Source organism: Sander vitreus, chromosome 13, assembly GCF_031162955.1.
Source record: "Sander vitreus isolate 19-12246 chromosome 13, sanVit1, whole genome shotgun sequence".
Classification (NCBI taxonomy): domain Eukaryota; kingdom Metazoa; phylum Chordata; class Actinopteri; order Perciformes; family Percidae; genus Sander; species Sander vitreus.
The window spans coordinates 19,238,142-19,295,281 of NC_135867.1; the positions used below are offsets into that span (position 1 = coordinate 19,238,142).

The 57,140-nt window shown below is 39.6% G+C and overlaps 4 protein-coding genes across 5 annotated transcripts in view; 1 reads left to right on the forward strand and 3 right to left on the reverse strand.

Moving 5' to 3' along the window:
• scn4bb (sodium channel, voltage-gated, type IV, beta b) overlaps positions 1 to 7,502 on the reverse strand; it is an 8,299-nt gene extending 797 nt beyond the window's left edge. The window contains exons 1-4 of one of the 2 annotated variants that reach the window (XM_078266782.1): positions 7,135 to 7,502; positions 6,557 to 6,855; positions 1,652 to 1,815; positions 1,343 to 1,562 (exon numbers count right to left, since the gene is read on the reverse strand). In XM_078266782.1, the coding sequence (XP_078122908.1) occupies positions 1,343 to 1,562; positions 1,652 to 1,815; positions 6,557 to 6,641 (469 nt within the window). In that variant the 5' untranslated portion in view covers positions 6,642 to 6,855; positions 7,135 to 7,502. Of the gene's footprint in view, positions 1 to 1,342; positions 1,563 to 1,651; positions 1,816 to 6,556; positions 6,868 to 7,134 lie in introns of both variants that reach the window. The other variant, XM_078266781.1, reaches the window with a different exon arrangement.
• A 6,358-nt stretch (positions 7,503 to 13,860) lies between these two features.
• On the reverse strand, positions 13,861 to 21,365 carry mpzl2b (myelin protein zero-like 2b). Its single transcript, XM_078265710.1, has 4 exons — positions 21,029 to 21,365; positions 16,974 to 17,143; positions 16,409 to 16,619; positions 13,861 to 15,989 (listed from the first exon to the last, which is right to left on the reverse strand). Exons 1-4 carry the CDS (start codon positions 21,087 to 21,089, stop codon positions 15,817 to 15,819), a joined length of 615 nt encoding a protein of 204 aa, XP_078121836.1. The 5' UTR covers positions 21,090 to 21,365; the 3' UTR covers positions 13,861 to 15,816.
• Positions 21,366 to 26,052: 4,687 nt separating this feature from the next.
• pafah1b2 (platelet-activating factor acetylhydrolase 1b, catalytic subunit 2) lies at positions 26,053 to 32,812 on the forward strand. The gene is made up of 6 exons (XM_078266517.1): positions 26,053 to 26,376; positions 26,824 to 26,905; positions 27,867 to 27,956; positions 28,226 to 28,342; positions 29,363 to 29,485; positions 30,076 to 32,812. Exons 2-6 carry the CDS (start codon positions 26,825 to 26,827, stop codon positions 30,352 to 30,354), a joined length of 690 nt encoding a protein of 229 aa, XP_078122643.1. The 5' UTR covers positions 26,053 to 26,376; position 26,824; the 3' UTR covers positions 30,355 to 32,812.
• Positions 32,813 to 40,146: 7,334 nt separating this feature from the next.
• On the reverse strand, positions 40,147 to 45,712 carry LOC144528088 (transgelin-like). The gene is made up of 5 exons (XM_078266519.1): positions 45,535 to 45,712; positions 42,080 to 42,260; positions 41,822 to 41,993; positions 41,546 to 41,648; positions 40,147 to 41,412 (listed from the first exon to the last, which is right to left on the reverse strand). The coding sequence occupies exons 2-5, from the start codon at positions 42,251 to 42,253 to the stop codon at positions 41,262 to 41,264; spliced, it is 600 nt and encodes a 199-aa protein (XP_078122645.1). The 5' UTR covers positions 42,254 to 42,260; positions 45,535 to 45,712; the 3' UTR covers positions 40,147 to 41,261.
• Between the last annotated feature and the right edge of the window lie 11,428 nt (positions 45,713 to 57,140).

Genomic DNA, 57,140 nt, shown 5'->3' on the forward strand with positions numbered 1-57,140 from the left:
ACATTTCTACATATTAGTTTAAGGAGAGGTTCCAGAAAATTAACATTTTTTACAACTTGTATGCTGTTACAAAGCTTTCTAATTCAAGAAGTTGGTGCCTCCACAAGAGATTAGAGCTGTAGTGTGGCCATGGCTGCAGCCATCTCCTATGCCTAACACACCAAAACATAGATTTTTATATATATATATATATATATATATATATATACACACAGAATGATGGGGAGTTCATCTCTTTTGACCTTTTAGACTTTTAGGCCCCATTTTCACCTGGTTTTAAAATCTGTCCTGAGTGATCCGATCACAAGTGGACTGCTCTAAGCACAGGTGTGAATGCACCCAGGACCCATTGAAATCACATTCTTTTAGCAGTATGTACGCGTATGTGTCCTGGGCCACATTAAGGACCGCCTACTCAACTGTGAGCGGAACTATGTACTATATTTCTCATGTCACAGAAACAACGGAGAGTGAATCGTGTGTTTTGAATGTAATTATCATATTGTTGGTGATGTGTCAGTGGTTTTGTTCCTGTGCTGCCTGCTCTTTAGTATGCACATTATGGGGGCATGAAGCAAGCCCCAATGAGTTGTCCCACATTTGTGATTGGCCAATTATATACAGTATGTCAGGGCATATAGTTCAATTAGTAATATCTATAGGGATGTGTTGTCAGATTGGGCAGTTTTCCACATAATTCGGCTCATTTGTTGCTGTAAATTGCAGAATTTTTTGTGTGCAGGTAGATGAATAATGGGCTGGTTTAACCCTCTGAGGTCCAAGGGCATTTTTAGATATCTTCTCTTCTTCTACTTTTAAGGGCGTTTGCATATAACTGATCCCCATGTGTTTTATATCAAAATGTCCAGAACAAACACAGCTTTCTGTATAGTGACACCCAAAATTGTTCCAGAGCATTGTATAAAGAGATAATTTGGCCCTAAAGTGGAAATATTTCTCAAATCCCTTGTGAAAACATACCTACACTCAATTGTTTTGGTGCTTGAAATGAGTTTACAAAAGTCTTGAGTTCAGAAAAGTAGTGTAATATATGAGGAAAATAGTAAATAAATGTCTAAAATGAAATTTTGTAATATCGCTTTTTGAGTAGGAGTATTGTCAAACATTGCTTGGACTTGCCAGTGCGTCTTTTGTTCTCAGAGGGTTAAGATAACTTGGGCAGGTGTTTAAAAACTATGTCTACTGCATATATATCAAAAGAACTAATAAAAATACCATTTCACCTGACGACCTCATTTATATGTATAATGAAAGGAAAATAAACCATACCCATCCATCACAAATTTGAGCAGACATTACAGCATAGATCTTGACCACTCACACTCGTCCACCACAATGAGGGTGAAGATGGTACTGTGGTTTCTGCCCTTCTCTTTGGGGTTGCGTCCAAAACAAGTGTACTGGCCTCCGTCCTCGAAGGTGATGTTCCACAGCAAGATGGAGACGTTGTTGTTATGGTTCTTCCCCACAAACTCCACCCGCTCTCGATATATATTCACATGTGGCACCGCCGTCTCTGACGCTATCACTGAATCACACACCTGATAGGACCAACAAGCTGTCAATGATCCAAAACAATAAAAGAAGTTACCTGGACATGGATCTTTCTCTTGAAAAAAAGAGTTCTTACCTTCTGCATGGTGCCGTTGTCATTGAATTGCCAGTTGAAGTAGAGGTCCTCGATGCCGATACAGCTGGCGTATGTACAAGGCAACATGACTGTGCTGCCATTCACTGCTTGGAGGAAGGGAATCTTCCCTACAGACATTTCAAGGGCCTGAACAGACCACAGGCCTAAAGAGGAAGGGGAATAGAAAACATAAGGTAAGACAGGACAGGGTACAAATCAACTTTACAGTGCAGCAATGTTGTGTGCAAACAAAGTCTGCTTAAAAGCAATAGTTCAACATTTTGTGAAATGCGCCTGTTTGCTTTCTTGCTGAGAATTAGATGAGAAGATCAATACCACTCTCTATGGGGGGTATCTGCACCAATCTCTCTGAATCTACATCTTCTGAAACTCTGCAAGTAAGCAAACATATTCCCAAAGTGTTGAACTATTCCTCAAAATCAGTGGATTCCTAGATAACCAAACCACATAATTAATCGTGCTGACATTTAATGCATTACTTCTGTTCATTCTATCAAAAAATAGATATAAATTGTCATAAATCCTGTAACCTCAACCCTTATTTTTTGTCCTGGTAGAAGAATGATTGACTACTGATTAGTTTTCTTTCTTTCTTAGCAAGATATTCTACCTAAGCCATTCACAATGCTCTAATACCTGCACCTTGGACTCGTTTTGTGGTCACATCACAAAACAAGCTGGTCTGCTCGCCCAGTTACATGATCGACGAGAGTAGGTTCATGGACAGTGACAGTAAATATGCCTCATAAATACCAAAACACTGGAATACAAGATTTAAAAGATCTTTTATGTGAGATTAATCTAATTAAGTCACATGATTATTCAAATATTTTAGACCATTTTGTTATTATTCTAAGTAAACATACTCGCTACAACTAAATGGGCATGCATCATAGATTATTTTTCCCATTGAACATTTTAAAACAAGTTAAATTCTCATGATCTTAAGAACACACATGCATACGTAATATGTCTATTATTGGCACTTGACTGGTCAAACCCTCAGTAACATGACACCACTACATCCTTGCTGTGACATTGCTGTAAATAAGAGAGGATGAAATCCGTTGAACCTCTTGTAAGAACTGTAACACAACAGTCACACAGCATCAGGCAGTGCAGTCAAAGGCCCTGAACACCCACGCAGGTGTTTTCAGTTAATGTGGCTGATTGGACCTCTTCCAGGACTGTGTTGGTGTGGTTAGACTGAGTGATTGACATCTTCCTGAGTCCCCTGTTAGTGTTGTTGCACCTGTTAGGGCGGGGCAATGACAGCTTTATCATCCTTATTGGTAAAAAGAATTTGTGACTTATTAAGTTCCCATCAAAGCTCAGGCCCACCTTCAACCTGAGCAGTCTAATCAGCCAGAATAACTAAAAAGAGGCTTTAAATCTCACTTCCACCAATCAAAACAGATAAAAACTGCCATGTCTTAATTATTGTTTGTCTTTTACTATCTTACTCATCATCAACTTAGCAGGTATTTCACCTAACCATTTAGCTTTTGTGATCAGGCATTTAGTTATACATTACAGTATATCATTCCAGCAGGTCAAGAACAGACTGTATTGTAGGTCTGTTCTCTCCCTCTTTTACACCATCAAAGCTCCTTGTGCTTAATGCTTCCATCTAGTGTGTGAGGTGTAAACTACATGCCCGCAAAGTGCTAGTACACATATGCAGAGAGAGAAAACACAACACTGACACCTGAATAAGATGGATGGTTTCAGAGGGTGCTGTATTTTCTGCACTGCTTCTAACATTCCCAAGATTCTGCTATCTGTTTCGCGCACACTGTGTGTGTTTGTTTAGAACACAGTCAAGGTCAATGTCTGACAAGCACTAATGCAGCAAATAGGACTAACATTGCTAAGAACAGCAGATATTGCTTCACACAGCGAAGGAGACATACAGTATGAGGGAATGTTATTGATTCATTCTCATCTCACCCTTGCTATCTCACAAAACTCACTCTCTCCAATCTTTTTGCTCAGCTGGTCCAATGCAGCACAGTGAGCTTGCAAAAACAGTAAGAAACAGTGACGAAAGAGCAACAGCATCACCCCTCCCGTCTCTTTTCTCGTGCACATTGTGTCACTCGGGCTTTATTTATCTAAGCTTTTACAATATTTTGGTAATATTCATATAATATAATATTTTCTTTCTTTCCATGTGTCCCTATGTGTCCTTAACATCTGTGTTTTCCATAAGAGTACCCTGTTTCTACCAAGTTGCTGACAAGAGACCAAGAACAAAACAAGTAAAATAGCATGTTAAAGGATCGGTTCTTCTTTCAAGAACCTTGATCTCCTTGTGTTTAGTCTCTGACAACATTTAAATATTACTCCAACCTTACTGCTACTACTTAACTCAGTAGCCTCCTGCCCATTGTCGCTCTCTTTTTTTATTTATTTTTTAAATTTCATATTGAGGTTTCTAGTTTTGTTTTGCAAGGTGCTTCAGATAGAAGTAGAACAGCTCCAGATGCTCCAGTTCCTAGCCTACATATGTCATCTTTAGAACAACAGTTTTTTTTGGTTTTTTTTTAATGCATGCACATATCCACATCATTTCTAAAAATATCTTGTACATCCAAATAACAAAAAAATGTAGCCCGACCAATACTGGATTTTAGTGGCCAATACTAAACTCGATATTTAGGAGCTTAAAAAAATCTGATAACGATTTATCGGCTTGATGGCTGATAATCATGTTTTTTAAACATAATCTACCAGAAAATGTTGATACGGATCACTTTTTATTATTATTTTTTTATTGTGATCAAGATACATACTGAACAGGACATTTTGCAGTTGAAAAATCAACTTGTCAACGCCCTCTAGTGGATCAACCATGTAAAGGTGACACTGTTTCTAAATTGCCTCTCACCTACTTTAGTTTTTCTGTACTGCAATTTCTTGTTACTTATCGGCTGCCATTTACACCAGTACAGATATACCTACAATAAGCTTTATTGTAGTCTAGCTCTAAAATAAACCACCAGCTATTAGAAAATACAATGGTTGACCACACATGAATGGCACTAGATAGCATTTCTTTAGATTTTAAGACTGGTATTTTAGATTAAGAAGGGACAAGAATCCATGTTATTCATGAGAGGTCGAAGGTGTGAAAAGAGACATTAACTGGTTTGAGTGGTTGGAATGTCGAAAAACAACACAAGGTGTCTCGTAGAGTGGAACAAAATTCAAAATTAACATGAACAGGGTATTGGAAGCCAAAATGCAGAGACATAATATCACTACCTCACTGTATCTCTTGCTTAACAAGTGTAATGTACAATAAGGTACCTTCTTAACCACCTCATACAGAAGAAATATGATGGTTTATTATGATAAAGCTAAAAATTATGCTTAGATGAAACTGTTGTAGCATCTTTTTCTCTGCTACTAGGCCACCTGCATCTGCTGGTTAATCACCTGTGAGCAAGAAATACCCATTCTTGTTCTGAAAACAACATTAAGATGTTTACTTGGCAACAAAATTCCACTGTCAAGACAGTTTATGTGTGTAAATGGGAGATGAATATTTTAAAAGGATTGAGAATTATTATAATCGATTTTACTAGACTAGGAATGTTTTAAGCTAGTTTTACAGCCTACAGTTCCTACGCATAATGTCAGAGACCATTTTCTCATGGACGGTTCATCTTTTAATGCGTGCTTGCTGTGTACTATTGCTGCACTGATGCTCCACACCCATCAGTAGGTTAAAAAAATTCCAAGAAGTATGTACTGTAAGTAATGAATGTAGGAACAATGTTAGAAAATGGTATTAAACATACGTATATTGACCATATTAAGATATTATTTACTCAAAATAGTTAGTTGTCAGATAATGGCTAATGCATGATCTATGCAGAATGGCAACATCTATGCCAGTCTACAGGATATATAAGTGTCAACTATGACTGAAATTGGATTCTAATGGGATGCTTTTTTTTATTGGAGATGTCGGGTTGGCATCTCAGGCAAAACAAAATCCAATATTCACACCTGACACTCTATATCAAAACACCATAACACACATGGTACACTATCACCACTGTCAGTCTCAGATCTGCGTGTGAATTTACTTGAGGCAACACTGTCAGATCTGGAGACCCACTGTGATGTTACTGTACGGTCACTGCAAAAGTACTCATTGTTAATATCAGGGGTTGATGACTCAAATGAAATTAAAAGTGATGTTTTACTAGACACTGCTCCGATTGACTGCTGCACTATTACTGCAGATTCACCTCTTGTCTGGCACAATATGACGTGAATGGCAGGGCCTCTTCTAGAGTGCCTACCGTCTGACACAGCTTTCTTATCACAAAGGCCACTTATTCTGCTGACATTTCCTTTTGATGACACACAATCCCAATCCAAACCAATATGCATCACAGATGACGCCAAACTATCGTCCAAATACTTTATCTTCATAGTCCTTATCTGTTTCTAGGCAGAACCAGCAACACATTTTGCTCATGAGATGAAAAACGCAACCTCCAGAAAAACAACTACTGCAATAATCAAGCAAACTAGTCATGTCACCAAAGCAATAACCTTCTGTGAAACCTACTGTATCGACACATGCCCTAAATACAATTGCAGACAACACCTACGTAGCTCAGAAGCTGATGAAGGTCAATGTTAGATTTGGGAAAGCCACAGCATCATTGCTCTGCATAATAACACAAACACAGACACTGATATTGGCACAAGCTTTTGGTATTTATTAAGGAGTGAGAAAAAAACTAAAAACAAATGTGAAGTTTTCCAAAAAGAGAGATTAGGAGGCACAGTGCACATCAGCTGTGGCATAACAATCACAGAGCAACTAAAGAGAGGTGACGTAAAGTGAGAGCCAGACATTACCAAGCAGCGTAGACAAGATCAGGCCGATGGCTGTGTGTGGAGGGCCCAGCCTCGGGACTTCAACCCCAACCCACTGGACCTCCATGGCAGCCAGATCTGCTCCAAAACAAATACTGCTGCAGGATCCAGCAGGCTCCAGATAGCTCGTATAATATCCTTTAGGTGGGCCTCTGGGGTTTACTGGATTAAATCTGGAAGGTGCTGTCTGGGTGTCTGGACCCCAAACGAGGCACGACCCAGTCGTGCTCCTTCACTAGTCCCGTGGGTACGAAGCCTGCCCGCCAACCCTCACAGCACTTCTGTTGAAGAGACTGTAGGTTAGACAGAGGACACATGAGGGGAAGGGAGAAGAAACACAAAAAGAGAGAAGGGAAGAAGAAAAAAGTTAATCAACTGAAATCTTAAAATAGGACATTAAGTCCCTATATAAGCAAAGACATTAAAAGTTTATTCTTTGATTTTACAAATATAATGTGTGATTGCATGTTTCCTGCATGAGTCTGCATGTCTAATGTAAAAGGGGTAAAGCTAAAGGAAAAAAATTAAAACATGCACATTTCAAGTTTTGTCATGCCTACCTGCTCCTGCAGCTGGTGTTCACTCAAACGCCAGCAGGCTGCCTGCACAGCTGAGTCAGTGTGGACAGGACAGTAACGGAGTGGCAAACACTGCGCACAGTCAGGGTTCACTCAAGGAGAATCCACCAGCAAGCACTTTTCACTGCAGAGCCAGCAACGTTGCAGCGCCAGCCAGGATGAGAGACAATTAGAGAGGAGAGGGGGAGACAATCAGAAAGACAGACAGAAACGCAGAGAGACTGACGGACAGGAGGAAAAGCCGTTGCTCTCATTCCTTCTCAGCAGAGCACCAATGACGCTGACTCTTCTCCCTGCCCGTCCCTCGGGCTACCTCACAACTTTTCCCTGTCCTCTCTGTTGGCTGCATGCCATCTCTCTCTCTCTCTCTCTCTCTCTCTCTCTCTCTCTCTCTCTCCCCTCATCTCTCCGTCCCTCCTCCCTCACCTGCCCCCATATCCCACGTATTCTCTTTCTCTCCTCCATCACCCCTCGATTCACTCCTCCTCTCTCTGCTCCCCTCCCTGCCTCACCCTCCTCCCCATCTCCTGGCTCGGGGTGTGTATGCAGACCCAGGCACTTTTGTCAGAGTGTTTGTGACGATCAGAGAAAAGTTCTGCAGTGCAGGTTAAGGAGGAGGTTGTGTAATGCATCCCCAGGGCCGGACCAGACACACAGTCCCATATCCAAATGATCCATTCATAAAAAGACATGTTCTTTCACTGATAACGTCACCTTTAAAGTATCAAACTCAGCATCAGAGAAGTACAAAAGGGAGGGGTACAATACAATAGTTACTCTCTGTCATCTATACTATCTCTATACGAACACAATATGAAATGTCTGAGCTTTTAACTGGAATTCCACTTTGAAAATGTTTTTATATCCTTCCCCAGATGGACAGAGTAACATTTTTCTATGATTTTCCTCTCCTCCTTTCCTGAAAGGCAGGTTCCTGCCGGTACTCATATTCCCCTGGCTCAGGATAATCAACATCCACAGCCACTGGTGATGTGTGTGTGTGTGTGTGTGTGTGTGTGTGTGTGTGTGTGTCTCCCATTCAATGCCTAGAAGGTCAAACTATCTTGTATGTCATGAGACATTCATTACTCTCTTGTGATCAGTGCAATGCAGCTGCAAGTGCATTATAATATGAGGCGGTGTGTGCAGTCATTTTTCGGGACAGCTCCTTTCCTATAAATGTACAAACACATCAGTCATCAACAGCTTACCAATAGCATGCGTCTGCACTTTTCACTGCAGGACATGACGGAGAAAGGGCTTAGCTCAGAGTTTCCAGATTTGATCAGTCAATTTTAGACTTGGTTAACGCTGCATTCATACACTTAAGACTATATGCCTGTCGATCTCCATCAATTACTGGAAATAGAAGGCGACTACACGGAAATAATGGCTTATTGTTATGAGTTCATTAGAAAAAGGTGGCTGCTGAGTGGTTAAACTGAGTTTAATATTTGGAAAAAGGAGAATTGTGAGTGTTAATTGGATGCCACTGAGACCATGTGACAGAGTGTGCCATCTGAGTCAAGGTACAGTTATACTGGCAGAGGACAAGGGGACAGCTACACATCCATTTTGGACTTAACATCCTGATTCTGCTTACAGAACTATTTCTTTTACAGGAGAAGAAAAGGTATAATTCGCAACTCTGAAGGACTGCAGCTGAAATTTACATTGGCAGATTCAGTCACGAAGACCAATGCAGGTATCTTGCCCTATAAATACATTTTGTACTTTACTTTGCAAATACCTAACACTGTGATCTATTATTCATTGAACAGATTATTATGCACATACTGTATGCAGACTCCATATGATCCTTTTTCATTAGTAGCTCATACAAAGTATATGTTACCTACTATGTGTCTTGTGTCAATTGTGTGAAAAATGTGTCTAACTCAGATGTTAGCTGTTGTACTATTGCATTACTATTATACTAACAGTATATAGTAAGTAATATTCAGTGGAGCTGAATAGTGAAGGGGAAACTATACAAAGATAGCAGCCAGCATGACAGAAATGTAGCCATAGGATTACAAACGTACACCAACAATGACCACTAATGGTTCATAATGAGCATACAGTATACAAGCAGGTGAGAGTAGGGGGAGTGGGGGGTGGTTTGACGGATGTGGAGCTCTAAAGTGAGAGATCATGTGGCCAGGCTGCGGGCTCACCGCTCTCCTCTCCAGGCCCCTCCACTGGAGTATCAATGCAGCAGCGGTGGGAACTCTTCCAGAACTGCAAAGAAAAAAAAAAATACAGCATTTTGCTGCAGAAAGACAGGGTGCTGCTGCAGACCTGTGCAGGACAATTGTTAATACACAGAGATAGAGTGCCCATGAACAGACACACAAACATAACCACATGCAATGTACTATACAGATATTAATTATTATGTGTCCCATGTTATTATTAATAGATGCCATGCAGATGCACCCTCAGCTTTTAAAAATGCATAGGTGTCATTTGCTCATACTGCAGCAAAATGTGTGCTGATCCAAAGGGAAGAAAAAAAGACACACATACAGTATCAGCTCTCACTGTACATTAGTGGATTAAAGCAATACAAGTACTCACACAATGAAAACATAAACTTATGGTGGAAGAAGTAATTAGATATTTGGTCTGTGACTTATATATTGTATATTATCACTGTCAGGTGAAAACCTTGCATGTCCAATGCGTATGTCTCCTTTTAGGAAATGAAAAAAGACTAATTTGAAAACATTTGATTAAGCTGCCTCAGACATAGTCAGAGAAAATTGCCTCGTCCCTGTTTAAATATTTGTTAAACCCACAGACAGACGTAAACGGTGACCAATAGCATTTATGAGACAAAATTGAAATGACAAGGTTTCTGCCCAACAGTGACGACATATGACATTATTAGATGCATTAATACGTATTTAGCATTTTATAGTACCTATACTGTACAGTTAGTACAGGTTAAGTCCTTTTGTTCAGTGGTGCCCAACCTAGGGGTCAGGCGCCCTGCAAAGAGTCACAAGATAAATCTGGAGGATTGTTCACCACAAATGTGACCTTTGCACCTCGTACACTCCTCTCAACATAAACCTTATGGAGGAAATACAAAGGATATATTTTCACCTGTTATCTGGAGCCAGTTTGCATCTTCCAAGGTATTTCCGTGAGTGCACTGGTGTTTACAGTCTGCCTGGGGTGATGGGGTTTTTCCACAAACTGTACCCTAGCTTTTCATTCACTACATACGTAACATTACTTTTAACAAACTGCAACACACTTACTGCGTTGTTTTTGGCCGCAACAGGCAGCTGTTTTCAGCTGGCTATTAGAGTACATATTAGATTAGAAACACGACTCCAAATTAATCTTATGGAAATAAGCAACTGTTTGCTAACAAGTTCGACATATCAACTTAAAAGGTGATGATATGTCAGTGTTGTGTTCAGAACTTGTTTCTGCTGTCCCCAAGTGGTCAAAAGCTACTGCAGGTTAAGGAAATATGAGACGTTTAGAGGGAAAATCAGTCTTTGGCGCAACTGCTAACTAGGGCTGTAATCTCCCAGTCGACTAGTCGATTTATTGGTCGATACATTCTGGCTCGACCAAAATTCTGATTGGTCGATTTTTTGCCGTGTTAATTTCTTTCTTTCTTTCTTTTTTTTTTTTTTTTTTTAATTTTTTGTTAATTTTTTAATTTATTTTTATTTGTATTATTTTTTGCCGTGTTAATTTCATCAGGTGGAAAGCACTAATTGCTAACGGGGGTGTTTTCAGAGCACCCCTGTTTCACAGGTAACAGTCTGTCTTCAGAACACCCCCCTTGTTTTCACTTTTTGGATCAGCCCAATCCACTGGAGACAGAATGAAGAAAGTACTAGAAGGCCTTGGTCTGGTGGTTTGCTGAATATTTATTTAATCGTGAGCGTTTAATTTATAGTCAGTCCTCCTCTACCATGTCAAAGACATCAGCAGTGTGGCAGCATTTTACAAAAATAGATAATGGAAAAAAAGTTGAATGCAAAGTTTGCAAGCAACAGTTTGCATATCACAGCTCAACTACAAACATGGCATATCACCTAAAAACGGTAAGCTAGCTTGTCTGCGTTAGGTTGCCCCATCTCTTTTGAGTAGGTTATATGAACATATCAGAATTGGCATATTCTAATGTTTTAGTCTAATAATCGTTTTATAACTGCAGGCGCACCCGCCCGCAACTACGGTAGCATCCCCCAGGGTTATCCGCGAAGCTGAGCTCCTATGTTCAGCCTCGCTCTGTGCAAGGACATGCACAGAGCTGCTGAAATGATAGTGTCTGTCAGTTATAATAACATATGACAAAAACAATTGTCTTATTGTATATTATTGTATAGTATTATGTTGCATATTCCTCAACAGTTCTTGTGCTGATATCACTAGTTGACATAGTTCTCGGAAATCATAGGCTATGATATTGCGCAGGTGCACGTGATGCAACGCTGTCAGAGCTGACAGACAGACAGACTCAAGTGTGTCGTTTCAGTAAAAAACGATTTAATATACTGCAAATAGCCTACTAGTTTTTTATGTTTATTTATAATTCATTTAGGCGGACAAGGCTACCAAGTACTGTGCAGCTAATTAATCTAACGCTTTTTTTTTTTTTTTACTTTATTTTCTTTTAAGGTAAAATCTTAAATGAGTAACTACTGCTGTCAGATAAATGTAGAGGAGTACAAAGTATAAAATAGCATTAATACTTAAGTACTACAAGTACACCACTTAAGAAATTACAAAGTAAGACGATAATGGATAACAAAATGTATTTATTTTGTGAGGTAAGTGGCTAAACACACACACACACACAAACACACACACACACACACTCTAAAGCTCACACGAGAAAAATGGGAAATACCGCTGACAAAGTTTTTAATTGACTGTGACCCAAAGTGTTGTATTTCTTATAGGGCTGTCAGCGTTAACACGTTAATCGTGATGCGATTAAGGGCCAACACGATGCGATTAATTTTTTTTTAATCGCATTAATCGCATGCCGGCATTTATTAATTTATTTTACACTTCACTCGGCTTTGCGTCGTTCCTAACAGGCTACTATTTTGACCCTTTGCAGCACCGTTACTTATCATCAAGCTGCCACTTGCTCATAACACATCCTGCTACTGCAGGCTGTAGGCATGATGGAGAAAAACTCCCAGACAGCTTGTAGACAAGTCGAAAGCCATATGCACATTGTGTAAAGCCGAATTAAAATATCACAGAAGCACGTCAAGCTTGAGCTACCACCTACGGAGCTAAGCATAGTAGCACAGTTAACGTGATGCTACCCGCTAGCATGCTACCCACTCAGGCAAAGCACTATTTTGGAGAGTGCTACTTCACGACCTGTGGATGAAACCAAATCCCAAAAAATGACTACAGCTCTTGCGAAATGGGTGGCAACTAACTGCAAACCTGTCAGCATCGTAGAGGACTCGGGTCTTAAGACGTACTATGGTTGGCATGTTCTAACCTGTCTCATTGCCGTCGAGGGGGACAGTAGTTTTCATGGATACACAGCCTGTATGACACGGAGAAAGCAGCCCAACTGGAACTGCTGCAAGGTGCTGCAAACGCTGTCTCATTAACCGGTGATCACTGAACGTCAGTGAGTAATCAACATTATTTAGGAGTTACTAAACACTATATTGACTCTAGTAAGGATAGGGATTTTTAGTTTTTTAGTTAGGTACTTGGAGGAATTGTGCAATAATGACAGATTCACACATTTTTCTTTTGTTTACAGTAAATAAATAATTACAAATCTTAAAATCAAGTTCATAAAGTAACTTTCTTTGCATTCATTTGATTCCCAATCAAGATACACTGGTAAAAATTGCTTTCGATTGTTAATATGTACTTAAAAACTGTTCTGAAATGCAAAATAATAGAATTTTAATCATGTGATAAAACATGCGATTAAAAAAGATTAATCGTTTGACAGCCCTAATTTCTTATCATCATAAACTGTTCCTTTTTCTTGCTGATCATTTCCTTAAAAAACAAGTTAATCTGCTGTAAGATGTCTTAAAATGATCTCTCTAACAGCACTTGAACCATTCATACAAAGAAAGAACCTGTTCAACAGGCATGTTTTCATTCCATAAGAATTACAATGTACACTGAGCAAAAAGAGTCAGTGTGGAGAAACTTGTGGTTTTATCTTGTGTAGTCCCAGACAGGTTACCATGTCCCAGGTTAGAGTTCCTCTCCACCATGACTTGAATAACTGTTCCATGTAAAAGTTAACAGAAAAAAATACTTACTTAAATATCACTTAAGGATGATGAAATAGGGGAGTTCATGATACCACCAGGGGGCCTCCTCTGTTGTTTTTGTGAACTTATGCTTCATTCACTGGAATAGCAAACTCTCAGATTTTCCAATGAATTGTAATGTGATTGACATAACAGCAAGGCCAACAGTAATTTCATGATTGCCCAGTAGGTGTACATCATTTTTAAAACAACTCAAAAAATGTCCCAATACGATTTTTTCAACTGGTTTACAATACAGATCAACTCAGGCCAAGAAGTGTGACTGCAACTCATTTTCATGTACTGTATGACACAGAGGAGTGGCTGATGGTTGGTATTTCACACTCACCCACTCAATCTGTTCTCAAGAACTGATCTGTCCCCACGCACTGATTTTTTGTATCAAAATACACTTGACGCAACTTAATAATTTCAAAAACAGTTCTTTATTTCAGAGTTGCTTAATAAAGATATGACATTTCAATGTTTTAAAAAAAAACGTAAAGTTTTGCTTATTTTACAATATGTACAGATTCTTAATACAAAGTCACTTGTACAATGTTGCCAATGTAGTAAACATCTGGCTTTGTTTATCACTCATAAATCTCATGGCAGACTTTCTGGCAGCAAAAATTGTCTGTGTCAGCTGATGCTTTTGGAAATTGAACAGGACAAACATCTGGTGGCAACACCAGTGTTAGCAAAGAGCCAAATTAAACTGGCTCTTCTCTTTGAAAATCTATAGTCCATTTATTCGACATTGAAAATTCACGAGTTTTCACAACGTTGATTGAAGGCAGTAGGGTTTCAGCAACAGCTGTATGGAAATCCAGTCAAATTAGCACAAAGAAGCAAAGTTACAGCAGTCACGTACAACAAACTTACATCAGAGTTTACACGTGTTGGGGAGTAACATATGTGAAAACGTTACATAAAACTTTATGTGGCTCCAGAGGTGCTACGCAGTCTGATCAATTGCCTCATATGATGTCACTTGAGTCAGCATCGGTTGGGGCTGAAGACTACAGTTACTACAAGAGTTAGAAAAAAGTGAGTTTCCCAGAACTCTGTAGCACGCTTCTCGTCACTGCCTGAGGCCAGAAGCTCGAGGCTACATTAGCCTCTAGTAGCAACACACCCAAATCTCTGCCCGAACTGTCGGCAGTCAAGTTGCGTGTAATAATGTGTGTTATTGTGGGTAATAATGTAAGTGGCAGGTTGTGACAGTGAAGAATTTATGCATCGATTTTGATGCTTTTTTAAAAACTGTCCATCGGGAGTCTGACAATATTATAGGAGTGCAATGCTAAATCAGTGGAGTACTCTTAACATGAACTTTAATGTATGCTGTAATTCAGTGACCATAATTTCACTAAATTCTGAAAAGAACAATAAAAACACGTCATCTAAATGGAAAGACGATTCTAATCATCACCAGTCATCACCACCAATATCATCGCAGTATAGGTCATATATCCTGCCCCCTCCATGTCAGCAGATGGGACATGGGCCAAACTAAAAAATCAAAGTGCATGTCAAATAAATTGTTCCCAAATATGGCTTCTTTCATTTTAGATAGTTCTTATCACACCTTTTGTTCAAGTGTTTAATTTTTCAGATAAGTTTGGTTTATATTAGTTATTTAATGCTATAAAAAGCGGGATGAAATGTCATGATTGACAGCTGTGATTAAATTAGTCAGGATGGTTTAATGGGCGGGACTTCAATACCACGGCTTCACCGCCGGAGCGAACACAGAGGATTGAAGTACTGCTTCCTTCCGTGGACAAAGATGACCAAAACATCAATTCATGAACATTTCTCCACTAAAATCAGTTGATGGTTCTCTGGTTCTAAAATTCTTCCCCGGGAATTCGCAAATTCTAAATCGGTTACAGCATAATTCCATAAAACACATCATTAAATAACTAATATATTTAAAAGAAATTCCATGATTACATAAAAGAACAAATTTGGTGCAGTGAGCACTACAGCTGTGAATTGAGATCAATGAACAGGCTCCAAGAACAGCATGTAGTTAGAAAAGGCCCTCTGTACTACTATTGGAGGGCCTTCTACTATCTCCTACTTTACAGTTTAAAAACTCTCAATAACATTACCGTAGTAATTACAATAACTGGCAACTTTTGGTAAAAAACATATAAAAGGGTATAAAGTACAACAAGTGGGAGGGGTGGTACATTAAATCTCTAATGCTGAAGGAAACAAACTACAACAATATCTTTGAGGTTCACATTGGAGAAGCAAAAATAGAAGAACAAGACGCCTCCCTACCCTCAAATTTATCTTTTTCCAGCAGAGTGGACACAAACAGTCAATCAGACGCCACACGAGAAGAAGAGGAGCTTCGGCTCTCTGGCCCTCACAACACAGCCTGGTCCTTCCACACATGTTCCCGTGGTTGCATCTCAGTGTCGGGTTCCATGTGCTTTCTCCTGTAGAACTTCACCGCCACGAAGATACAGAGGAGGATCAGGATTACAGCACAGCTGCCTCCAACTGCCACTGCCAAGATGCTGATCTCAGAGAGGGAAACTAGAAGCAACAAGACCCAAAATCAGTGATAACAGTGGGAGAAAGCTGAGTGCTGCCTGTGGGAAGTTGCAGAGAACAAAATAGAGATACCATAAGAATACAAAATAAGTAATTAAACACACTGTCCTTCACATCATACTGTGGGTATTCAAAGTGCTCTTGAGCCAGACACTGACTGAACCACTACCTGTTCCAGGGAAGATCCTGACCTCTGATCTCCCTGTGGAAAGGCCTGAGTAATACAGCGGGAACTACCACATTCAAAATACATGTTGAAAACATTGATGGTAATGACTGAAAAGCAAAAAAAAAGATAAAGGCTCCTCCAACATTTCAGACTTTTCTTTCACAGAGGTACATTTGATGTTGATAAAATGTGACAGACATTTCTTCGAAACGTGCAGTGCTACCAGTCTGACCTTTGTTGACGACTCTGAGGAAGATCTCTCCATTGCTGCCGTGCACATCTGGACGGTTGCGCACCTGGCAGATGTAGGTGCCATTAAAGGTCGGAGGCACATCGAGCAGGGTGATGGAAACGTCCCGTCTCATAATATCTCCCGACCACACCGCGTGCCCTTTAAAACGCCCCTGCATGGGAGGGTATGGTACGTCCTGGTAGTAAAACACCTGACACAGACACACACACAATCAAGCAACATTGCAAAGAGTGTAGAAGTCCCAACAAATTAGCAAGCATGAGAAAAGCTACTGGCTCTTATCTTCTGCTTTTGACATGCGCAGAGCAAGACATTTTTTCTGATTGTTTCAGAGAGCTGTTAAAAGAGGACAAATATATAGAGTGACTATTGGTGACGAGAATGGAGATGAGAAAATAAAACAAATATGTTATTTATCTGAAAATGTGAGACTTGTACACTTTTACTACCCTATAAAAATCAGGAGTGGATTTAATAAATAATAACATTAATATATAATAAAACACATTCAAAGCATTTTCATAAAACCACAGTTACTACACACCGACTCATCCGATCCTGAATTCATGGGTCGGAAGTTCCAGGACACTGTGACGGACTGAATCGACACTGGGTGAGTGGAAGTGAAAGTACACTTCAGTTTCACATCTGTCCCATTGACTGTTTCCACTTCTTTCGGAGTATAAATATCTATTCCACTGACACGTCGCACCCCTGTAACAAAGACAAGCAAGCGAGAATCAACACTCATCATTACCTTAACCTTACGCTGACCTTACACACCGTTGTTGCACACAAACCTCCATTACCTGACTCATTCATAGAACACAAGTTATAGTAAAGTGCCATCCAAACAAGAGAAGAGCTGTTTGCACCAAACATATACTCACGTCCTGTCACTTTCAACTGCTTTTATATTTTAAGCAAACTTAACATATGCAAATATTTGTATGCACATTAAAAGATTTAACAACTAAGACATAAACTGAGCAATTTTCACAGACATTTGACTAACAGAAATGGAATAATGTGTCTCTGAACAAAGGGGGGGGGGGTCAAAATCAAAAGTAGCCCTCAGTATCTGGTGTGGCCACCAGCTCCATTAAGTACAGCAGTGCATCTCCTCCTCATGTACTGCACCAGACTGGCCAGTTCTTGCGGTTGTTTTTGCCATCCTGTACCTGTCCCGCAGGTGTGATATTCGGACGTACCGATCCTATGCAGGTGTTGTTACACGTGGTCTGCCACTGCAAGGACGATCAGCTGTGCTTCCTGTCTCTCTGTAGCGCTGTCTTAGGCGTCTCACAGTAGGGACATTGCAATGTATTGCCCTGGCCACATCTGCTGTCCTCGTGCCTCCTTGCACCATGCCTAAGGCACGTTGACGCAGATTAGCAGGGACCCTGGGCGTCTTTCTTTTGGTGTTTTTCAGAGTCAGTAGAAAAGTCTCTTTACTTTCCTAATTTTCTTATAACTGTGACCTTAATTGCCTACCGCCCTTAAGCTGTTATTGTCTTTTCGACCATTCAACAGGTGCACGTTCATTAATTGTTTATGGTTCATTGAACAAGCATGGAAAACATTGTTTAAACCCTTTACAATGAAGATCTCTAAAGTTATTTTGATTTTTACAAAAGTATCTTTAAAATACAGTGTCCTGAAAAAGGGGCGTTTCTTTTTTTGCTGAGTTAGTTATCACTGCTTATTTAACATAGAAACGTCCTTGACAGTTGAGAGCAAAGGGACAGAGTAAGCCTCAGATATCTGGTGTTCATTGTTTGTAGCTAGAAACTGTGAGTCAATTTCTTGTGTTAATAACTGCCCACAATCTATTCTACAGCCACTGCTTGAGATTGCAAGATCTGGTTTTCTACTTCTCTACTAGACTTCAGTGCTTCAGAACAGCAAACAAGAGAGCAAGTAATCCAAATAATATAGTAGCTACTATGCCTACTATGGGTTAATGATTGAATGTCTGTACAAGGTCAGATAGGTACTGCCTTTACAGATGCCTTAAAAACACAACTAATATATTTTCTGGAGGAAAAAAAAGTTAAGTTAAAGTTTGTTATTCAACATCTGTTCAATAATACATCTTAGTGACCCCCAAATAAAACATTTTTTCATCATGTTTTACTTGAAACAAAGTATACTGGCAATTGTCCACTTCCTTCTAGGGGTCCAGTAAAGTTAAATATTTTAGCTAAATCTGCATCACACTTTCAGCCACAGTGATGCAGATTTAGCTCAGACCTGCGGACTCTTCCTGGGGATTAAAGCATTACTTCTAATAAATTGCAGAGAAGAAGAAGCCAAGAATGTTCTGTAATCCTGGACAGGTAGGGATGAAAGAAAACGGATGACTGTAAAAGAAGATTAAACTTAACAGGATGAAAGTATTTGGAAGGACATGGTCAGTGTCTCTGTATTGTGAAGCTACAGGGACTTGTCATAAAGCAACTCTGTAGGTGATATCCAATTGAATGATAAAAAAGAGGGAATATATATATATATATATATATATATATATATATATATATATTTATATATATTAATAAAATACTTAACAAATCAAAAAGATCTATCCATCACTAAGATCTACTTACTGATATTGGACAACAAATAGTGGATGAAATAAACTTACAAATACAAAATAAAAATCAATTTAGTAGCACCCCAATTAACTTCAGGTGTAAGCCAATGAGAGATCCTCTTTGTCCATTTTGAATGGGTTTCTTTGCCTTATTCATGAGAACTTGTTTAGCTCCAACATTATCCCTTCCTCTAACCAATGTCTTTACACCAGGATAAACCAGAGCAATGCTTTTTGACTTTGTTTACATGTGCATCGCCAGCCAGAAAAATAGATTAGAATGTGTTGGTGTATTTTACCAAACTGGGAGACAAAGAACAAATGCTACATTTTAAATGAATTAAGACCAAGACTGGCAGCAATATGCAACATCTGCTTGCAAACCATACAGTTAATTTACATGGGTGTTGTGTTTGTGATTAATTTCGAGCCAACAATGGCTTATGAAAGCGTTCCAACCTTATCCGAGGCATTGCAGGTGAATGCTGCCAGTAAAAACAGCTAGGGCTGAGCAATATATCGATATTATATCAACATCAATATATGAGGCTAGACATCAACTTAAATTTTGGATACCCTAATATCGTAATATGACACATTGTTGTCATGGTTTTAAAGGCTGTATTACAGTGATGTATTTTTTTGACATTACTAGACTTTTCTAGCTGTTCTCTTATTTTTCATATTATTTGAATTATATTCACATTACTGATGATTATTTATCAAAAATCTCATTGTTTAAATAATTTGTGAAAGCACCAATAGTCAACCCTACAATATCGCCGCAATATTGACATTGATGTATTTGGTCAAAAATATTGTGATATTTGATTTTCTCCAAATCGCCCAGCTGTAAAAACAGGCCTGTGCTACTTAGAAGGTACGCTACAGTTTAGTTTCAGTTATTCCATATTATCCCCCTAACTGGAAAGAGCCTGGGAACATAGGAATTATTACTTTTGTAATAATGTCCCGTCTCATAATATCTGTTATCTAGCTGTTCCGTTGTGACGGCATGAGAGTGCTTATCAGTCAGCCTGAAATGTAACTATGATCAGAGATCTACAGGAGCACTCTCATGTTAGATGGTTTACGACTTACTCACTTCTACTACAAGTTTACAAGTCTATCATTTCTGCCATAGACTCATCTGCAATTCCAGCAAAATGAGAGCCACCATTCAAACATGTAAACAGTCATCACCACAGAACACCAAGCCAGCTGTTCCCAAGCTTGCTTGTCCAAACAGCTCCTTCTTATTCAAAACTTGCAGGATATTTGAGAAAAACTCAATTTGATGTAAACACCACAGAAAGAGTTCTTATCAAAGCCAACATATGTCTCTATGTTCTCTTTGCTAAACGTCTTCCAGCTTTTGCCAAATATGAATGCCTTCATGTTTTTATTAAACTGCAGAGTTTGGGATTAATTCAGCAGCAATCGTACATTTAAATTGCGATCATCAAATATCTATAGTCAAGTGAGCATGGTGCTTTTGGTGTTCAATCTGTAGATGACCAGTTATTATGAGTAGATTATATATTGTAAATAAAATACATATAGGTGTATCACAAGGAGTTGTAACACAATGGTTTAAAGACAAACCTATATAATTATGTATGCATATTTAAGGGAATAACAATCCAATATAAGAAAATAATCCATGGCCTCAAAAACTGCAATATAGTAATCAACACCTGTGACACAAAGCCAGACCTACATTGTGTATGTGAACAATTAAGGTGACATTACATGATAGGCCTACATTTGACGGTAAGATTACTACTCAGTAGGCTGTTTTTACCTGTAGGTTTTAGTCTACTTACTGGTAAAAGTAACCACCGGTCTGCTAAACAAGCTCCCTACAGACTTCTTAATGTCCTGAAGTAATAGGCTACGCTGGTCATAATTAAGGCTACTAACTCCAAAAAGCACTCTTAAACTTGGTTTTTGCCTGAGGAAGACATAAAGCAGCCCACTCTATCCAGGAAGTTGTTCAAACTCACCTGGCACCACGAATCCTCCCAGGAGAAGCAGAGGCCATATCCGATACACAGGATAAAACATTGATACTGCCTTAACTCCGGCCGGTTAATTGCTCTGTTAAAGTCCCTTCATGTACATTTATTAAACGGGTTCATGAACGCAAATGTCGCCAGACTCTTGGAGTAAAAAAGAGCCTTTTTTTGTGAATCTTCTCTTCGGTGGTGAAAATGTGAGTCACCCTTGTACCCACCTGATGGGCGGTGTTTACTACCTCGCCTCTTGCATAACCTGACAGGCTCCCTACGCAACCTGCCCCTAAACACCAGGCCTGTTTCGGTTCGGCTGTTATCGGCCCACGAAGCTTCGAAGTGTGGATTTAAACAGGCCCATCCAGTGTGTTTTTTAAATAACTCTGGGCTTATATCTACGGGTTAAGGTACATTTTGAAATATTAAGTTAATTTTCTTCTGACTGGTGCCATCTCGTGGACACAGTATCGTATCACAAACAAAACCAGTTACTCATTCAAGCACAAATGTGTTGAATCAAAGCGCTGTGGGCAATCGTCGAAAATGTGTCTAAAAATGTGTAGCCTACATATTGTATGATAGCAATAGTGTTTGCCTGTAGCTTATGCAAAGCAGAAGAAAAGTATTTCAAGGTTTAAATGTGTCAATGTTTGTGTCACTGAAATACATTGATGTCTGAAAGCTTGGCCATTTCATTTTGTTATTTTTCTCAGTTACCACATCACTGCATATGACATATCTCTGTACATTTTTAATTAATTATTATTTACTTAGATCTCCAAGACAAATAAAAAATATAATATGTTGATTGGAAAACATTATTTGTATGTGATACAGTTTTTTTCACAAGAAAGTTCAATTACCTTGTTACATTTTTTAAATGAAATTGCATTGTTCATCTCATTAAAATAGCCTAGCCTACTATTAACATGCAAATATTTTACATTTCAACATTTTCTGCTGGACACAAGATGTCTCTTAGAACTGAAACGCTGAAATAAAAAAATAGTTCAGTGCATAATGCATAATGAAGGGTCAAGCAAGCATGCAACCTGTTGTAGTGCTCTTGAGCATGACACAGATCAACTGTTTCACGGGTCACAACACAGAGTATGTTACAACAAAGAACATAAGGATGGTAAGACTGGACACAACACAAGGCTAAATGGAGTTTAAAAAAAGGAGATCACACAGATTTTCATACCGACAGAATATTTATTTAGAAGTAGGCCTAAAAGTGAATAAGTCTGTCAGGCTTATAGTCGCTGTTGTACATGAGGACAAGTAGATCTTGCATTTATAACTCAATATTGTACCAAGGCCTTGTTTCTAGTTCTAATACAGTAGGTCTCATAATAATACTTGGATCTGGAAATTTGAGTTACTATATACAATCAAACAACACCCTTCACCAGTCATTTCTACAACAAAGCCATGGGTCTAAACCTGCAAATGAAAAAAGAGAAGGAGGAAAAGTTAAGGAACAATAGCTTGTGTAATATGTTTTAACATATTTTATATTGTGGCAGTCAATTCACGCTCTCTGCCTCACAGAAACCAAAGATGAAAAATCTTTAAAAAATCTAAAAGTTTATCCTAAAGAAATTGCTGAGAATGGCCAAATAAAACTGGTACTCCACACTGACACATGGTTTTCTGAACATCAAAGTATATAAAAATAGCCTACTTGCAGTTTGGTTGATTACTCTGAGGACAACCTCTCCATTTCTGATGTGTATGTCTGCAGAGCTGCAGTGACCAACACAAATGTAACTCACATTGCACATTGTATCCTTTGGTTTTGTATAAACGGAAGTTTTCTGAATCAAATAGCTTTTCAGTAGCTAAGCTCTTTTGTTGATCAAGTAGTGTGATAGCGTCCACAAAAGCTACATTTTCCCGAGCATTTCTGAAGCTCAAGTGCAGCCGCCGCGGACCTTTTTGGTAGATGCTCAATTGGATCTGCTAGACGTGTCGACGTCAAAGGACGTGCCTCGTGGCCCGCCTTATTCTGCCTCTGATTGGCTTACCCTGGTATTCTTACCCTAACCAATTCCCACTCCCAATGCCCTAACTACGTCATCTATCTAACAACCTTTTTGCTGCTGAAATTTACATTATAGAGGTTGTAAGGCATTGTAAAGTCCGGATGGCTTTCTTATTTGTCAGTCCTTTTAAAGTTTCAAAATATAATTTCATGTCATTTTTAAATTGGTGAATATTCATTTACATTTATGGATGTAAAATTTTCCAAATAAAATTGATTCAAAATGAAAACATGGCATTTATCCAAATCATTTCCTTTATAGTAAAAAATGCTACCGGCTGTCTTGGTCCATTCGAGCGAATGGGGAGTGACCATAGACAGTATATAAACTGGACCAACAGATCCCGTTGCTCTGGACGGAGACCAGTGAAGGCGATTGGAAGCACTTTTACGGTGAGCGCTGAGCGTTACTGCGCAGCCTCCAACTGAGAGAGACGACGTAAATGTGACGTGAGCAACCTGTCTGAAAGTTGTAAGTCTTCTGGTAGCTGTGCCAAGAGAAATCTCAATCATTCCCAGTCTTGCAGAGACGGAGAGCGTAGGTATATGTAAGGAGATAACATGGGCACAGGCTAATTATTGTTAACTAAAATGCTAGTTAACATTAGTAATTAAACTTAAACAGCTAATGTAAGTCGAAACTGCCTGCGAGCTTCTCCTGTACTATACGGTAATTCCTCTACTATGCGACAGTAAGTCGCAGGGTTATGACACAATCGTTAGCCTATTTTTACAAAAACGTCTGCTACGGAGCCATAACGTGAGATACAAGGTAATGGAGCCTTTTATACATTGTCGTGTTTCTTAAGAAATAAACAATGGACAAATAGAGTCTTTAAACGCTTCAGATGTAAAGTTATTCGCTGTCAAAGTGACGTCAAAATGAATGGCAGTCAATGGAATGCTAACGGGGGCTGAGCGCTAGGTAGCATCAAAATGGCGCCATAGGAGGTACGATTTCCAGACGTTCACTTACCCCCTTGGGAGTGACTGAGGGAAAGAAAAATGGCTGATTAGGATGTGGGCCGCCTTCCCGCAGGCTGCAGCGAGATGCACTTGACCAAATCTGGCAAATTTGCATAATGTAATGTAATGAACAATTCCGCTTCCAACCTGTAGGGAGACCGAAGCGGGAAAAGTGCCTTAGTGTTGCTTTAAATAAAACAGTTTAGGATTACCAAAGAATTTCTAATAAGGGGCTGTGACATGATGGATTTAAAAAAAAAAACACTTTCCAAGTAGTTTGCCTAACACCATAAGCATTATGACAACGTGATTAACATGCTATGTTTGTTTATAAACAAACAAACTAATGAATCCGCTATGTCTGACAACAATTTACTGCTGCACTATGAAGGACATCACATTTCTGTAATGATGGGAGGGGGGAACGATGCACGTTGTGTTTGTGTACTAGAAAGGTCATGTTTTTTTTGTGGTGACAAGATGATATGACAGTCTCAAAGAAAACTATAACTGCGCCGCCAATATGGAAACATTTCAAATTTCAAGTTGACGAATCAGGTGAGCTGAAAAAGACGAGGGCGAAGTGTAAACACTGTAGGAAAACAGGCATGGCTTAGAGGTGCATTACTGTCACCAAGTGGACTAGAGTTTCTATGCTCTCATTTTGGGCTCTCTAATCATTATGGGCTCGCTGCCGAGTCAGGTGCGTCACCTACCCCTATGTAACTTTTGCTAGAAAAGAGCAGACATCTCCATATTATCTCAGGTTGTTAATTGTGACCTGGTTAAGACAGAAAATAACACACATGAGGACAGGACAGACCCACTGCATGTTAGAGGAGGGGATACACATTATATCAGGTTAAAAAACAGCCTGATATAATGTGTATGCCCTCTGTAACTATTGCTAGAAAACAGCAGACATCTCCATATTATCTCAGGTTGTTCACTGTGACCTGGTAAAGACAGCAAACAACACACATGAGGACAGGACAGACCCTTTGCATGTTAGGGGAGGAGATACACATTATATCAGGTGAAAAACAGCCTGCTATAATGTGTATGCCCCTCTGTAACTATTACTAGAAAAAAGCAAACATCTCCGTATCATCTCAGGTTGTTTATTGTGACCTGGTAAAGCCCCCTAAGGTTAGGGTTAAAGCTGACTCTGTATGTCAGAATGGAACTCAACAGTCTGGGGTGGAGTCTTATGCGGATCTGGTTCAATTTTTAATTCAAATATATACTGAGCAACAAATAACCACGTTCACATCTTTTTAGCATATACAACTGTTATAATATTGTTCATAAAATGTAGAGTAGATATGATCTGTAATTTAAGGGTGTTGATCAGAAGATGACTCATTTCTTTTGTTTGTATTTTAAAACATAACCGACATTATTCCATTAAAATGTCAACACCTAGAAATCCTGTGTTTTCTACAATAAAGGAATGCAGCATTTGATTTAACGTGACCATGATGCATTGCGATCAGCTGACACAGCCATTGACGTATAGCGGGCTCGGATCAGAGATGGGCATGGAGACAAGATGAGCCCCGAGTGGAAGTGAGAGATTTTAGTCATACAGCAAAGATGTCGGCAGTGCTGTACGTTGTCTAAACTAAAAGATACCGTCCCACTCATACGTATTTTTCTCCATAACTGGTGGTCCAAATCCTACTGAAATGATCTCAAATAACGGAGAATAATTTCATTGTTTAGGAATCCGAAGTAAAATGCTGTACAGTTTGTCGCATTTCAAACCAACCATCCACCCATGATTCATTGCGGGACTAGTTGTTTAGGGGTTTTTTTGCCCTGTGGTTGACTTCTCAGGAAAGAGCACCTAGAATATCTGTGTGTCGACCTTACTAACCTGCATCAATTACACAAGATATAAGCGTTTGCTTTGGGCTACAGACGGTTAGCTTATGGCATTGAGAAGTTTGTGAATGTATGCAACCAGTGAGGAATGGCTACCCGACAGGCGAATCTCAGGGAAAAATATCCCCTCTCGCTTGCCAGACCCAGACCTATCTCCACAGCGCTGCGGAGTAGCTAGGCAATCTCTGGGTAGCTCACTGCAGTGCCCTCCAACGGTGTTACAGTTAATGGTAGCAGATCGGCGATCACCTCCTAAAGACTCTCTGTAGTTTGCCTTCTTGACACACCTTTTGTTGTCTCGTCGTCTAGCTAGAGTCGGCTAACGGTTGCTAGTGAGCATCACCCGCTTCGACTACCCGCCAGCGGCGAAGTAAAGTTGGGGCAAAATAGTTACTCTGAAGCCGAGGGAGCCGAGAAGTGACGGCCGACACCGTGCCAGGTAGTTGGTCTTGTCAATTAAGAAAAAAAATAATTACTGAAAATGTTCATGTTAACTACGGGCGTGTCAAACGTTAGCTAGTATCAGAGATGCAGCCATAACAGCCACCAGTTATTAACAGGCTAGCTAACAAGCTAACGTCAGATGAACAGTAACCCAACGCTAGCGGGTGTAATGCGATATGCTCTGTGATCCATAAGCACCCTCACTGAAAGCGAAAGTAGCATCTATCCGTATTAGGCCAGTCTGTCTGTCGCTGAAACGTTAAGCTGCTGCATCACATCAATGGTTTCTGCTAACTGGTGCTGATGCTGTCCTCTTTATACCGTAGGACCAACCAAAACAAGATGAACCACTCTTTTCATGAGAAGCGCCATGTCTCTATCTAGCCAGCTAGTTCGTGATATATCCTATTTATGTGTGAATACGTGGTGGTGTCTCCTGTAGGATGAGTGGTGATGACTTGAACCCAGCTGCTGTGGCTCGGCCAGTAGAGGATGTACAAGGAGATGACCGTTGGATGTCACAGGTTGGTGTATTTGATTGTTAGTGTAGGAAACATTCACTCTTTATCCCCATATATCGTTTATGTTCATCATGTATAAATGCATATTTTTACATAATTTCTCTTATTCCTGGGCTTTTTCATGAAATTAGTTACATATCAGGTTTGGATGGAATATTTAGTGGTATAGTTTCTAAATTCTGCATGCTTTATGTTAGGTGTCTCTATATTAAGCTATCAGTGCTCATACAATAACAGACACATCCTACCGTGACTGTTTGACTCTGCCCACTCTAATATCACACATAATAAACGTTAAGCGCCGTTAGTGTCGTGTAGAGTAAGTCACTCATGTATGCTCAAGTTATTGAAATGTAAATCCCCCCACTTTCTTAGAATGCATGACTTTATTCTTCATGCTTTATTTGTTCATCTGCCCCTAATTATGACACATGTTATGAGGCAGCAACTACCATTGATGTTCATGATTGTGCTGTGATCCAGAGGCTAGATCTGCACAATAGCATGAGAAACTGTGATGATATTCTCAATAATAGTGTGGGGTAAAGGTTCATGTAAATGGTAATCAATATATTAGTTAGGGGTTGTGATCTGACAAAAAAAAACCATGTGCTCATAAATTGTAACTATTCCCAAGACTAGTATTTCTTTCAGAGCACCACTTTAGCCAGCTTGTGTAGTGGCACCTCCTGGGGTCTATGCAAGGTTAATCCTCAAAAGCTAATAGGGCTGAGACAGTCTGCTTTCATCTGACTCTGAAGGCTAACAAGTATTATCCTGATTTAAAATACTCAACATAACACAAAGCCGTTAAATCAGACTCAAATGCCTAATATGTAAATGATTAAATCGTGTTTTCTGTAATTGAAATATACATTTTCTTTCATTTTATCTATCCTATCTTTCACATTTATGAACTACATCACAAGCTCTGTTGTGACAAGCCTTTTTCTTTTTTTTACAGCACACAAGATTTGTGCAGGAGTGTAAGGATGCTGAACCAGATGTGCTTTTTGTGGGGGACTCTATGGTACAGCTAATGCGGCAGTTTGAGGTGAGACAAGATGTTTATCTTTGTAAACCTGGTCATATGACTGCTCACATGGCACTAGTTTTTTTTTTCTTTTTTCCAAAATCTCAATATTTTCACAAATGACTCTACTCTAGATAAACAGTGTCAATGTACATACACATATCATTGTAATGCATCCTGTTACTGGTCGGCGTGCTTTGCTAAGCTCAGCTTCAGTAAGTTATTTGAAGTTAGTCACCAGAGTCAGAAATTCTCATATGAAATGCAGATTTCTGGTTTCCTGTCCACAGGTCTGGAGGGAGTTATTCTCTCCTCTTCATGCACTCAACTTTGGAATTGCAGGGGACACCACCTGTAATGTGCTGTGGAGGCTGCAGAATGGAGAGCTGGAGAACATCTGTCCCAAGGTGAGAAGAGTCTGCTAAGATCTTCAGAGAAAGACAGTTTATGGCAAACTATTTGTATTTACCTCTCAAATATACACCTCTACATATCTCAGGTGCAGAACAAACTCTTGCATGGACATTTTACTTCTGTTTTCCACAAAACACCATGTGCACATACTTTTCTGCCTGTCTGACACACAGAGACCTTGCACGTTAGAGGATGGATACCCGACCCGACGGGCCAGGCCGGGTTCGGACAGCTATTTAGAAATGATGTTCGGGTCGGGCTCAGTCACATCAGCGCGATAAGGCATTGAACATTTTAAATTTAAAACAGCTTATTATTGGGCCTTTTGTGCTTGTTGCCCGTGTGTGCTGATGCGCTCATCTGTTGACATTTCCGAATGCCTTCCTACAGTTGCTTAATAAAAGCGGGCTTTCCACACAAACAAATGTGTATTAGTATGTGAAAAAAAATTGGATTTTTAACTGTGTCGGGCTCGGGTCGGCCTCGGGTCTGCCTCGGACATAAATATCTTAATGCCTGTCAGGCTCGGGTCGGGTTCGGTTACTGCTCTGTCGGACGGGCCGGGCTCGGACAGAAAAATGCGGCATGTAGGGGAGAGCTACATGCCAGACTTTTGCAAGAGGGACAAACAGTGTACATGTAATCACCTCATCTTGTTGGATGTAGCAGATGGTCTGATGGGCATGTCCACGGTTTGTCAGAGAGCAAAGTTTGTGCAGAACAGCTTTTGTAACCCCTAGCAGCCATGTTGTTAAGTTGCAGTGTGCATTTGGAAAACATTGTTGCGGCAACAGTCTGTTGTATCATCCTAACTGTGCTTATTGGCTGGCTAATGATATAGACATTGGGAACAGCTTGCATTGCCCACCCATTATCCATATATCAGTCCATGGGAACTCATTTTCACAAGACGTTGCTTAGTTATTACTGTATACCATGCTTTAATCACTCTTCTGGAGATTAAAATGAGGTCAGTGAAAGTAAACAAAGCGTCCGTCTGTGGTCTTTTCCAGGTGGTGGTGTTGTGGGTAGGAACCAACAATTATGAACACACAGCAGAGCAAGTTGCAGGAGGAATTCTTGCAATTGCGCAGCTGCTCACCTCCCGCCTCCCCAAGGCAAAGATAGTTGTACTGGTAAGTAGTTAGTTGAATCTCTTGTCTTTTGTTGCACCTAGTTTGGTATGTTGTCATTTGACATTTAGTTTTCCATGTGGTCTTATTTTCTCTCTGCAGTTGTCACATTGAAACAAAGGATATTTTTCTATTTGAACTTTGGTTCAGTATTTGGTATATATTTAGCATTGTAACTAAGAACGAGTGAAACACTGACATGTTTGTGTCTGTCAACCTTTAATGTGATGAACATCGCAGGATATATAAAAAAAAAAAAAAAAAACATACTTGATGTGCAAACCAGTTGATGTTGGTCGTCTTAACAAGTCACAGCTTTCAAATGTGTTATTTCTTCTCTCCGTTAAGGTACATGCAGGTACCAGTCAAATGAACAAGCAGCTGAATTGTCTTCCATAAATAAGAAATGTAGTGTATGTATATCAAGTATTGAGTGTCTGTTTATCAGGTGGTTCAGCGGGCCTTGCAGACTATCCTTGCCCCAATTGGAAATGCTAATAATAGGCCAGTTTTAACCAACTAAAATCTAAAATATGAACGTTTAACCCTCAACACATGGACCTTAATAAATGAGAAATGTTTGTGGCCCTCAGGGTTTGTTGCCTCGAGGGGAGCGACCCAACCCTCTGAGGGAGAAGAACATGGCGGTTAACGGGTACCTGCGCTCCTGGCTGCCTCGTCTGGGCCGCGCGCAACTCCTAGATGTCAGCGGGGATTTTGTTCACTCGGATGGAGCCATCAGCCTACAGGACATGTTTGACTTCCTCCATCTGACGGCGACAGGCTACCGCACCATGGCGAAGCCCCTCAGTGACCTGCTGCTTCAGATACTGGAGGAAACGCCAGAGGAGAGACAGGTGTCGCCTGTTTGAGGGACGTGGCCTAGCAGCACATTTATCCAGAGGTATGTCTCACCCGCTGCTGTGGGAGACGGGGGAGACATGTCCCTGGTATCTAGAGGAGGAAGGGCTCTCTCATAGGGGGAATAGGCACCCTGATGTGAGTGGGCCCAGGAGGGCTGTGGGATCACATTCATGAGCGGAGGGTTGGGTGTGGAGAGGTGCTAAAGAGGGAGAGAGACCTCACTACAGATGTAGACACTGTGATTGCAGTAGTAACCTATATTGCAAAATGATTTACCAAGGTTACTGAGATCATGTGGTACTTATTCATTTTGGCCTGTGGAGAAAATGAGTGTTTCCCTCTCACCTGTGCCACGGAGACGTGATACAAATATAAAAAAGTCCAGTGCACAACATACTCACAGTAGGCAGAACATTATCCAAAATGTTGTAATGCTATGAGTCTGACCAGTATGCTGCAGAGCAGTGGTTCCCAACCTAGGGGTCAAGGTGTTGCAAGATCATTTAAGGGAAAATATGGAAAAACATATGTTTTTTTTCTTGCAAAACACTAAATACTTTCACCTCTTCAGGCCAAATAGAAATAATCTGAGAAGTTAAAATCACTCTTTGGTGTGGCTTTGTTTCCTTTAAAGGTCCACTAGTCAAAAAGGTTAGGAACCACTGCTACAGAGGGGCTACTGCTGAGATGTACACTATTTTGAGTTTTGTCTGTCCAGTTCTTTATTTGTAAATACTGAGCATAACAAGGAGCACTTAGTCTGCTAAATGTTCACTTTTGATCTTGTGTGTAATAACCAATTAGATGTCTTTTGAAACTGTTAATATAAAATAGATCAGTGTATATCCGGAGAGTTGGCTACTTTTCCACAGACTACACATACAGCTGATCGCTACTTCATTTCTGTGTCACCTAAAAACATCACTGAACTAAATGTTCAACTCTTAACCTGATTTCGGTGTTTACTGCATGCATGTTTTAAGACGAGCCTCAGCTGTGGTGTAGAGAGTCGACCAACGCTTCTCTATTAAATCAGTGAATATCAAGTCAAAATCATGTGTTCATAATTATTTATTAGTGACGTGAGGCTGTTGAATCTACTTGTCTGATAATCTACATAGGTATTCCAAACACCGCCAACTCTGCTTATGTGCAAAGCTTCTATCACCCGGCAAGTGTATTTACATTTTACTTTTAGAATTACATTTCACCATTTTGGTCCAGATAAATCTACTGTGACATTTGATTTTAATGTCGAGTAGGTTACACAATGTTTTTTATTGCTGGACGAAGACCTGCCAGCTTTTTAAATTGTGCTCCTAATGGCTAACTTCTTAACTGTGTCCTCGGTATCTGTTAAAGGATATTTTTGAAAAGAAATTTCAATATTGTGTGTGCATTGTTTTTTTAGTAGCTTTGCAGTGCAATAGTGCACTTGGTTTTATTTATTTTTTACAACAAAGTACAGTTGAAATAATCCGGTGGGTGTCACATCAGCTCCAGTCCTCCTGCTTTCACATCACATTCTTAATCACAACATGGCTTTTCTGTGTCTGTATCCCACACTAATACATACAAATATTCACAGTCTGACACTTTGACTAGCACAGGCTCCCTCTCCCTCCTAAATACATGGATATATAGTATTTTCTCTTCGAAGCACCTCTTTATCTCTCTCCCTGTTGTATTTGTTGTCGACTCTCACCCAGCCCTGCCACCCTGGGCCCTGACATCTCTACATGGTGTAGTAACTGAATATTTTTTAGGAATGAAAAGTACTAGCTACACGAATAAGCTACCTAACACAGCTCTGCTTAATATTGTCACGCTAAATGCTAAAAAGCAATCACAGGTCATGCAAAAGAAAAAACATTCATCTGTGAGTTCTACTGTAGCTGTTTCTTCATGGCTAGGTTCTGTTTGAATTGTGGCTGAGAGACTCAAGCATTAAATTATCCAGCATTGCTGCTGTCTTAACCCTTGTGTTGACTTCGGGTCACATCGACCCATTTAAAAATGTTGTTTTATATCAGAAAATATGGGACGTAGAAATAAGCACTGAAAAAGTGTAGAAGAAAAATTAAAAACTTTAAAACGTTGGAAAAAGCAAAAACAAACTGTGAAAAAAGGCGTCAAAAAGTTTTTTTTCAAGGTTGAAAGGAAGACAACACAAGGGTTAAGCTCTGCTCATTTGCCTGCTGTGTTAAATATAGTGTATGTTTGTGTGCCTTAAGTGTTCATGGGAATGGCTGTGTACAGTATGTCTGGTCCTGGATTGTGTAAGTTGGAAGTATGAGTGTCTAGAAATGGCCCCAGTTGTATATAAGACATGTGAAGCTTGAGGAAATGATGTTTGAAGGGGTTTCAGGTTGTGTTTGGTGCCATACAGCATTTGCACTGTTTTGGCTCGTTGTGACATTATTGAGATAAAGCATTCCAATAAAAAAAAACACAACAAAAAACAAGGATTTTATGTGTTGGGAGTGATCTTTTCTATTTTTGGTCATTATCCGAAGCTGTCACTTGTGATTAGTGATGGTTTTTGAATTAGAAAGAAAAGGATATGATACACAAATCTCAGTTGTGGTTCTGAAATGAGAAAGTGTGATTTGCAGCACTGTTTGTTACATGCTCACCAGCAGAGGGAACCATTTCATCAGACAACTAGATTGAGAATGACACTAACAAGGCCCACTGTTTGTTCCACGCCTCCTCTCTTTCAGCCTGAGTTCCTTATTGCCTAATTAATTTGCTTTCACCAAGTTTATCTCTATTGGAATAATTCACGAACAGCCCTCAGAGATGATGTAGACTTCTGTTAAAACGTCGTCATTAAACATGTAGTTGGCGTGCTGCATGCTGGAATGCATGTGATTGTTGGCAAGTTGTAAAATACCTAGTTAATAAACCATTTGCTCACTTTTGATATTGCTCTCATTGATTTTAACTGTGACCCAAAACTGTCCCAGTGTAGCTAAAATAGTCCACCTGGAGGCTCGTACTGCAGATTGTCGACTCTGAGTGGGAAGTTTGAAACACACTGAACTCAGCCCAAAAGGAAACAACATAAAGTAATTGTCTGGTATGCGGGATTCACATTATGAGTTAATGTGTCTGACAACAGGAATGCTTGAGGAATTAAAGCTGGAGTTGTGATGCTGTAAAAATAAAGGAAGGTAAAATAAAGAAAGGGAAAATAAAAATAGACACTTTGTCCACAGCTTGTACATGTATCTGAATCATATATGTTTAGACTGCCAGTGATCCAAATCTAAATATGCACTTAATGTTTTTAAAAGTCTTAAAACTGGCCATGGTGACTATAGATAAATATTTGTCTGCTACGTCTATCAACACACAGTTTGAATGGGAAATGATAACTTTCTTATCCCAACAGGCATTAACAGAGACTTGAGGCGGCACCGGCCAGTTAGCTACACCCTGATAAAATCTATATTTGGCCTTGTGTTTTGTTCCTGCTCTATTGACCTGTTTAAAAGTAGGCTTTAGTTCATTTTTAACCAGCTGGGCAGGCATCTGTAACGCAACTTCTCAAGGACCTGTATGAACAGAGAAGGCAAGAGGAAAACATTAAATCCCGATAAGACATGTTCTCGCCTTTCAAAACGTTACTTTATGTATGAACCTGTGGGGTCAGGGTTTGTAATATGCTGCCGAATGTGATAAATGGTGCAATGGTTACAACATGCATCTGAGACCTCTAGACCTATATGTTATATGCTGCAGACAGTAAAGGTTTCATAGTGTATCTAATAGCAGCACAGGGACTCAGCAGGGACACGGATCCTGTACGAAAATGCCTTCGCATTTGTTCCAGAGCGAAAAACAAGTTAAACTGTCCACATTATCTGAATAGCTGTACACGATGCTGGTGTACTGTTGATTTTCTTTGACTCGATGTCCTCTGTGATAATATATCCCAGAAAATCTAATTTACTTCTTTGAAAATAAGTGGCTTACCCATCTGAATTAGTCCAATTTCACTCATGGTGTTCAGTTTCTTTGATCACCATGTATGCAATATGACGCATTTTTGCATGATTTCCTTTTAGATGTCATGATTACATACATGATGAGCGATTTAAGTGCATATTTGTGCCAGTGCCATGTGCTGTGACCCTTGTGATGTCATATTTCTTGGTCAAAAGTTAAAATAAGTCCATCACATGTTTTAATTTCACAATCAGATTATAGAATTTCAAAGAAAGGAAATGAAATACAGAAGTTGGCATTAAGGAAGCAGAAGTAGTAGAAAAACTCCTGATTAAATGTTGTCCTTTTTATGCTTGGCAGCACAGCAATTATTTGACATCAGAAATCTGCATTTGCCACCAAGATGTGAGATTTTATAATTCATTATGTTTCAAATGGGCTTCTGCCTGCGTAGTAACCAGTATCAGCCAGGTGAGGGCCCTCATGAGCACAGTGCAATGCAGTAAAATAGATTCAATTTTTGATTGACAGAATTTGATTTTAGTTTTTATATAAACGGTATATAATGGAGTGAAACCTCAAGTACATTTTTATGATTGTATAAATATGAATATGACAATAAAAAATGAGAATACAAGGCACACTTTCAGGCACTCACAGTAACCTATTGCATGGAGTCATGAGTTTTGTGAATCACTGCACTCTTAATATTCAGAATAATTACATTTTTGTAAAGTTTGTCTATAATGTATTTTTTTTTTTTTTACTTGTGTCTGACAGAGGCATTTTCATAAATAATTAGCAAGAACATTATCCGGCACATGGTTTTACATGACTCCGACTCAGGATTCGTATTTCACACAAGTGAAAACAGACAGGATTCAAACTGGCATCTCTCCAGTCACAAGGCCAGGATTCGCATTTATAAAAAAGGCCACATCACTTTCACTGAGGAACTCCTCCTCGACTGCACAAAGCACTTTGCAGCTTCACTGCAGCAGATAAGGACCGTCATGAGTGGTTGATTAGTTGATAAATTGCAGCACAAAGTGAAATGAAAATGTGGGTTTTGGCAGGTTACAGAAAACCCTAAAAAAAAAATGGTTGAAAGCAAGGCAGCATTTCCTCGAGGTGAGGATTGAAGTGAATATTTAACTGCACGTTCTGAGCTTTCAGCTTAACAGCTTTGTCCTCCTCTTATGACGTTTTAATGGAGGCTTCAGAGCTCAATATTTGGGATAAAAACCAACAGTTTCAAGGGGAAACCTCTGCGTCTTGACTCAGATTACCCGCCATTTACACCAGATACTCCTGTGACCTACTCTTTTCACCCTTTTATCATTCAATGCAGCCACAGAAAGAGCTAACGACGCATACAAGTCACACCACTGCACCTTCCTCTGTGGTTCCCGGATCAACCATATTCATGCCTGTGAGTCATTCATACACACTCTTCAGTCTGCATATTAACCTCAGCCTTGTGGCACCTTTTTTATCGAATCTGATGTGACATCCACGCTTAGCCTGTCTCCAAACCTGCTGTCTCCAGCAGAGTGCTTCTCTGTTTCAGTTCCTTGTCACCGTATAGCGGAAATTAAACCTCTACGAAACCGCATTGGAAGGCAAATGAGCAGTGATTACAGTACAGTACAACCGATCTGGTGCATAATTTGCCACTGGAGCTGCCAAAAGACCAGTTTTACTTGCATTGAGGCTTGTGTAACGTTATACCTCACAGTGCATAAGAATTCCAGAGGTCTTTCTATTCTGTGACAAGGTCATCGAAATTGAGCCTAACATTGTATTTGCTGTCAATAAATGCCTGAATGGTGTTTGAATGTTGTTCATAGCTAAATACTAAGTAGAACAAGCTGCCCTATTCTAGGTCGACAACCAATCACTGTGTCTTAACCAGGCTGTTTTTCTCAGCAACAACCACAAACCTGTTTTTTTTTTTTACATTCCACAACACATCACACCTCCCCCTTTCATTTTAATTTAGTTTATGTACAAGCATTGTGACTTTTGGAAAGGGGGTTTCAGCCATAGCTTCAGGCCTTGCATCTCTTCCTGACATTTCATACAAACCATACATGTCTACAAAGAAAATTCCCTTCTCATCTATGGAAATACGGCTATTGTAAGACAAGATTAGTATTGTCAAAATGAAATGGATTTTTCTTGAGATTTGTGACACTCCGAACAATCTCTGTAATTGATCAGTCTTTGTGCTTGAAAAAGGGTGTACGAATGAGGCTATATAAGTGCAGACGATGAAGTTACTAATGCTGCCACTGGCTTTCCACCCACTAACCCTGCCAATAACAACAAATCCTCCAAATAAACAACCACACTTGTCCATGCCCTCTAGAACAACACATGGAAGCACTATCTTATGTGACGCCATTATCAGCCGTTTGTCACTTGAATGTGAACATGTCATTCTGGAGCACTTGCTGCAATGACTGATGCTGTCATTCTTCTTGGGAGGACAGTCTCACTGGTAATGTTGCGGGTTAAGCCAAAAGCACCGCTGCCAGGGCAACAGCTTTTTCCACTACATCACTCAGATGCCTTAATCAGTGTCCTTACCCAACTTTACTAGCTGTAGCATTAGTTCTAGCCTGATAATCAGACTGAAAGGTAATTTCATTTACTTGAGTCTTGAGGTCTGGACCAGGCTATTTTAGTTTATCTTGACTGGTTCAAATTTGGGCCTTAAACTACCACATTACTTTGTAGGTTGGCTAAAAAGGCCCATTATGTGCCTGCTATTGTACATACATTGGTAGAAAAATGCACTTTTCCTGTACCTGTGTTTTTAAATGTGCAACATTGTATCCTTTCTTTTGAGACACAAGTGAAAACGAATGTATAGCCTTGCTCAAGAGCACAGAGAAGAATGTGTTATATCAGCTACCCCATTCATGTTTTCACAGACAGAATTCAAACTGGCATCTCTCCAGTCACAAGGCCACTTCTTTAACCTCAAGGCTAATCATCGCCCCTGTTATGCCCCTGTATGGAAGCAACGTGCATTCCACTGCAGTGAGGCCAGCGGTGTGTTGGTGTTTCCACGCTTTCATTAAAACCTTGATGGAATGTAAGAAAAAAATAGCTCTTGTGTCAAAAAGGCCGGCGCGCCACTGCGCTGTTAAAAAATTAGCTGTAGAAATGTTTAAAACATTGAGACTGTGAGGTAAAGATAAAAAGGAGCACATAGTGAGATGTTTGTTTTAGCTTGTTTGGGGAATATTCCGGATGTGTTTTTCAGTCTCATTGATTTTAGCTGCCTACCACACTGGCAGGCCAGAAGTAAATTATGAGTTCATCATATTATTTCATCAGTTCTACCTGAACACTCAACCTCAAAGTCCCGTGGTGTCCAATTTGAGGTAGAAATGAGGAAGTTACCCTCATTCCAACCTCATTCCTCAAAGTAAAAAAATACATGCACAGTATTTTAGTAAGTAGCTCACTGCATTGCTTTATAAAGTTAAGTACTGTGATCAATTAAAAAAAGTATAATTGTAGTTGTCTTCTCTCAAGTCTCAAATGATTACTTAATGATAAATGAAACCTTAACTAGTCACCATTCATGATTCATAAATGAATCATTAGCAGGTTGCACTTCACTACAGCATAACAAACAATAGCTGATAACATTGCATAGTCAGGGAGTACATTATGTATGCTTAAGGTTGTTAGCTCAGTTCGTCACATCTCTCACCACATCAGCTTTTATCTCTTCAGTGATGAAAGGTGATTAAAACTACAGTGTAATGCATTTCTGAAATTTGTTTTCCTGATACCATGAGCCTCTAATGATAACAAAGTGCTTAATGATTATTAAATACTAATACAAACCAAAAATATAATTAATCATTTAAAGATGCCATATTATGCTCATTTTCAGGTTTAAACTTGTATTTTCGGGTTTCTAGAACAGAAAACTATTTTTCTCATACTGTCTGTCTGAATATACGTTTTAGCACCTGTCTCTTTAAACCCAAAAAAGCCCAGTCTGCTCTGATTGGTCAGTGTTTACAGGTCTTCCGCATCTGCACTCTCTGAGTTTCTGCACCGTCATTGCAGCCGGGGAATGACTGTAACAGCACTGTGGCGGCACTTTCTACTTATTTATAGTATATTTGTGACATCATAAAGTCTTGACGGCTCAGTTAAAGGCACAGTTTCTAAATATGGCCATTTTGATACTTTCACAGTATTTATATAGTACCTAGACCTGCTTTATAATTAGAAAAGACATGTAAAACCTCACTCTATACAATATGGGACCTTTAAAGACCAAATATGAATTCAAATAGATTGTGTTTAAATCTCTGTTTTATTTACTTACAGTAGTTTGACCTGCTTTGCACATCTTATGAAATATGTTTCTGTCTTGACCTAAGCAGTCAAGTGATGTCAGTGATGTTTGCTGTAGATACTGATGACAACCCATAAAAAGGAATCAGAGTTCCAGTGTAAAAATGTCTTGTAGGGACAAATAACTTGCATGTTATGTTAAAAGCCCCTTGAGATAAACTTGGGCAGATGTGTTGAATAGTGTGAGACTCAAGGAGCTAAGCACACCAGTTAGTGTTAAAAGTGCTTGTGTTGAAATAAATATTACTTTTGACAACACTTTTTGGCAATTGCGATTATCTAAACTACAGCAGAGAAAAACTGTTCTGCTGCTCCCACGGAGACTAATATCCTGCAGCATCATCAACAGTAGAGTAGGTTTTAGTATTGAGGATATTTTAAAGAGCAAATGCTCATGCTCCATCATATGCAAGTAGGTACTGTAAAAAGTATTCATGAACTGTTTAATGTACTGTAAGTGTGACTGCACGGCAATCAAGCTTGTAAAATGAGCAGTTGTTTTATTGTGAAAACAATAGATTATAGAAACTAAAAATGAAATAAACAAAACAGAAGAATATGCCACCACTTGGAAAGAGGACATGTTTACTGTATTGTTTCCACTTGTTTTAAATTCATTGTCATGAATTTACAATATACCAATTTACCCCTCTGTGGTAACACTTAAACACACAGCTTCCTGTTAACAGACTAAGAATAAGAAGGAAGAATAAAAGGAAGTCGTTTTGTTTGCCCTTCCTCTGCAATGATCACTCCTTTTTTGGCTCTCTGAATTCTCAGGTTGACTGTTCTGTCTTGACCTATTCTCCCTCTGATCCCAGCCACCTTAATCTCCTTAATCACCATCTGTGTTCGACTCTATCTGGACTTTTATTTTTATTTTTTTAAGTGCCCCTTTTTCCTGTTATTTCTTTAAAATCTGTTTTGCGCATCAAAATCTTTACTCTTTTTCTGTCTTCTCCTTCCTGCTTTTCTTCTCCATCTCCGGCCTTTTTCCGAGTCAGTTCATGCTGAACAGCTTAGTCGGTACTCAAGCAAAAACACAGTATAAACAAAACTTTGGCAGGAGATAGTGATATCTGAATCCCCCTTGTTTCTCTTGTTCCATCCAACCAGGCAAAGCCTGGCCAGGAAAAATCCAGGCTTTATCCCTACCCATCATCACTCTCTCCCATAATTCTTTTCTCTCCTCCCACCTTTTTTTTCTTACAGACTTTATTACATCTGCTTATCTCTTTGCAGAGTACAGCTCAGGTTTAGGGCAAAAAAAGGCTATGTATTATGTTACCTGCAGAAACTCTGACATGATTAATATTGGTTGTTATGTGCATATGTAAATATCTTTTACTGTTTACCTGGCTATAAAGAATCACGCAGCACAGTGATCAATTATCAGTAGATGTGGACAAAGCCTATCTCAGTTAATCTATTCATCACACAAGAGGCTTCTTTACAGGTAAAGTGAACTTTATTCAAAATCAAAATCAATTGCCATTATATATGATGTATTAAACTCTAAAAAGAAGGTCCGATCTTGATTAGAAACTGAGAGTATCTAACTGCAGATTGTGTTATGGAGCAGGTAAAACACACATGCTGTATTTTATGTTTTTTCTTAAAACTGTTTTTAAACTAGGCAATTCACTTTCTAAAATGGCTTATCCTTGACTATACCGGTGGATTTGTTTGTTGTAACCTATTCATTTCAGTATTTTTGCTTAACTTTATTGTTAACCACAACATGCACTTCTTATCTTCCAGGCTGCAACGTCTTTCAAATCAGTCCAGTACACAACAAATGAGACTTGATAGTTGCTTGAGTTCCCATTATCTATCATCTATCTTTCTTTATCTGTATTTTTTGTTAATGTTGCATTACAGCTATGTTGTACTTCCGGTGTGAGCAGGGAACCTTTTTAAAACTCTCCTTGGAGGTGCATTCAAGGACACCCTGACATCCAAGAATTGATAGCTGCATTGTCAGATGAGCAACGCTGGCAGAACAAGGGCACTGATAAAATTTGGTTGTCCATATCCATCTCAAAATTCTCAAATATCAGATACCAGAGTGTCTTGAATGTACCAATAGGCAGAGTTTTGAAATTGCATGCTGAAATGATGTAGCCGTAACGAAATGTTGAATGTGATGGAGTACAACTCTCAAGCAAGTTACAAGTCTCTGCAAGTTGATTTTTATAGGGAACTGCAATGAACTGAAACCTCTGGATGATCTTATGGTTTGCAGTAATGTAAAGCACATTTTATTTTTAGGTAGCGGGTTAAAACATGTAAAACAACTGGAAATGATCCTTTAAAAAAAACATATCATTTACATGAATTCACTATGTAAAATGCTGTCTAATTGTTCACTTGCACGGTCAAAGGTATCTATGTGTGCTCAACTGAACTATGTGTCGTATATATGCACATGTCCTCATTGGTCCTTTGGTCTTTTGGTCCAGTTTAGCCTTGAAAACAGTCCGGTTACATTTCAGAGTTTCTCCGTCCACAATGGCCTTTCAGAGTGTTGCAGAAGGAGTGTCTGAGGGGAAGGTTTAAGCACTGCTCAGATTCAGGGGTTGTTGATGATCTGCCTGGCTTGTCCGTAGCCTGTCATTCCAGATTGAGATGCTCCTCTATTTGTGCCCATTTGCAGGCCGATGACATTTTTGCCATCGGTCAGCTGTTCCTCTGTGAATTCTCTCCTGTTCTCTTGGGCTTTCCTGCACACATACAGACACACATCTCTCAGTCCAAAATCTCATTCCTCAACACTGAAATAAAACCTCCTTTTGTTCTACCAACTTCCCACCTAGAAACTAGTTTATACATGAGGGGAAAAACATTCAAACTCACTTGTGGAACCAGTTGGGGTCTCCTTTGTAACACCCATCGTTCTTTGTGACAGCCAAACTACCCAGAGCCATCAGGGTCCTCTGGACAGCAGCCAGGTCCTTGCCTTAAGACATGCAACAATCTCACATGAGCAGAGCACACACCAATTATAGTCAGTGACCTGTGCTATCTGCCACTGAATACAGCTTCATTTCCTCGCTTGTATTGCAATAAATCTGCAAAACACTTAACTCTGCTGTAATAATACTGATGAGTTCTGCTGGATTGATGTCTTACCTTCATAGAGGTCTACAGTCTGAAACATGTCTGTTTTGGTGACTCCGTAGTTTTCTGCTGCTTTGAGGAACATGGATATCAGCTCCATCTGCTTAAATACCATGGTGGAGCTCTTGATGGTCTTGATCGGCTTGTTGGATCCATACAGGCTGTTGATGAGCTCACACAGCACCTAGAAAAAAAGAGATCATTTTGAATATACTGTGCACAATGTGAAGTACAATGCTGTATTAACACTTAAGCAAACCCAACACTCACACATCCATTCTTGAGCCAGTTTTGGAATTCAATCTTGCCTGGCTGAGGCCGGTCCACACCACACTGGACGACAATCCACTCCGCCAACCTTTCCTCCAGTTCTGTGTCATATTTTTTATCAATCTTACTCTGTACCTCCCGGCTCAGACCATAGGCAGGACCTTTGTTTGCCATGCTGATCCTGTTGGTAGAGAAAGTTAGTGTTAGATAGGCTGTTAGCTGAGCAAACTTTACTTCTTGGCAGTGTATTGTGTCCTTTTTCAATATTGATATTTGATAGATGAAACAACATTCACATTCAAATCCCTACCCTGCTCACACCCACAGTCCTGGCCTGCAGTCAGAACAAATAGGATTTGAATCACTCTCTTCCTGATGCGTACATGTGTGCTTGAATGTGTTGTGTGCTAGAAGTGTTTTTCTTTTTAAATCTAATCATTTCAACCTTTCAGAAAAAGGACATTTTTCAAAAGTGTGCACATTTTGGCTTGTCCTCACTTGTTCAAGGGGCTGTTTTATTGTTCAAACTCTGGTTAGTTAGGTTAAAAAAAGGTGTTAAGTGTTGAAATCAAGCATCTAGTGCTGACGGTTAAAGGATTAGTTTAACATTTTGGAAAATACAATTGTTCACTTTCTAGCGCAGAGTTAGATGAGAAGATTGTATACCTAGCAAGCATATTTCCCAAAATGTTGTACTATCCCTTTAATGTGATAGGGAAAGAGGCCAATGAAGAGTCTTTTTCTGCAATACAGCAGAGCACATTTAATTCTGACGGAATCCTTCTTATTCTTGATTTATCATTTTTATAATGTGCACATTTAATAACTAGTGTATTAAACACTTATCCAGACCATGTCAGTGTCTTTATTTGACAAAGACATTTTGTACCTTGGAAGCTGAAAATCCTAAATGTCTTTAAGAATTACAACCCTGCCGAAAGTAATTACAGTTGGCCTATCTCACTTATTAATGCAGTATGAGCTTCTTGTTGGCTTCAGCAGAGCCGCCCCACTCCCTGCATCCTGTTTGCTCATTCCGCTGTCACTTCCTTCCTTCCTCTCTGACAAAGGTAGCAACGTGCATACAGGACTCTAAACAAAACAACACACTGCTAAACGACCTTTAAGCAAATTAGATAATTTCCATGGAGCCTGTTAAAACAGGAAAGTATGAGATGTCACATGTTAACCGCCACGCTGCAGTTATTGCTTCTTTTTTTCTGAGTAATTGAGTTACGCAATTCACTGACGTTTCTAAATTTCAAGGAAAGCAGATAACATATGGAGATGTTTATAGCTGATAGGAAAATCCTCCACTTTTCATTTTCTTTACTTTCTGCCCAAGTATGTGCACACAGATTTCTGCTATCTATATGTTCTTCAAACCAATGGAAACTGTAAATTTTTTTGTTGCATTTGAATAAGGTTGGAGGTACCATGTAGGATTGTGCAAGAATCTGGGTTTTATTTTTGAAAATGGGTTTAATATACAGCATCATCTACATTGCAATCCCATTACATGTCTTGCAAAACAGAGGCTTCTCAGTCTTACACAATATGTGTTGACAGTTTGACAAATCGTCATTGTTTCTAACAGCTCCACACTGGAGCCCAAGCTGCCATAGATCACACTTGTGTCCCTGTTCATTGTCTGTGGTTGCAGTGGTTATATGGGCATGTGGAGGAGAAGCAACTTCCTGTCCGCTAAGTGACTCCCAAACCAGTTTGTCACCGCAAGAAGGGTGAAGTAAATATCTAAACATCCGAACTCTTGAACAATCTCTTTCTCAATCACAGGAGTTCCCACTGTTTTGTCCTGGCACGCCCAGAGAATTGTAAGCAGCTGCAAGCATCTGCATGCAGTGAACAATGAAGGATGATGAAGTCAGAGAGTCTACTCTTCTCAGATTAGCCTAACCTGCACTTTGATCTCTGAACTATGCATGCAAACTGCTGATTGGATATCACAAGATTGTGTCATGCCACTGTCACTCTGAATGAGCATATCTAACATTTGCAGGACTGATTTTGACTGTGAAAGCGACTGTAAAGTGGACTGCAAATAGTAGAATAGCACAAGCCATTCAAGCTGATTGTGGGTATAGGTGTTTGAGAGTGTGTTTTGGAAGATTATGTAGACCTGCATACTTAAGAAATCAACTAGGGGCGTCCTAGTAGTTACTGGAAACATGTAATCATAGACTCACAACTACAGTACAAAAACCAACCAAGATGTCGATAAACAGCCATGTGTGCTTACTAAACACGGAAAAGAAGCATCACAAATTGGTTAATGCATTGCTCACACATGCTTTGGCAAAGAGGTAACTATGGTAACACATACATTATTTGTAAATAAGTGTCTTCAGTCTACATTTCAGAACTCCTGTAACTGAATATGTCTCAATGTGTTGCAATGAGATTATTATTTTACAGCTTTTGTTGAATATACCTTTTCTCTGCGTACATCAGTGCATGTCACCACATGGCTGGCTTCCGTAATGTGACTGTGTGTGACTATTGTTATCTACACAACACTATATAAAACCAAATTCTTCAACGTTTATAGTATCTTGCAGTCATGCATTACAAGATGTTTCACAACTTTCTTGGTATTGCAACAGGGCTGAATACAACTGCGTCATCGACTTTTGAGTCATTCTGCAACCTTTGTGATGTGAACACAATGGATTAACTAGTTCACATGATTATTTCTTACAGTGTTCATGATTATGTCTCTCTTTACCCTGCACTGCCCCAGCTGCTGCTGCAGACCCAGACTGTTAATTCAGCACTCTGCATCTCTACCTTATCACTAAAGATAGTGAGCCCAAACACCAACCAAAGTCACAGTCTTTAAGTAATCTCACTGTCTCAACGTTCACCTGCGCACAAAACTTCACCACGGTCCATAAATGTATGTGACAAACACATGCAGAGTTTTACTGCCATATCCTGAGCCAGCAGCCTGGTGTTCAGAGCATATATTAAACTACAAAATGACATATTATTAGACAGTACTGGCTACATGTTGAAGGCTCTCCAATAAGAGATTTTGTCTAAGGCTGAACCTAAGAAGCTATAAGGCCTTGCACATGAGAAGAGTACTGAGAGCAAAGGTAGATAAGAAACAGGATTATTATATTAGTATATATTACAATAATTTACAGACAAGTGGGTCATTCAAAAGGCATCTCATCCACACAGAAAAACTAAAAAAAAATAACTCTGTAAAACCATTTAGTTCTATTCTGTGTATGATCAAACACAAGAAAGAGGCAGGGAGACAGAGAGTGAGGGTGGGGTGTATGATACATTGCAAGTTTTTTTTTCATGTTTCCTGCACAGAGTTAGCCACAAGCTTAAAGCAACAAAGAAATCTTTTGACTACCAGCGAGAAACCAGAAAACTGAGATTGATAAATGAGGCCAAGAGAAGAAAACGTGTTTACTTACTTTGTGTAGTAGCTTTCAGGTGAATACAGGTGGGTTTGGGCTTGTGCTGCTGTGTTACCGCTCTTCTTCTTCCTTACAACACAGTGTGGAGTGCACCATACAGGACTGCCAACATATACACAGCAAACACCCTACTCTGAACTATATGACTTCACCACATTCAACAGAAGAGAGAGAGCGAGATATGGTTTTACCTCCTCTTATTTCACTCTATGCCCCGCCCCTTTCCTTTTTTGCTTTTTCTCCACTCAAATTGTAATTCCTTATTTAGGAGAAGGACGGGAAGGAAAAAGAGGGCGTGTGACTGGAGAGTTTGGTGTGGTCACTGAAAAGAATTCTCCAAATTTCTCCCTCTACCACTAAAGAATGAGACAGGATTAGGGAGTAGAGAGGGTGGGAGGGAGGGAGGGATGATCAAACTCCTCGAGAGCAGTGCAGTTTGAGGGAACACAGGAAGGGTGTTACAGTAATTAGAGATCAGCGAAGCACATGTAGGAGATTATTTATTGCCTTGATTCAAACTGGTGATATTTGTGTCTGAAAGTGAAGGAGGCAGCAGGCAGCTGTGGAATGTAAAACCCCTTCCTCTCGGTTGAGTTTCATGTCAAGACACAATATAAGAGGAAGTGGAGGAACGGGTCATCATGACACATAACAGCATATTTTGTTTTTGTCCCTCATAGTTGAAAATGTAAATTCAGACAGTCTTGTCCTTGTGTACAGTTTCAGCACATAGGCTACAGTTGTACATCCAGGCGGTTTCCATGACAACAAGGAGAGACATTCCCTCCGAGGCATTCCAACCATGTCGGCCTCGTCGACAGGAGCGAGTCAGGACCTGGCAAGGAGAGGGGGGGTGGGGGGGTGATATATGACATCAGACGTGATAACATTGTGAGGAGTTGGCAATGTGTGAAGTCACCGACTGTGACCAGCGGTCATGAATATGTAGGTGTTAGGAAGTGGACATGTTCATGTCAGCTATGTTTTGTGTCATTTCAACTCCAGTCTTATATTCAACCACCAGGACATCTAAAGGGTTAATGATTATCAAAACCTGAACGTGGTTTCGTTGCAGTAGAATATTTCCTCTTTCCTGCACACATACTGTAATCACATGTAAGTTCAGGAGCAGTCAGCTGCCTGTTTTTAATTCATTATATGAGTTTAATTGTTATTATAAGTAAATAACATAGGCTACTGTATAATCAATCAAGTCAACTTTAAAAGAACACAAAATGAAGACAAACAGGAACACGTAATGAAGTCTTCATCTACTTTTCTTTGTATGTATATACAGTAAATCCATAAACTATAAAAGAAATGGACGTAGCCACTGTGACGTCATCCATTGTTTTGTGGACTACGCTTTGAAGCCTTGAATTTGGCATTTTGGCCGTCACTATCTTGGTTTTTTGGAGGCAGAAGGGATCATATTTGGGCAAGAGGGTGGAACTGGGGAAGAGCGCTTAGCTAAACGCTATGTACAATCAGGCTTCTTTTTGGAGCCAGTGGAGTCATTAGAAAGAATGCAGATGTAAGGCACTTATGCATTGGCTTCACTTTTCAGGCCCAGAGAGGTAGCCACTTGAGTGAATCAGAAGTAGCCGTGTAGTATGGAAGATTTAAAATGCCTAAACTAAAACAAATCAAACAAAGACATAAAATGATGCTGCCCTCTGTTGGACAACACTGACGTGAAATACAACTCCTCACCCTATTTTCTGTGTTGTGATTTGATGTTAATGCACCATGGGGTATTGATGTCATAATAAAAAACAATGAATTCAGTTAGTAAAGACATACTAACATGTTTTTCATTCAATTATGACAAATGCATAACAAAAAATACCTGTAACAATTTGTTTTGTATTTCACTTTATTTGTTTGATTTGTTTTAATTTAGGCATATTTAATCTTCCATATTTCCAACTTTGCCCTTTTTAATAAAATTTGGAAACTCATGCTTTGATCTGGGTTACAAACTTTTACTTTTGATACTTTAAAAACATTTTGGTGATAATACTTTTGTACTTTTTTGTATTGTACATTTTTTATCTAGTATTTTTACACTCAGGTTTTAAGTAACGGATCTGAGTACTTCTTCCACTACTGGCAGCAACCCATTTCTAGTGAACTGGCTGACACGGTGGTATGGGGAGTTAGAGGGGTGTTACTTGGAGGACTGTTCATGTTCAACTAGATGACAGATAGCTGTGTGTGGGGGAGAAAATGGCAAAAATGATCCAGCAAATGTGTAAATGGCGAAAATACACACAGATGAGAAAGTCCACATGTGGTTGAGCTCTGTGCGAGGGGGAAACAATCTGAATGTCACGATTGTGAGTTTCTGTTGCAGTTCTTCCTGTTTTATTTTGTAGTTTCTCTCTCTCTCTCTCTCTCTCTCTCTCTCTCTCTCTCCCCCTGTTATGTCTTGTTTTACTTCCTGCCTTGTGTTTTCCCTCCTGCCTGATTGTCTGCCCCGCCCTGATGTGTATCACCTGTTCCTGAGCCCTCTTGTCACATGTCCCTTGTTTCAACGTCGTTACCTTGTGTATTTAGTCTCTGTGCTGTCTTTGTCTAGTGTCAGTATCTAGTGTATTGTCTTTGGTTCAGTATCTAGTGTATTGTCTTGGGTTCAGTATCTAGTGTATTGTCTTGGGTTCAGTATCTAGTGTATTGTCTTGGGTTCAGTATCTAGTGTATTGTCTTGGGTTCAGTATCTAGTGTATTTGTCTTGCGTCCTGTCTTGCCATCATGTCTTGCTTCCTTGCCTTAATGTCTTCTGGATTGTTTTTGTGTGTCCCTGCCTGCCTACCTCTGGACACTTTTTGTTGTTGTAAGTTTTTTGTTTAATACATTTCTCAACTCTGCATTTTTGGGTCCAAGCCTCGCAATTTCCCTGACACTGAAGTGGTAACAGTCTTTTCTGGCTTTGCTTTTTTCTCACTGGCCAGATGTGCCTGTAACTTGATGGCGTCATGCCATCAGTCAAAAAGTGTTTAAACTCAAATGCTGTCTTTGCAGGAAGTAAGAAATACTGCTTGTTTTGCAGATGTTATATTCCAGATGCTGACCAGCCCAATATTGAGTCTCTGCAGGCTGATCCTGCACTACAGCAAGCCCTGGTGGATCAGGGGGACAAACCGCAGACGACCACTCCTTGCTTCTTCCTCTGTGGTGTAGATTTCACTCCACTAGGATGCTAACCGCTAAAATCCACATAATTCGCACTGTATTACACACTTGGTAAGCTATGTTTTAAATGTGATTTTGTTCAATGGGAGAAGAATTTGACGTATTATACCTACTGTCCTCTAGAATCAACCTCATCCTGAGAACCGATCTAGTTTTATTTTCAGGTACACACTGCTAGGTGTTGATGCCCGTGCTGAGAACTGCTAATTGAAAAAGAGCTGCATGGTGAACGCAACATTGTGATGTCATTGGGGTGTAAAATCTGAAGCTGTTACACAGAAAAAGAGAGTCAGCACCAAGGGGACCATCAGAGGAAAGTGGTGCAGGTTTTTGTTTTTTAACCTCAGAGCTAAATAATTGAATAGGTACAGCTAAAAAACAAAACAAAAAAAAAACCAGTACAAACCTATTTTGAGAATTGCATTTTGAACCATTTCTGATGCTCCATTAAATACATCTCCTTGGTTTCTGACTTTTAGAGAGTTATAAATACTCAAAGTAAAGCGTGCTGTCTTTGGTCAAAAAATAAAGAAATAATAAAAATATTGCATTGTATCTGTCAGTGTGACACAACATAGCATATACGGACATTAGAGCCCTTCTAGGCTCTTGGGATGGCACTGTCTGGACAATGAACATGGTCTCTCAGTTGGTCGATCCAACACTTTGGTCCAGACTGGAATGTCTCAACAGTAGTTGGAAGACTTGAAATTTGGTACACATTAATATTCCCCTTAGATATTCCCCATCATCAGATCAAATTTTTTATTTGTATATTACTTTGGTTTATGACCAAATACCTGCAAAACGAATGATGTTCCCATTTGTTATCTGTAAGTGCTCATTAGCAAATTGCATGGTAAACATACCTGCTAAAAATCAGCATGTTAGCATGGTCACTGAGCGAGTTGTTATTTAGCTCATAGAGTTGCTAGCATAGCTGTGGACCCTTGTTCATACATTGTTATGACTGAACAAAAGATCTTTTAGAATCATGATCTTATATTGCTCTGCTGTGAAGATGAAAATAAAATAAAAGTAACTAGAAAATGGGATTTGTATAACAAAGGGAATTTGGTTTGTCCTTCAGATTAAATGTCATCATGCTAAAATTATGAAAAACCAAAACATCTACATGCTTTTTATGATTATCAAGAGAGTAAAATCATGAAATCTTAATTTTTGGAAGCATGCCAATGATGCTGCTTATGCTTTTAACCTTAATTAATGTATTGTCTTCATTCATTGTACCAGGCATGGGACTGAGGTCCTGATTATGTTTGCATATTTCTGTAAAAGCTCCTGTGGCCAAATGCCAGCTTAAAACTAAATGTTAATGTGATTGTGTACTGGGTCTACAGTAGTGTAACAGCTGAATGGGAATTTTCTACTTTCTACGAACATTTCATTTCATGTCGTTCCGCAGTCTTGTGTGATAGAAAATCAAACATCTCGACGAATGAAAAGATCTTGCACATTGTCAATGTTGCATTACTAAACAGACGATGTTTGAGCCAGTGTGCAGGATCACCTCTTTATCCAGACATGACATGCACACAGCCGCAGATCATCAGCAGCAGTGAGCTGTGGGCAGTGGGATGATGAGATATGTGGATGAATAAAGAAGTCTAGATTAAGACCACATGTGGTCCAGCAGTGCCTCATCCTTAGTGAAAAAATATCAGTTAGACACAGCAGGGAACATCTGTTTAAAGTCCTCAGTTATTCACAACCTTCTCTCCACTTTGAGTCTGTGAATCTGTGCCAGGTGGCCACTATATAGAATTATTTACAGTTTTCTTTCGCTTCTTAGACAAGTATATGACAAATAATCCTAATATACAGTGCTGCAGCAGTTTTAACCCAGTAAAACACTGTACTGTTTGAGTGGTTATATAACTAACATCTGTACAGTGTGACCTCAGATGAAGGGGACATCTGAGGTCACGGTGTTGACATGGTTGAAGACAATCTGATTCTAACAGTGTAGGGATTTGCGTGTATGTTTTCTCACATGAGAGCTGTAGTGTGCAGTTTGGTCCTCTTGGAGGTGCTGTGTTTCAGTGTTATCCTAACCACCAAACAGACCATTCACTCTGCTGACACTCAGCCTCTAAACTGTGACCCCTAAATGTCCATATAAATCTTTTGCTCTCCACCTCTAATACTATGAGACGGGAACCAGCTGTGCAGAAAAAAATAGTCTACAGTGCAATTCACATGTTCAAGGTGGAGATGGTGTGTGTGTGTGTGTGTGTGTGTGTGTGTGTGTGTGTGTGTGTGTGTGTGTGTGTGTGTTAGTCACTCACAACAGTAATCAGGTAATTACTTGTTTACATTCTAGCCCAAATCAGATGATTGTACCCTCTAATCTTTTAGAAATGTGACTGCATGTAAATATCACATTTTGAAGCAAAGTCATCACTGCAGTGTGAGAATCTGCATCCTTCTATTCTACTTGACTTCCTTGCACACAGCTGATGAATGCCAACTACATGCTATCTGGTGCAATTACAAAAGTAGATAAGACTTAATGTATGTGACCTCTGTTTATTGATCCATTAGGCAGAGGTGCATGGGTGGGTGATGGGTGTAGAGGAAGAAAATTGTGACCCAAAGGTCCCTGGGCAACCCTTTGTTTTCGGATGTGTACCGACGGATCGTGCTGCACAAGAGCCATAAATCCAGACGACTGTTTGTGGGCATATATGACATACAATATGAGCATTTCTGTCAATTGCATCCATCAGTCTGCTTTGTCCTTGTACTTGTAATCCAGCATTGCAGTATAGTATAGAGTATAGAGTATATGTCCTCTTTGTGTGGTGGAGTGTTTTAAGAATGTCTTTGGGTTGCTGTTAAGGTGAAGTCCTACTCTGTGTCTCAGAAACGAGAGGAAGCAGGAGCTGTATGTTGTTAATCCATATTATCTCTGGCCATACTGTATAGAGGAGCTGGTCTATTAACAAAAGGTGTTCAACTTGCAGCTTTCTCCCCTAAATCAAAACCTCTGCAGATTTGTATCCGAGACGGATCTCCTCTGATGAGGTAGCGGTCTTTCAGAAATACATACTGATATAATGAGACCAAGCAGGGATTACTCACAAGCATTACTTCCAGAGATGTTAAACTGCCCGTATCTTCTGAGAAAAACGATTTTAGCGTTATGGTACAATTCATATACTGAGGTTTCCGTTGACAGTAGAATTCACGGCCATGCAGGATTAGAATAATAAAATCAGCATCAAATGACCCACTACTTCTCACATCATCAACCTTTTGAAATCACCGGTAAAGAATTAAGAAGTGTCATGGGATGCAGGCTTAGATGCTCCCAGTGCAGGTGTTCTTAAGCAGGATCTTCAAAGACATGGGGGGAACGGTACTGTACAGTATGTGAGCATGTAGGTACATGCATTTTTTTCACATCATTCTTCAGCTGTGGAAGGATATCTTTGCTTTTCAGCTGCACATGATGCAATTCCGTCTCAAAAACTTCCTTACACTGCCAATCTTTTTCCTTTGTACCCTGGCTTTTTGGTGAACACATGAGGTCAATATCATTAGTTGCTGAAAAGATTATTGCTGGATTTATTTTTGCACCACTCTTATTTAAATCAGATTTAGATGATATAGAAGGCTGGGCACTAAAGAAGTCACAGCTTTAAATAATACCATAAGACAATATTTGCATACTGTCTTTTCCACATATATCATATTTCCAGGATTAATGTGGAGAGGGGCGAGTGAGGTGTCAGGCCAGCATCAGAAGAATTATAAAAGGAGATCAGGACAGCTGGTGAGCTGCTGGGAGAAGATGTTCAGTTTTTCGTCAGCACTCTCTTTGAAAAAGTTGACAAAATCCTTTGTGATGAAAGAAAAGGGAGAATTCGGGGTCAAAGACAGTTTCGGGTCAGCAAGGGCTTTCCTGCAGTACAGCAGAAAATCTGACTTTATTCTGCAGCTTTGACAGCTTTGACAGCTTTGACAGCTTCGATGTTCAATTTGAGTGAAATCCAGGCGGAAAAGTCAGAGCAGGCCTACATGACAGAGGACAGAGAAGGTAAGAAGGCAGGAGGGCATGATAAAATGTGGAGGTGGAAGAAGCAGTGGAAACAGAGAGGAATGAGTCAGGTGGAGGAGGAGAAGACCAGATGGAGACAGAGAGAGAGGAAGGGCAGAGAGACTGTGCCAAGCTGGGCTATCACGCAAAGAGACCAAGTCACTTGCTGAGAGCTGAATGGAGACTGACACAAATTGATGGGCAGAGACATTTAAAGGCTAGAAGTGGAGAAGGCTCCAGAGAGGAATAAGGCTACTCTAATTTAATCTTTATGAATGAGTGAAGAGGCAGAGAGGGAAATATACAAGGAACACGGGAGAGGAATAATGAAATGATTCTTCGCTTATTGCTGTCTTATTACGGCTACAGTAATGAATCAGCTGTGGAGAGAAGGTCACAGAGCAGATGGAAATTTGATTAGGAGGCAAAGGTGAATGGATCGTCAATGCTAATCAATCAGCTTACACAGATTCATCCTTACAGAGAAGAAATAATATAGTGTTTTTTTCTAAATTAGATTTATTTATAGTAGGTCAAGGTCAGAAAAAGACTCAGGCCTGTGACATGAACAACAATGTCTTAAAATAGCCTGAAAAAGAAGTGATACTGATGATTTCTTTCTTGCAAGCAAACATCAATGGTAGATGACTAAATGATGTACCTATGGCTGCTTTGCGTATCAAAAATATGAGATTTGGAGCAGCAGATGTGCAGACTTCCTCAATGAACCATCGGAGAACAAAGAGGAGAATGTACAGTTGATTAGTCAACAGTTGATTAGACAAAAACCAGAAACAAAATTAGAGTTGCCTCATCTGATCAGCATCCACAAACTAAAGTGAGATGAAGGTGAAACTGATGAAGTGTAGTCAGTCGTCTGCACAGGGTGGTGTGTTTGTGGAAGCAGGGAGCTAATTCTGACTAAAGTGTTGCATTTTTCATTTTAGCCACTTTAGTGTGGAGAAGATAAGAACATCTAAAAAACAAGAACTGCACATTACTCTACACTTGGAAAGATGTATAGAGGACTTTTAAGCAATGGTTATTTTACAGTTCATAACGGGGTTAAACATATTTCCCAATCAACTCCTGTGGAAAATATTTGGGCTGAAACCAGCATATGGCTCATTGGGTTGCACCAGCTTGCCCATCCATATTCTATTGGACAGCACACACTCACCCATTTTAGATTAGTTTGCACAGCAGGTTTGTATGTGTTTTAGTTTTTTTTCTTTTAGGAAAGCATCTCATTACATTTTGGTCATTTGTTCTTTTTGTCATTCGCCGTATAGCACGTCAGCCACCTACTAATCTATAACTTTTTATAACGCACCTAACCATTCCTGTGATTACACGGTGTGGTTAACCGTCTATTTGCATGCCTTAATGCATGAGTAGGTACGATGAGCTCCTAAGTTGTAGTTATACATTTGCGCTATAATGGACTGTACTGAGTGCATAAATGTGGAGGTATGTGTGTGTTGAGTGACAGCTCTGTTTGTATCTATGGTCTGAGCATATAGAAACACCTACATATATCATCTTGTAGGCATTAAAGTTTCTTTTCTAACTATCCTGTGCTGTAACACTGCACCTGATAGAAGAACATGAGATGCATACATTTCATGTAAGTAGTTTAAATATAAGTTCTGTAAAAAGGTTTGTCTCACTGTGTGAAATGCAAACATTTCCCACTGCGTTAAATTATGTTAATTGGGACAAGATAAAGATGATCAGTTTCACAATGTTCATTAAAAATATAGAATTTATATATTTTCAATTAAGTTATCTGAATGTGGAAAACTTGACTCTAAAAATGGAATTGTTTGCTAACTCCTGTGGTAAGCAGTGATCTGAAAGGAAATGTTTCATGAAATGTGTAATATTGTAAGGTTTTCTAAATAAATATTACAATCGATTAAATATAAATGTTTAAACTTTAACTATGGTTTCTGCTCTATCATCTACGGTGGCCGACAGGGGCAAACGCCCTGCAACTTAAGAAAACACACGCAAATAGACAAAACACAAGCAAATTAAGAAAACAACTTCATTAATTTGACAACACATGCGCAGCATTCAGCAACCGCACTGCAAATGCACACAACACAACCAAATACATAAACGCACTGCAAATACACACAACACAACCAAATACATAAACGCACTGCAAATACACACAACACAACCAAATACATAAACGCACTGCAAATACACACAACACAACCAAATACATAAACGTGCTGCAAATATGAAACAATGCAAAAATAAAAGCAAACAAACCCAGAAAACAAATGCAACAAAAAAACGCAGCATCCAGATTACACAACGAAAGTTCTCCAGACCTCTAGAGGGAGCAGCTAGTGGAACAGCTTGATTTTCAACCCCACGGGGGGAGAGCGCTCTGCCTTTTTATTAGAGTCGGGTATGGCTGCAGCCTGGAGAACTCCATAGACTGTATATTAAATTCATATTATTATTATTAATAACATAACATATTAATAATATACAGTCTATGCTCCCGTCTCATGCCCTCCCGGCTGGTGCCGTCCCCAAGTTTCGGCTTTTCAAAATAAAAGCTTGCGTCTGGTCCACTATGTCTTCGTACTTTGGTGTTTTGGATGTTTGTGAACACAACAGTACGGCAATCATGCTAATGAATACAATAATGTTTTCAGCAGATGTCTTACTTACAACACGATGGAGTTAGCAAAGCAGTTTTGTGTTTATATGTGCGAGCGGGATTTATTCAGTTTGATAAATCCCACGGTAAATTGGCTGGTTTACTAAACAGGGAGAGACTATAAATCCTGTCTGTTTTTTGTATTTCAAGAGCGAATTGCTCCACAATATGAATACAGATTGATCACTTATTTTGTTGGTAACCGTTGTATAATCACAATATTACACTTGAGGAGTCCTATACTTCAGTAATGCGCCTTTCGGACGAAAATTAAACGAAATTAAACGAAATTAAACCCTGTCATGTAATATTGTTGTATATTTAGTTGCATTGCTGCGTTGCCGATGTGTGGAAGAGGAACTTCGTTGACACTGTTTCTTGATTATAAAAAGGTTTATTACATCAAATAATTCAGCATCAATTTTACAAGCTTCTGCAGGAGCTCGGAGAGGCGACCAACCCAATCTTCAAATATTGTCGCTCTCTCCAGTTCTGCGGTTATCACATGATATATATTCTGTGCATTTAGTGGGGGTGTGAGTATATGCTTGGAGTAGGGAACTGACCATTTAAGGCCCCATACATGGTGTAACTCCAACAAAATATCTTCTGTCTTAGGGGACCCCTTCTAATGTTAACAGTTTCCAAATGTTTCAGCAACAGTAGGATAAAGTTCATAGGAATTCCCTTAAATGGCAATCCATAAGTCAAAGTTGTAAACCTTCAGATACCACAATATGGCTTAAACAAATGTCAACGTTAAACGCTGATGCAGTTTTAAATGTTTTATTACCACGAGTTTACAGACGTCTCTGCTGATTGAGTATCACCTGTGACCTGACACACCCACCAAACGAGAGAAAACATAGACTTAATGTTTACAGTCTATGCAGTTGCGCGCTCTCTCTCTCTCTCTCTCTCTCTCTCTCTCTCTCTCTCTCTCTCTCTCTCCCCGTGGGGTCGACAATCCAGCTGTTCCACTAGCTGCTCCCTCTAGAGGTCTCGTTTTTTTGTTGCATTTGTTTTCTGTGTTTGTGTGCTTTTCTTTTTGCATCGTTTCATATTTGCAGCGCATTTATCTATTTGGTTGTGTTGTGTGCATTTGCAGTGCGTTTGCTGAATGCTGCGCATGTGTTGTCAAATTAATGAAGTTGTTTTCTTAATTTGCTTGTGTTTTGTCTATTTGCGTGTGTTTTCTTAAGTTGCAGGGCGTTTGCCCCTGTCAGCCACCGTAATCATCTATTCTTTAGACCAAATTATTGTAAGTCGCCATTCACTTAAGCAGTTAATCATTCTACGTACCTGTTATTTAGCTTCCACTTGGGCCGCAGCTGCAGAATAAAACAGAATGTGTCTAACTTTCACTGGAGTGCGTTGACGTGATGCTGTAGAGAAACGACAGCCAGCAGAGATGGTGCAGTGCTGCTTCTGCCCTTCACTACTGTACTGTACTGTACTGTACTGTACTGTAGTCCCTGTGGTGCTTAACATCATTACTGTCCTCCTGTCACCACAGCAACCGGCCTGGCTACATACTCAGAAATGCTTTTGTTTAGACTTTTATTGACTCTGTGTGTGTGTGTGTGTGTGTGTGTGTGTGTGTGTGTGTGTGTGTGTGTGTGTGTGTGTGTGTGTGTGTGTGCGTGTGTGTGTGCGTGTGTG

Bases quoted from the DNA above. Each gene is read 5' to 3' on its own strand.
- mpzl2b (XM_078265710.1), bottom strand. From the start codon at position 21,089: ATGTTTTATCCTGTGTATCGGATATGGCCTCTGCTTCTCCTGGGAGGA. The intron at 17,144-21,028 runs GTGAGTTTGAAC...TCTTTGTTACAG, and splicing joins GGGAGGATTCGTGGTGCCAG to GGGTGCGACGTGTCAGTGGA. The intron at 15,990-16,408 runs GTCAGACTGGTA...TGTTGCTTCTAG, and splicing joins CCTCAGAGTCGTCAACAAAG to TTTCCCTCTCTGAGATCAGC.
- pafah1b2 (XM_078266517.1), top strand. From the start codon at position 26,825: ATGAGTGGTGATGACTTGAACCCAGCTGCTGTGGCTCGGCCAGTAGAG. The intron at 28,343-29,362 runs GTGAGAAGAGTC...GGTCTTTTCCAG, and splicing joins TGGAGAACATCTGTCCCAAG to GTGGTGGTGTTGTGGGTAGG. The intron at 29,486-30,075 runs GTAAGTAGTTAG...TGTGGCCCTCAG, and splicing joins AGGCAAAGATAGTTGTACTG to GGTTTGTTGCCTCGAGGGGA.
- LOC144528088 (XM_078266519.1), bottom strand. From the start codon at position 42,253: ATGGCAAACAAAGGTCCTGCCTATGGTCTGAGCCGGGAGGTACAGAGT. The intron at 41,994-42,079 runs GTGAGTGTTGGG...CTTTTTTTCTAG, and splicing joins ACTGGCTCAAGAATGGATGT to GTGCTGTGTGAGCTCATCAA. The intron at 41,649-41,821 runs GTAAGACATCAA...GCATGTCTTAAG, and splicing joins GACTGTAGACCTCTATGAAG to GCAAGGACCTGGCTGCTGTC.